General features: G+C 32.0%; 7 protein-coding genes and 2 long non-coding RNA genes across 9 annotated transcripts; 1 reads left to right on the top strand and 8 right to left on the bottom strand.

The window, feature by feature from the left end:
- Window positions 1-1,207: 1,207 nt before the first annotated feature.
- LOC134275618 (uncharacterized) lies at window positions 1,208-8,586 on the bottom strand. Its single transcript, XM_062757887.1, has 6 exons — window positions 8,141-8,586; window positions 7,690-7,821; window positions 5,436-5,495; window positions 4,911-5,186; window positions 2,899-3,069; window positions 1,208-2,582 (listed from the first exon to the last, which is right to left on the bottom strand). The coding sequence occupies exons 1-6, from the start codon at window positions 8,316-8,318 to the stop codon at window positions 2,005-2,007; spliced, it is 1,395 nt and encodes a 464-aa protein (XP_062613871.1). The 5' UTR covers window positions 8,319-8,586; the 3' UTR covers window positions 1,208-2,004.
- A 1,144-nt stretch (window positions 8,587-9,730) lies between these two features.
- LOC134275620 (uncharacterized) lies at window positions 9,731-10,997 on the bottom strand. Its single transcript, XM_062757889.1, has 2 exons — window positions 10,566-10,997; window positions 9,731-10,402 (listed from the first exon to the last, which is right to left on the bottom strand). The coding sequence occupies exons 1-2, from the start codon at window positions 10,618-10,620 to the stop codon at window positions 9,831-9,833; spliced, it is 627 nt and encodes a 208-aa protein (XP_062613873.1). The 5' UTR covers window positions 10,621-10,997; the 3' UTR covers window positions 9,731-9,830.
- An 849-nt stretch (window positions 10,998-11,846) lies between these two features.
- On the bottom strand, window positions 11,847-16,318 carry LOC134275621 (uncharacterized). Its single transcript, XM_062757891.1, has 4 exons — window positions 16,173-16,318; window positions 13,564-13,839; window positions 13,163-13,333; window positions 11,847-12,844 (listed from the first exon to the last, which is right to left on the bottom strand). The coding sequence occupies exons 1-4, from the start codon at window positions 16,177-16,179 to the stop codon at window positions 12,804-12,806; spliced, it is 495 nt and encodes a 164-aa protein (XP_062613875.1). The 5' UTR covers window positions 16,180-16,318; the 3' UTR covers window positions 11,847-12,803.
- A 2,823-nt stretch (window positions 16,319-19,141) lies between these two features.
- LOC134275613 (uncharacterized) lies at window positions 19,142-27,348 on the bottom strand. The gene is made up of 5 exons (XM_062757881.1): window positions 27,158-27,348; window positions 26,568-26,627; window positions 24,609-24,884; window positions 20,894-21,064; window positions 19,142-19,713 (listed from the first exon to the last, which is right to left on the bottom strand). The coding sequence occupies exons 1-5, from the start codon at window positions 27,192-27,194 to the stop codon at window positions 19,142-19,144; spliced, it is 1,116 nt and encodes a 371-aa protein (XP_062613865.1). The 5' UTR covers window positions 27,195-27,348.
- Window positions 27,349-30,171: 2,823 nt separating this feature from the next.
- Window positions 30,172-33,406, top strand: LOC134275622 (uncharacterized). The gene is made up of 3 exons (XR_009993860.1): window positions 30,172-30,846; window positions 31,678-31,779; window positions 33,005-33,406. It is a non-coding gene; the product is annotated as an uncharacterized LOC134275622 (long non-coding RNA).
- A 3,479-nt stretch (window positions 33,407-36,885) lies between these two features.
- On the bottom strand, window positions 36,886-43,756 carry LOC134275619 (pyridoxal phosphate homeostasis protein-like). The gene is made up of 8 exons (XM_062757888.1): window positions 43,504-43,756; window positions 41,954-42,070; window positions 41,535-41,570; window positions 41,140-41,215; window positions 40,302-40,436; window positions 39,638-39,780; window positions 38,851-38,949; window positions 36,886-37,322 (listed from the first exon to the last, which is right to left on the bottom strand). Exons 1-8 carry the CDS (start codon window positions 43,603-43,605, stop codon window positions 37,122-37,124), a joined length of 909 nt encoding a protein of 302 aa, XP_062613872.1. The 5' UTR covers window positions 43,606-43,756; the 3' UTR covers window positions 36,886-37,121.
- A 3,410-nt stretch (window positions 43,757-47,166) lies between these two features.
- LOC134275607 (uncharacterized) lies at window positions 47,167-48,359 on the bottom strand. The gene is made up of 3 exons (XR_009993859.1): window positions 48,241-48,359; window positions 48,110-48,148; window positions 47,167-47,280 (listed from the first exon to the last, which is right to left on the bottom strand). It is a non-coding gene; the product is annotated as an uncharacterized LOC134275607 (long non-coding RNA).
- A 1,592-nt stretch (window positions 48,360-49,951) lies between these two features.
- Window positions 49,952-53,005, bottom strand: LOC134275612 (uncharacterized). Its single transcript, XM_062757880.1, has 4 exons — window positions 52,969-53,005; window positions 50,559-50,807; window positions 50,353-50,463; window positions 49,952-50,154 (listed from the first exon to the last, which is right to left on the bottom strand). The coding sequence occupies exons 1-4, from the start codon at window positions 53,003-53,005 to the stop codon at window positions 49,958-49,960; spliced, it is 594 nt and encodes a 197-aa protein (XP_062613864.1). The 3' UTR covers window positions 49,952-49,957.
- A 393-nt stretch (window positions 53,006-53,398) lies between these two features.
- On the bottom strand, window positions 53,399-56,353 carry LOC134275611 (uncharacterized). The gene is made up of 3 exons (XM_062757879.1): window positions 56,313-56,353; window positions 55,715-55,877; window positions 53,399-53,612 (listed from the first exon to the last, which is right to left on the bottom strand). The coding sequence occupies exons 1-3, from the start codon at window positions 56,347-56,349 to the stop codon at window positions 53,399-53,401; spliced, it is 414 nt and encodes a 137-aa protein (XP_062613863.1). The 5' UTR covers window positions 56,350-56,353.
- Between the last annotated feature and the right edge of the window lie 601 nt (window positions 56,354-56,954).

Raw genomic sequence — 56,954 nt, 5'->3', positions numbered from 1 at the left:
ATTCAATCATCGAAAGAAAAGGAGGGGGGTTAATATGTGTTTTGATTAAACCTTTATATTAATTTCGTTTTTCCTCAAGACATTGAACAATTATTAGCAACCCTAGCCCCTCTTAAAGTTATTTTTTCTCTGCTTGTCGAGTGACTTAAACGGGCGGATTCAGAACTTTTTTTTCAACTCCAGGGAAAAAAAATTCAGGCCTCGTCTATATTTATATCTATTTGGTGGGGGGGATTTACCCAATTGGTTTTTACCAAAAAAACCCCCCAAAATACACCTACCTACCAATTTTTTTATCCTTAGTTGCAATTGGGAGAGGGCTTTATCAAATATGACCCCAATAAGGTGTACATGTACATTTCATATTTTTCACTAGTTTTTAGAGTCGGACAGGTACATGTAATAGTTTTTCAAAGGAGGGGGGGTATATTTATTATTAACAGCAGACCCTGAACTAAATTTATCCAAAAGAAAAGGGTCTAGGTTGATACATATCCCATATCAACAAATATAAAGACCAGTATTCAATTACATATTTTTTTCAAATATTTATTCCTTTTAAACACAACATTTGTTAAAATACCTTCTACATATTTAACAATACTTCACATATCCACATCAAAGAAATAATATTATTGCAGAGAAACAGAGGAAATGACCAGCATGACCATACATGTACGGTGCCAGGTTTTTTTTTTAATTTACAAATGAGACTCTTTTTTTTAAAAAACAAAAACTTTTAAATTAATTAATCGGAAAAAAATGTTTACATATATATAGGACGGATATTTGTAGGCTAGGACTTAAATAACCTCTCTTTTTTCAATTCTTCTATAAAAAATTGATCTTCAAAAAAAAGATTGTCAGATAAACAAACCGTAATAATATCATTGCAAACAAATATTATTTGAATTAAAGTCATTAAAAATATTAAATAAAAATCATGTTCAAGTAGCAAATGTTTATAATAAAAATATTTCATTATAATGATAATATCAACAAAATCTTAAACATAAAAACAGAACCACAAATACATGTTTTGGTCCAATAATAAAAAAGACGTAATGCAATTAATTAATTAATAAATATTATGCAATAATTATTATATTCCATTCATAAATAAAACAACAATGTAGTCATCTTCGCTAGCAAAGATGATATTTAGATTAATTTATATAACAAAAACAACAACGAACCATTTAATTTAAAAGGACATTGTACATATATATCACAACATTATAACAACATAAATTTTCAACATTGCTTGCGTCTCGCTAAAAGTCCACAGGTACGAAATTGAACAATTTGGTAAAAATTAAACAAAGTATATCATTATATCAAATTTGATATGGATCTTTAATATTATTCATATTAAGCAACTCAAAATAAAAAGTTGTACATTTGTACTAATGTTTGAAGAATATTGTACACAATTAAACATGTAATACTATCATTGCTTTTGGGGGATGAGAGTTGGGGCTAGGGATGGGAGAGTGAAAAAATACAGTTCTGTAATGTATTTATTGTGTACTTACATGTATATAGTGTGCATTTGCTACACTTAATGGACTCAATAATTCAGTCATAAATTGTTTCAAGAAGATGAACGAGTTTAATTTGTGACTTGCACAAAAAAAGGACAAAAAAAAAGCAGATTGCTCAGTTTAAAATATGGCAAAATCAACAAATTCTACATATAGACTTCTACCTGTACACCGTAATCTTAAGGTGCATTGACCCCCTTATAAAATAGAAAACTCTTATTGTGTTAAATGAAATATTTTTCATTATGATAAAATTATTAAGGCCTTTCTGAACTTTCTGTATTTATTTTTCTTTATCGCGAAGTATTTGAAAAAAAAATGTTAATTTAAATAAAATATCAATTATTATTATTTAAAAAAAAACAAAAACTTAATGTTGCTCATTAAAGCAGAAGTTAATTTCAGCCAACTGGGTTTGAGGAACCTTAACATACAACACAGTCCCTACAATGCATTATTTCTACACATCGCAGCAATTACCTGATCTTTGTATCAGGACGTTATATACTCTGTTGCCGTATTCATTCCAAAATTCATCGTGCGATGTAAAGGCCACAAAATCCTCCAGAAAATACGCCATTGTTAAAGGGGTCGGTATATGCTTGACGAACTTTTCTCTACAATGGCGTTCATCGACATCCGCAAGAATTGTCCAAAATTTGACAAAGTCTTCCTCTCCAAGAATAAGATTCTTCTTCCGGTAATCTTCCGTCGAGAAGAAGTTGAAAAATCCGGTGATGAAGGGCTTAACTTTGTTTGCTCTTTCATGAGGAGGTACCGCGCCAACAGTTCCTTCTAAATAACTGATATAATCCTCCATTGATATATCTTTTCCGGGTCCACATTTGAAGATGTGGTCGTTCCACCATTTCTTTTGGTTTGCGACTGACAGAGCTGTATTTCTGGCACCAACAATTCTGCGAATGTGTTCCAGCTTCGCATTTGTTTTCTCCATGTCGTCTGTGCTGATGACGCCATCTTGGTCTGCGTCAAGGAGTCTGACCCACTGACGCCATTTACGTCGTAGAAACCACTTCTCTGTTTGAATAGATATAAAATATATTAATAGCTTTCTTTTAAACTTCTACTCTTCATAAAGCAGAAAAGCTCACTATGGAAGGAGAGAGAAAGAAAGAGAAAGAGAGATTTTGTGAATGATTTTCACACATTCATTATTATTTGTATACATGTAAAGGTGTATTGTTTCAAATTTAGCCTTATCCGTATATACCTTTACACTTAGCGACAATATATTCCGTTAAGCTAGTGTAGAACGCCACTAGGACAAGTCTTGATCAGAAAACCGCTATTGTTAAATCTGGGTACAAAGAACGTGAACAATACTCGTACTTACTTTGTAGATGAGGAATAAAAAACAATCCCAGGAGGACATAAAGAGCGTACGGCATCAGGAGGACCAGCTCCGCGATCTTGGCGTGGTAGTAAAAGCTGTAGAACTCTTCATTGCACTTGTGGGTTGTATTTGGGCCATGGTCATTATAAAACGGTATAACCTTCGTACCTCCTGCAAAAGGATTCAATAACAATATATTTAAATTTTATATCATTAATTTTTATATTTTTGAAAGACCTTGGTTTTTTTATTTAGAATATTTTTATTTAGAAATATCTTAAGAAAACCCATATCTTTTTTAATCTCAAATAGTATGCATATTATTAGTTACATAGTCTTTTTGTGACAGGTACATAAAGACCAATAATACTTAGATGTAAGACTTATTAAATCATACACGATTCTAACTATCCCTAGAATTGTCTTTTGTTTGATTTTGCTTTTAAATATAGTAAAACTGGTGACCACTTATTAAAAATACACGATTCTAACTATCCCTAGAATTGTCTTTTGTTTGATTTTGCTTTTAAATATAGTAAAACTGGTGACCATAAAAAATCAATTTAAGGGGGGCGACTACGGTTTTATTGTGTGAAAACTACAATAGCGAAACTATTCATTTTTATACCATTTATAACTTACATTAACTTAAGTGTACATGCAAAGTGTATCGCCCAGGTATTTTTAAGGGACCGTCTCAAAATGCAGGTACATTTACAATTATAGGATTATTTAGGAAAGTGCCAATTTTTCGCATTTTAAAGCAATTTATACAAATACTGCAATAGACTTTTGCTCAAACTATAATATATGAGTAATACTATGTTGTACATTATATGTAAGAACCACAAAATTCTACCACCCTGTTTCCTGAGGGAGCATCTCAAAATGCCAAAAAAAAAAAAAAAAAAAAAAACGAATTTCCTTGTTTTTATAGAGCACTATACAATATGACCCATGCAAAGGATTTATTCAAAAAATTATAATTATGACGGAGAGATTATCAAATTCCTATGTTTAAAAATTCAAGAACATAATTATAATATATGTTTATTATTTTTTTCTTTTACAACATTTTTTATTACCCCATCTTTGAGAGCGTCACGTTATCTAACGTCAAAAACACACTATTGCGACACCAATCTACCTGTCAGTTTAAAAATCGTTTTAAAAATCAGTTATTTAAAATTATAATAAAATTTTTTGACACTTAATTTCTTAAGTTTGTATAGTTTTATGAATAAAGTGAAAAAAAGTTGCTTTAAAAGAGTAAATACGCTTCATTTTACTATGATGCGCGAGATATTGCGCAATGGAAACTATAGTCGGCCCCCTTTAAGGACGCATTCTACTGATAATGCTGCATTCGTCTTCTCTAGTAAATTTTGGGTTAAATCTTGACATTCAAAAAAGTTTAACTCCATGCTCCACAGATAGGAGGTTTTCGAACATTTATTTCAATGTTTGTGAAAAGGGGGTGTCCTGTATTCCAGGAAAGGCCCAATTAAAGTCGCGATGGATCATGCTGGCTGAGGTGTCAGCCATTTTTAGGGAACTTCTCTTATTTTATCTTAAATACGTGTCCACTAATCATTAGCATCCATTTGCAATAGAATCTTTGTGTAGTTTTGAAAATATTCTGAAAAATATCATGTGTTCAGAGAAAGAAAATTTTCAGTCATTGTCTATGAATAATCCCACTTTATCTCCGCAAAAAACATCTTAATACTATGTCATTAATTTCTATAATCTCAGAAAAAAAAAATTATTTTCTGGCGTTATGAGGAAAAATCGTGAACAATTTGGGGGAAAAAATCAACATCTCTCACAGTGAAGATAGCTTAGGAAAGGGATAAAATAAAATATTTAGGTAAAGAACACCTTTTTAAAGAACTGAGTATTTAAAATTTCAGATATTCCAAAAATTTAATTTAAATTTGCTAGCCTCTGAATCTTACATTATTTCCCTCCCCCTCCCCACCCAAAAAAGAGTTAACCATCATAAAACCTACCTCCAATACACAATCCAAAATTAGCAACATAGAGAATCAGGATAAGGAAAAACAAATGTCCTCCGCATTTTTTATACCCCTCAAGGTCACTCCTGGAGTGGCGCTTTGTCCGGAATCTGTCCAGCACCTCCAGCAACCGACACAGGAGGACGAAGACGATGGTGCCACACATGACTCCGCCCTCGGCTCGAATAAAGTCGGTCAGATTCTCTTCTTGTACCAGTTTCCCCTTCTTATTATATTTTCTCCACGAACATTGTCCATCATAAATCAAACCTTAAAAAATAGAATAATATTTTACTCCTTCGGATTAAAATATTTATAAATATGTATTAATTATTACGATCAAATCATCAAGTATCATAAACAAACTGCAAATGTCTTTAATCTATAATTAGCATTTCAATCCCTATCAGCATTTATGAAAAGCAGAATCGAAAATCTTGAAGAAGCACATAATTCTATTTCAAAATCAAAGGTCAAGGGCAAAGAAACTGCCTAGAGGGCAATTAAAATTTGACTTACCATATGTGATGAAGGAAATAGAGAAAGCTAACCATGCCAACCATATTATCAGCTGTAGAACTGAAAATGAAAAATAATATCGGAAAATTATAGAATTCTATCTTAATTTTGACTAAAGTATCTTTTCAGTTAGATTAATCCGATCCTCGATCGACTCCTTTTTTGTCGCTACATAAAAAATAAAGGAGTGGATCGAAGATCTGATTTTAATAAGATAGGTAGGGACTATAAAATCCTTATATGGTAAACATGGTAAAGCCCAAAGCCTCATTAGGACGACTGGATGACACTCTGGGGAAGCAAGTAGTACAAGTATATTATCACATAAAGTTTAATTGCTTTAATGATACGGATGCTTTATATTACATAACTTAAAGTTTGTTTTAGTAATTATACAGATGTTTTTTTTTTTAATCCGGAAAATTTCTTTTGAAACATAAGAATCCGTGTATTAAATGTGCCCGAACTGCAATGGATCTTTTAATTTAATTTAATCAATATTTTATTATGTTAGATTACATAATTGATCTTAGTTTATTCATGGGCCAATATAAATGTGGATGTTTCACCTTTCGTACAAATTCGTTGAGTATAGAATTTACTTTTATTTATATATTTATAAAGAAATATTCAGCAGATAGATAGTCTAACGCGCTGTTCCTGTACTGCTAGGAGACAGATTCCGTAGGTCGAGAGTTCAACCCCGGGCTGGGGCGGAAGTGAGTATCCTTATAAAAGTGAATTTCTTTGTGCTTTCTATATGAATATTTCTTCACTTAGGGCAGTTATATTAGTGTAAGAGTTGTTGTAAATTGTGCTTTATATAGAGAATAATACATACTCTTTTCCATATCATATCCATCCTGTGTCAGCCCGAGACACCAATATCAGCCAGAGGGCCGAAGGACCGAGGGCTGATATTGGTGTCTTGGGCTGACACAGGATGGATATGATATGGAAAAATGTGATGTGGAAAAGGGTATGTATTAATATATTTATTACATACTTAGTAATAAAATACAGCATACATTTAAGTTGAGAAGAAAAGAAGTAAATTATCATGCATAGACTTCTTACATACATGTACATGGTCTATTGTCTCATACATTTTGGGTTTGTTTCTACTTCTATTTCAATGCACTCAATCCGTAATTTGAAAATAATCTATTACATGTATTTGTAAATTAAGATTAACCTTATTTTCAAAAAGATAAAATTAAGAGAATATGAACACACCAAAAATTGTGTATGATCACAAGTACTGTTTTTGTGTGTAATTTACTACGGGTGTGATATTGACGTCACAATAGCCGTATCAGCCTTGTAGGGCTGATATGGATTTGCGGGGCTGATATAGGTTATCAGTCCTGCAAATCCCTATCAGCCCTGCAGGGCTGATACGGCTATTGTGACGTCCGCCATATCGCATATGCTAAAAATCTCATTTTATTGGTTACGGATATCAATCCAAGCCAATTGTTGCAATTTAATACAAAATACTGCTGAAAAGTCCTTTTGGCGTTGTTACAGAGGGAAGGCCGGGGGAAACGCTCAAATTTTATTGATTAAAAATGCATATCAATAATAACTTGTATTTATTACTAAGTGTGTAATATTATTCATATATATATATATATATATATATATATATATATATATATATATATATATATATATATATATATATATATATATAAATAATAGTTTTCTTTAATAAGGATGATTTGCTTATATTTTGGGAACATAGATGACTGACTTGTCTATTTCTAGCTGAATAATATGACATTGACTAATTCTTAAGAGTTTTTATGCATAATATTGCTGAATGTTTACAGAACGTTTCAGAATCAATATCATTTCATTATTTTAAACATTTCAAAAGTATAAAACACATAACCAGAAATCGATAGATTTCAGTAAGGTTTTCAATAAGTAAACATGGTTAAGATACAATGTATGTTAAAAGTCAACGATTGTTTTTCTTAAATAATAAACCTACTAAAACAATGGTATGGTTGATACAATTTATGAGGAAAAACACTAGGGGTGGGGGGATAAAATATACATAAATAAGAAATGAGCATGATTGCACTTTACAGAAATATTACATTTTCTTTAACACAAAAATTAACTTTTTTTTTTTTTTTTTTTAGAAATATTGGAAATTTTGTGATTTAAAAATTTTAAAATCCGCACTCAAGGGCTTGTAACTTATTTTTTTATCATTTGCGTAAAATTATTTATAGTCCCTTACTTGATAATTCAAACCATTCGTGAACTTTTTCCCAGAGATTCCGGTCATCTCCTTTGTACGCGTTCGTTTTGTATGACTTGGGCGGATCTGTAGTTCTTCGTGTGAATATGGCGTCATAAGCCGGCGGTGGACCTAAATGTAAAAAAAATATACAATTATATGTTAAGCCAATGACATATCTGATGAATGCGATAATTATATTGAAATTAAAAAATAGTCTTTCAAACATCCACGTATATGACCCACAAATAATGTAGATGTGTAAATTTGATTCTGTTGTTTTTTTTTTAATTCATGGATATAGATTTAATATAAAGGACTTCAGATATAAATTAATGTTACTTTTGCTGAAATATATATATTGCCCGACTCGCTGTTAAACAATAAACAATCACTTACATTGTATTTAATTAATCAAACAATCATGACTATATAGATAAAAACTACTTACTTAATTCATGTACTTGGTCCGGTGTAACAATATCTGTCGCTCCAATCACAGAAATCCCCGAGTTTCCCGGTAATTCATAACCAGTGCTCGGTCCTGAATAGGCAGGGGGCAACGAGGGAGGTGGACCGCTTTTCTCCATTCCAGTAAACGAATTCTGAGTGATATCACCCACGGACATCGATCAAGTTATACTAACAACTTCAACATGAAACAAAGTCGGATGTTTTTAAGAAAAAAAATGTCCGACCTTCTCATGTTAAAAATCCTGACACCGAAGATTTAATATTTACAACGATAGCATCCGTGTTTGCAATCTGCTATTGCAAAATAGATTTCCTCTCATTGGCATGCGCAGAAGTATTTATAGATTATAGGTAATTCACAGGTAAGTAGATCAAAGTGACGAAGCGGGTACCGGTATATATTATGCAGGTTCAATAACTCGTACTAGCAATATTAACCATTACCCTACGCTCAATACACTAATAGATAGACCTATTGGTTATATTTATATTAGTTCTAGCTTATTTCATGTGCGTATGCAAGAGCGTTAGAAGCTTTATTTTAATGTGTCAGAACTTGACCAGCTGTGTCCATTTATCAGTTATTTTACAAGAAGAGAGCGAGAGAATATAGATAAGTTGCAGATGCCCTGCACACTAGCCGCGCGCGCTTTAGCACTTTCCCCCGTGAAATGGTGAAAAAGTTATGAGTGGTTTCTGTTATATTATTATTTGATAATATTGAATGACCAAAGTTTTACAGATTAAAAACCAATGACCTAAAACGTTCGAAACAGGAAAAATGTCCTATAACAGAGGATATACTGTACATAAATTACGAAATATGAAATCCATGGCAGATAGGTCCAACAAATCGAAAACAATTGGTAAGATACAAGTTTTTGTTCGAACAAACCAAACAGGTAGAAAACAGACGAACGTACAAGACAAAAATTGTCCATCATGAATCCTTGACTATTCAACGGTGATTGAAAAATCTTGTGTCTAGAGTAAAATTTCATCGTCTGATTCTTTGATAAATAAGGATCACACTAAATTTATTTGAATGTCAAAAATATACCGCATAATGAATTTATCAAAAACACTTTCAATACACTTTTCACACATGGCGACCACTTGCCAGCAGATTATGTTCAATGCAGCTTGGCATTTAGCTTAACTAATAATTGATTTTAGTACAATAGGTTCATTTGTCAGCATTCTCTTTCTTTTTTTTTTTTACCACAGAATCAGCTTTCAAATGGTCTTCTACAATTAGGCTCCTCATGACCTTATGGACACAATATTCTTTCCCTCTGAATTTTAACGTTAATTTTTCTTTTCACACAATGTATATTGCCTGATACAGGCCTAAAAACCAAAATGTACGGCCCCTTTTGACAAAAATCTTCTCTGTTTTGTATTATAAGGTTTTTATATAGTTTAAGCTTTTAGTTTTCCAAAGTGCAGTACTCAATCACTAAAATAATAATTTTAAACCAATGTCCTTTATGTTTAAAACATGACTTCCAAATTTAACTGCTAATTTATATGAGGTTAATTATAACAAGTATGACAAAAGCCCATGAACTTTTCGAACAACACTTTAATCATGTTGTAAACTAGTCGTATACGAATATAAAAAAAATTGAAGTTAACTATATAAACTTGTGTTTCTTTAAATCTTTTCAACATCTCTTTGGTTTTTGTTTTAGGATAGCAAACAATCTCCAATTATTATAATGCCAAGGTTCATTGTTTGACACTAAAGTAACAAAATCCCCCAACAAAGAAGCAATAGTAACTGGTGAAGGTACACACTTTATCAGCATTTCCTTGCAGTGTTGTTCCTCAACGTCTGCTTGAATAGCCCAGAACTTAACAAAGTCCACTCCTCCAATTATCAGATTTTCCCTCCGATATGTTTCAGTTGAGAAGAAATTAAAGAACCCCGTTATGATTGGCCTGAATTTGTTTGCCCTTTCAGGTGGTGGTCTATCATTTCCAATCAGCCCCTCTAAATAAATCATAAAATCTTCAAGAGATATATCTTTTCCGGGAACACACCTGAACACGTGACTGTTCCACCATTTCGTCTGTTCCTCTGCAGACGGTGCCGAATCTCTGCCGTTTATAAGTAAGCGGATCCGTTCAAGTTTAGCGTTTGTTTTTTCCATGTCGTCTGCACTAATGACGCCATCTTTGTCTACATCTAGAATTCTAGCCCACTGGCGCCATTTATGCTGACTGAACCAAGATTCTATTTAAAAAAAAAGATAGAGATCAACATAAAACATTATTTGCAAATATATCTAAAAAAAACAACAACAACATGTTCGATATAGCCGTTTTTTCAACATTTTTAGGCACAGGTACATATTACATATTAACTAATATATAAAATTCACTGTATATAATCTTACCTTGTATTGTAAATAATATGATATAAGCAATCAAGGTATAAGCAGCGTATGGCATTAAGACAGCTAGCTGTCCTATTTTGGCATTGTAGTAAAAGTTGTATTTTAACTCAGGCTGGCACACAGACGTGAAGTTTTCGAAGTTCTCGTCATACAAATCTAAAATCTTTCTAGCCCCTAAAAGTATTAATTTAATGCTATTATTAGTATTGGAGTAAAAATAAATGTAACATTTTAGGGAGATGACAGCTATTCGACCCAAATGAAAACATAATTTTCCAACCTTTAAGGATCATATATACTATAACTCTTAGTGACATAAAAGTCTATTACCATTTGCACTTTAAGAAGAACGAGAGGGACCATACCGAGTTTTGGTATTAAATCTAAATGCATAAGCTCAAAACTTCTGAGATATCGCGAGAAAACGAAAGTTTTACACACACACACACACACACACACCCTCTCTCATACACCCTCCCTCACACACACACCTAGTCCGAAAAATCTGACGTTTTCCAGGCTTTTTTTACGAGTTTGATATTTCACATGCTAGGACTTTTTCCTGGCATGTAAAATATCAAAATCGTAAAAAAAAAGCCAGGAAAACGTCAGATTTTTCGGACTAACACACACCCTATCCCTTACATACACAACCTCACACACAGAATGTATGAATCTACGACCTTGACCTTGCAATTGGGTCCTTTGACCTTTAATAAATAGGGGACTTTCTGAGGTCATAGGGAGTTGAAGTGTATTATTACATTGTAATTGCTGAAAGGCTTCTTCATATATCGCGAAAAGAAAAGTGTTAAAGAAGATAAATTTATTTGGATTTTATTACACTGACCCCAAAAACTTTTGACCTAAAGAACAGTAGGGGTCTTTGTAAAAAATCATTGCAAATGCTTATACATTTCTCAAGAAAACGCTCGGAAACGCAAGTGTAACAGACACACAGATAATATACAACGATGATGGGCCAAATATGATTTCCATTATTCTTTATTAAGAATTACTCTCTATTTAGTAAAGAATGCCTGGGCATCAATGATAGTTGGAAACGTAGAATAATTTATGCTTCGCGCGTTATGCAAATAATGTTTCTAACTCTCGTTGATGTTCCTGGCATACTCTACCTATACAGTGATTCCTTATATTTCCATTTCATTGTGAAACGCAATTGTTCATTTAGATTTTTTAAATGTAGACTAATAGACTTAAATACAATAGGCATCCCATGTCAATTCGATAGTCCACGCCCAGTGACATCAAACACAAAGACAAGACTTATGAACATGCATAAAAGGCCTCTTTAGCTCCTTATATATCGCTTGACGAAATTGACATTCTGGAAGAATGATCAGGAAACCAACTAAATTTTTCAAAGAATTGTCACAGAGAAAAGTAATATAAATGGAAATATTCACATTTCAACATTTTGGTGTGCTTTTATAGAATTTCAAAAGAACGTATGGTAGATTTTACTTTTGTACAAAGAAGCAGATTTGAGCCGCATAAGCAGAGTATGATAACTTTAGAGTCGTATCAATGGACAGAAATAAAACAATCCTAAGAACATGTATATTGAATAAATATTGATGAAAACTTTTTCCCGTAAAGACATACATTAAAATTATTATGTTACAAATATGAAGTAACAGAGAATATCGCACGGAATGAAGTGTTGATGAACATGTACACATTTGTTTACACTTTGTTGCAGCACCCATTCTGTTTTTGTTTTAGAACAGCAAACAGCCTGTATTTGTTATAATTGAATATATCGTCGTGTGACACTAAGGCTACAAAATCATCTAACAAAGAGGCAAGAGTTAAAGGTGAAGGAACATGCTTGATGAACATTTTTCTGCAGTGATGCTCATCGATGTTTACAAGAATAGACCAGAACTTAACAAAGTCTCTCTCTTCTAGTATCAAATTCTTCCGATATTCTTCAGTTGAGAAAAAATCAATGAACTGTATTATTATTGGCCTAAATTTGTCCGGCCTTTCATGGGGTTGTGCAAACCCTTCTAAGTAGTTTATGTAATCCTCTAGACATATATCTTTTCCCGGACCACATTTGAACACATGGTCGTTCCACCATTTCTTTTGTTCCTCTTCTGATGGTGCTATGTCTTTGCAATTTACAATTAAGCGGATCTGTTCCAGTTTAGCGTTTGTTTTCTCCATGTCGTCTGCGCTGATGACACCATCTTGGTCTGCATCTAGAATTCAAGCCCACTGGCGCCATTTATGATGTAAAAACCAACTTTCTGTTTTGGAGAAGTAAAGATATATATAGCAATGAAAAATGAAAAATGAAGATAAGCTCACATGAGTAATAAAATAACATTACATGTATATTTTAATCATTAAGAATTTTTTTATGATAATTAACAAAGACAATCCATTAAATATTCTCAGTGGTTTGAATAAAGTATTAAAAATAAGGAATACAAAGTTAACACGAAAAATCTCAGCAGCGCTTTAGGCCCTACAATCTAGCCTCTGAAGATTTAATGATAGGTCTAAAGATTCACTGGGGTATTTAATTGTTTTTCTTCTAAAATGTTATATATATATTATCTTACTTTGTTCTAAAGATAATATGCTCCAAGCAATTAAAATGTAAACTGCGTAAGGCATTAAAACAGCAAGCTGTCCAATTTTGGCATTGTAGTAAAATTTGTAGAACTTGGGATGGCAGACGGATGTGTAGTTCGTAAAGTCTTTGTCATACAAACTATAAATCTTTGTTGCTCCTGAAATGATAATTTCACTTTTATGTCATTTTATGTCAAGGGAAAAAAGTATATTTTGTTTTATTAGAACATTGTATCTTGCATGATCTATATATCTAGGAATAAATACATTACAGCTACAGTGTACGACTAACAAATTTTCAGATTTCATTTTGTTGCGTCAGGAATCATCTTTTGATTATTTTAGATGCACATCACAGAATAAATGTGATTTTAAAAATTGCACTAACCAGCAATACATAAACCGAAATCAGCGAAATATAAAACCATGCCAATGAAAACGAAAATGGCTCCAAGCAAATTTTTGCCATCTATATCAGATATTGAAAAAGGTTTTTTGAGGCGATTTTCACGAAGAGCGTTAATCCTGCACAAAAAGACCCATAAAATAGTAGCACAGAGGACCCTGCCCTCTGCTTGAATAAACGCTGTAAGGCTTTCTTCTTCCTCCTTGTCTCCTTCTTTATTAAACTTTCTCCAGTAACACTGGCCGCTGTATTTAATACCTTTTGAAAAAAGAGAATCATCTAAGAAAGGACTGTATGCGGTATATTGCATAATTTTGCCCCCTTTATCACACATTTACGGAAATATTTTATTTTAATATGTTTTAAAACAGAAGGATACCTGAAGATTTCAAAGCACTGAATATTTTCATAAGCTATTGTGTTGTATGTTTGATATGACGACAGGGAAATGACTTTAATTTAAAATTTTCATTATTTCTACAGAAAAAAGGCGTTGATTACGCCGATATTTTGAGTAAAAAGTCACAGAGCGCAGGTCTGCTCCGGCTCAAAATTTTATATATGTAGAATGATAATATCAACAAAATATGTAAATATTTTTCTGGGGCAGGCCTTCGTCCTATTAATTTTATAAAAAAAAAATTGAGACAGTTTTGTCCAATTTTTCCTCTCTCTCAAAAATAATACAAAATCTTAATACTAGTAGTGTGTGATGACATTAAAGACAAAAATTGTAAATACCATGCTTTGAACCTATAATATGTTTTGTTAATTTAGATTTTCAATGCAATATACAATTAAGTATACTTCAGAATTTTTCAAAAATATTACTTTTATGGGGGCAAAATTATGCAATATACTGCATATATTCTTTAGTGGTTTTTTGTCCTATTTCATTATTGGATTTTCAAAAACAAAATTTTAATTATGCACTGAAATTATTAAAATTATTGATGTTGAAGTTGCATTATGTACGTAAGTGAGCATTAATTTTTTGATATACACTGTAATATAACATATACATTGATATACATACTCCCCCATTTTTTATCTTTTTTTTTTTAATCTTCAGTCATTTTTAAAAATTTTTGTTTCTTTAAAAAATAATTAATCCCAGATGCAATGAATAGAAACAAATATTACCTTTAATCACATTTATTGTAAAACAATGATTACATTTTGTGGCAAGTATTTGTCACAATCTATTTATACATAGATGTAAATACCCCGGCGGAATCCAGGGACTCACTACCTGCCGACTGACCTGGCGCGATAGCGCTCCCACAGGTTACTGTGGTGGGAACAGACCTCTTGGAACCCACAAGAGTGAATGCCACATGGAATGAATGAATTCAAGTTCTGACCCAGGTCCTCACTCTATACCTGTCTCCCCTGGAATACAACAACATGGGGATAACACCCCCAGGGGTAGCTGGGTACCGTAGACCCCCAAAACCTGCCCTTGGTACCATGAAATTTTGCAACATGTCTACCCTTCTAGCTTTTTCGGTAGATTATTACAATCTGCGTCATAAGGCGCTTGATAATATTACGTCATCTTCCATAGTCTCGATGTTTAACTACTACGATAAGAATGCACGAGTTATCGCCCTTGCACTGGTATTAAATGCATTTATCAAAATATGGTTATAAATGTGATTCCATTCCACGTCGGAGTATTGCACCATTATAAACCTAACTACATGTACGATATATATGGCAAGTCCATGCATCAGCCAAGTACTGATCAAAACCACATACCTCATTATTTGAAAATGATTGTAAATAAAAATAGAAAACTTCTTTTTTATTTCTTTTTTCCCATGCACACTAAGATACACCTACGTTAATACCGATGTTAATAATAGCAGTCTTATGAAGTATAATTACACATGGACAGTTCATGCAGCTTTTATATAAAGAACTGAAAAAGGGAAAAAAGAAATTTTACACTAAGAAAGGATAACCTGTAAAAAATGTTCATAAAAAAAAATATAGGAAATAGAAAAGGCCAACATAATGAGCCAAATAATTTGCTGTAGGACTGAAATAAATCATTTTAAACTAAACTTTTAGTTGCTTTAACATTTAAACAGACACTACTGAGCATCAGAGAAATCAGTTGTTTTTTTTTTTTATTTTTCATGAGTTTGTATAGAGAGAGAGTATTTTTAAAGACTCCATGTAGGTACGCTTTTGACGATATATTTCAATGTATTTTCTTAAGTGAGGACAAATCCTTTTTTATATTATAATGAAGTATAGCGCTCTTTTTTTTTTTTTTTTTAATAAAAATATGGACTGAAAATTTGCACATAAACAAAATGAATATTTTTAAAAATTGTTATGCTGATTTCAAAATAAATAATGAAATAAATTGATTGTGAACTTTTCGAACAAACCTCATACATTCAATAATGAAGGGCACAGTGTTTCCTATGATTATATTATGTCATCAAAATTAAAGTTATTTCAAATTTTTAAAAAGAAAGAAGAAATTAATCTAACAACTTTTTATTGTCATTCATAAGAATATAAAATTAATGTATGTGCTTGTACATGTATATACTCTAGTTCTTTTAAAAGCTTACCTGACATTTCAAAGCAACCATGAGCTTTTTCCCATGAGTTTCTGTCATCTTGATATGGATTGGATATTTTGGACCGATGACTTGAACTTGCTATTGTGAATACCGCGTCATAAGAAGGCGGGGGATTTTTGAAAAGAAAGGCATCAGTTGACAATCAATACACAGTAACTGCATCCTTAAGTGACATGTACATGTATAAGTAACATGTATAAGTGACATATATAAGTTACATGTATAAGTAACTGGGATCGAATCACAGGCATAAATTTTCAGTAATAAATTTTATAATCCCATCATAGTATTATAATTATTATTATTATGGGTCAAAACATCTATTCCAAAAACAAATGTCTATGCCATGAATACTGTAGATTCCTAAATATACACGTGGAATTAATTATCGCGTAATTTCGCGAGAAGCACCACATGCAAAATAAAATTACTCGCCTTTTTTTCATGGTACTGAAATATATGTAAAATCTTTTGATCAACCGTCCATTCCTGAATTATTATTCTCGCGATTTGACGTTGAAGAGCCCATTCGCGATTATAACTACTCGCGAAAAATAAGGAATTTACAGTACCTGAAAGAAAGGAATATTTTGCATATCAAGTAACTGTTCCTTTGTACATGTTTACCACACATATATACATTAATGGTATATATATACTAGATCTTTTGCGGTTAAAAAAATTAGAATTAAAGTGTTCTGCATGTATACTGTCACACCTCTTTATAAAAGTATTTTTTATCTTAGTTAATCACATGTTCAGTGTATTACTTGCAGTTTTTTTTTATCATTGTCATTATTTAATCATAAAATGACTTTAACGTGTTTAATTTAAGAAATTACTTCTTAGACATCCCACTCTTCTCCAGAAACTATTCCTTGGATTCCTTCCATGCTCAATGTTTCGAATACAATGAAAGAATCCTGCCACTTACTTATTTCTTGCAGCTTCTACATAAGCTGATCCTCCTGTTACATCAGACGTACCCGGTCCTGGATACATTGTAGGTGCCGATGGAGGCACGTTTTTCTTTTTCATATCGAATTCACTCACGGACTTCTCAAGGGCAGTCTCTGGCTACAATGTATTGAATACAAGAAAACCCCAAGGACTAGATTCAGTTGTGCGTACTCTAAAAATATATATTGAGCAATCCTTCGTAGGTTACTGGTATCCTGTTTTGTTGTCTACTGCGGATGCATTAATAGCAAGCCCCTAAACACGGGGAGGGATAGGTCAAATAACAAGGCAATTATACATGTATAGTCCGATTTAAAAACTCAGCATAGTAATAAAAGCACCTTTCTTGTCAGTATGATTTTTCTCTTGATCCCTAAAATCTTACATGTAATTTTACTTAGTCTTAACTTTTCAAAAAATATGCCATATACTAAGTACGTCTTTAAGCAAAGGACAGACTGCGTTGTGAATGTATAATATCTAAAGTGCACGATAATTGTTAGAAATTGCTTGTTAAACTAGTTGGCGAAGATTTCACTTAGAGAGAAATTTTATGTGAATATATGCAAGACATTTAACATTGTATAAATTTTGAATAAGCAGATAACACTTTCTGCCAAATATTTGCTAAAAAGAATACACAGTCAAATGCAATATATTCACAGTATTTGAAAACAAGATTTTTAAACGATCATTAAAAAATGACTCATGTACAAAAAGGTGGAAGAGAAGGAAAAAATACAATATTACAACTGTTCAAGCTGTAAGCCTTATTATAGAAATGTCCTTCATCATGTGCAATAATCTAACCTAACACTAAAATCACTAATTTTTTTTAATGTGTAGAATATAAAGTAACATTTCCTGAAAAACAAAAATTACTTTTGGCGAACATTTGGCGACACATCTGTTTCATACTTGGATATTTTACTTGAAAAAGACACTAATGACAATCTTACAACCAAGCTCTATGATAAACGTGATGACTTTAACTTTTCTATCGTCAACTCCCCTTACCTATGCAGCAATATACCTTCATCACCTGCATACGGAGTTTACATATCTCAGTTGATTCGATATGCTAGAGTATGCTCTACATATGAACTAAAACGAGGTAAATTATTGACAAACAAGTTGATGAAACAGCAGTCTCGTTTAATGCCATCATTTCGTAAGTTCTCTGGTCGATACCATTATCTTTTCAGCAAATACCGTATAAAAAGAATTTTTAGCGAGGATTTAATTTTGGCTGTATTAGCAAGGGTTCTGACGTCGCTAAAATTTAATTGTGTATTATTTGTAATAGCTTCTTTGGTTAGCATTTGTAAATCGCTAAAATAAGTATTGCTAAAAATAAAATACCAGATTTTATCTAGAAATCGCTAAATCTGCGTCTCGCTAAAATTTCCACTTATACGGTACAATTTATCTGTGAGTCAAATGCTGGCTAACATTTTTTCATACTAAATGTTAGTCCATTATTTATAGAGTCACCGAATTGACGACAGATTTTCCCATTATTTCCCGATCATGACAAGGAGCACTCGGTGGGTGTATCAACCGGTCGGCAGGGGATGCTCACTCCTCCATGGCACCTGATCCCACCTCTGAAGTTTTGGAGGTCCGTGTTTGCTCTGCTCCAATTTTGTATTGTTTTATGGACTTTGATATTGAATACTGTTCGTTATCTCTATATCCTTCATTCTGTAATAGTTTATAATTTGTTTATATTCAGGCATACACAAAGTTAGATGCCCTATTTCTATCCTTATACTGTAAACACTTTCTTCTCTGTACTCATTTTGTTATTTCACAAATACACAAAAAAGCACTTCCAACACATTTTTCTACACAATCTAAAAAGCTGGGAAATAATAATATACATGTAGCACTGCACACAGATATTAGAAGTATTATGTAGTTACAAATTTGAATTATCTGAAATGGCTAAAGATTATTGCATGAAAAGGAATGTTGGGAAACATGTCCATATTTGTTTATGCTTTGCTGCAGCACCCATTACGTTTTTGTTTTAGAACAGCTAACAGTCTATAGTTGTCATTATTTAAAACATCGTCGTGTGACACTAAAGCTACAAAATCATCTAACAAAGAGGCAAGAGTTAAAGGTGAAGGTACATGCTTGATAAACATGTTTCTGCAGTGACGCTCATCGATGTTTAAAAGAAGAGTCCAGAAATTAACAAAGTCTCTCTCTCCTAGAATCAAATTTTTCTTCCGATATTCTTCTGTTGAGAAGAAATCGAAGAACTGTGTTATTATTGGCTTAAATTTGCCCGGCCTTAGGTCGGGTTCTGCAAACCCTTCTAAGTAGCATATGTAATCCTCAAGACATATATCTTTTCCCGGACCACACTTGAACACGTGGTCGTTCCACCATTTCTTTTGTTCCTCTTCTGATGGTGCTGAATCTTTGCAATTTATAAATAAGCGTATCTGTTCGAGTTTAGCGTTTGTTTTCTCCATGTCGTCTGCGCTGATGACGCCATCTTGATCTGCATCTAGAATTCTAACCCACTGGCGCCATTTATGATGTAGGAACCAACGCTCTGTTTATAAGAAGTACGCATAGTCACATATTAGTCAAAAATGAAGAATTGTACACAAGAGTTCTTTAATATAAAATTACATGTATACTCAACAAAAAAAAGAAACGCATATTCAGAATAATATAAAAATCTAAGTTTTCAGTTTAAGCCTTATTTTATTTAAGCGATTTTAGAGTGTGTTGTGATAAAAATCAAACATGTCCTATGTTGCAAATTGAAAAGTCAAGTTGATGTCATTTTCATCGCCCCTAAATTCAAGGGGCATAACAATATGTATTGTGCGACGTCTCAACGCTAGTGGGTTTCCAATGTACGGATGTCATGGAGGAATACCATCTCCTCTCAGTCTCTTGCGAACAATTTATGCACTTTTATGCTGATTTTTTATCTAGCAATTGCAGCAACAGTTTTTACAGCAAGTTCTGAATCGCACGAGGTACTGAGGGGGGGGGGGGGTCTGACGGTCCTGCCTGGGTGTGATTACCTGCGGACGGCCAATTCTTGGTCTTCCGACGTTAGTTTAACGGTTACAAAGCCCACTGATGTATTCCAAATGCAGTTGCAACTTCTTGTTGCGAAGCTCCGTTTAGTATTATCGTTAGCCTGGTTGAGTTCATCTTTGTTTCGGCGTGGCATTGCAGCATCAACACTGCAATCAAATCTTAAATATGGGTTTAATAAGAGTGTTAATAGTTTCTCTTAATCCAAAATATCAACGAAAATAGACAGCCGATTTAGAAGAAATCAGGAAAAACACTACTTTCATAAACACGTTTAATCAAGGGAGATAATTCAACACTTGGGTTTTAAAACCCTATGTTGTCCTTTAAATAGGTCACAGGTATCCAATGATATAAAAGATAGTTGTTCCAAGTACATTTTAAAAATTTCTTTGACGAGTAAAACAATATGCGTTTCTTTTTTTTGTTGAGTATATATTGTAATCCTTAAGAATGTTTTATATGATCATTAACAATACCGGTAACAATCAAATAAATATTCACAGTGGTTGGATAAAAATATTTAAAATAAAGAATACAAACATAAGATACCTCAGTCAGTTGAGCTTTAGGCCTTACATTCTATAGCTTCTGAATATAAAATGAAAGGTCTAAATATTTACTGAGGTATTTCAGTGTTTTTCTTCTTATAAGATTTTTGGATTTATATATCATCTTACTTTCTGCTGAAGAAAAAATAGCAATAGCTACTAAAATATAAGCAGCGTATGGCATTAACACAGCTAGCTGTCCTATTTTGGCATTGTAGTAAAAGTTGTAGAACTCGGGATGACAGACGGACGTGTAGTTAGTAAAGTCTTTGTCATACAAACTATAAATCTTTGTAGCTCCTGAAATTATAAGTTTAACTGTTATGTCATTTCATATCAAGGAAAAAAGGTATATTTTATTTGCTTGGAACATTGTATCTTGTGTGATCTATAGCTCAACGCACTTTCTAAGCTCACATGTTTTTTCGCACAAATTAAGGTCACATTTTCATTATGCAAAGTTGTGTAACAAGGCAACAAAATATAGTCTAGTATTTTAAAAGTGGTTTCTAACTTACTTTTAAGTTTTTTAAACTAACTTTAAACATAATTTTCACATAATAATTTATAGGATTTTGACAAACTCTTGGCTAATGGCTGGGGATAGTTCTAAAATGGTTGTTGTTGTTTCTCGTCAAATGCATCCGTCTATGTACCCTATCTTTTCAAAGCAGCTCGTTGCATTGTATTGATTCAAAAACTTTGCAAATTGTGTAACTTTTGTATTTTTGTACAATGACATGACACTAGAAAGCGTAAGATGAAAAGTATTTCTCATTTGTTCGACTGCTTTTGATGTTAAAAAGCTGGTGTTATTTAGGATTACTTTCTGAATCTAGCATCATCAAAAGTTCATCCGACCGTAAATTTTAAACTTTCAGACCGTAAATGTAAAACAATTTTCTTTGTAATGGTAACAATTACAATTTCAAAAGGTGAAAAAATATTTTTTATCCTGTCTTCTGACATGATTTCTTTATGCAGCTGTATCATTTTTCGGCGCTTTATTTCGACAAAACCACGACGGGTATGGAAAATGTTCAAAGTACTTCGAAAAATACTCAACCTTAAGATGACAATTTTGAAAATTTCAACTTAATCGTTTTAAAGAAAGCTTTATAATTTTTATTTGTATATACCTATGGTGAAATCATACAGATGTAACATCATATCATTTATTAGTGAAGTATGTCCCATTTAAATATCGACTTTAAAACTTTACGATTATGAATTTAAAGAATATGTACCTTTAAAGGTACTTGGACACAGATTTGAAGTTATTATTTTCTCTATAATATTACGACTTATATATTTTAATAGCATTTCACACAAAAATTAATTAAAAATCTTATTTCGTTTAAAAGATATTGAAATTTCAAATTTTTCGGCGGGTTTGATTGACAGATCGTTGCACTCTCACAAATTTAATTTTATTCTTAATCCTTAGGAAAAGTGGCAATCTCGTTTTGTATAAATGAAAAATATTAATACTATAATCCCACACAATATATTGTCAGTCCGTGCAGTTGTGGTAAGCAGACTGTGACGATTGAACGCACCCGGTGAATTCTAAATATAAACAATAACAGAACTTGAGCCCTGATTACAAAAACTGTGTACATAACACGAGTGTGCTCGATTTGCTAAACTCTGCACGCATCTCTTAGTTCAGAATGACGATACTTGTGAAGGTGTTTTGCTTTCTAACATTTCTACTCTGAATAAAATTATTTTTCTTGATAAAAGTTTTAATATTTCTCATTAAAACACTTCAAAATTGCCACTTTTCTTAAGGATTAAGAATAAAGTTAAAATTTATGAAAGTGCAAGGATGTGTCAATCAAACCCGCCAAAAAAATTAAAGTTTTAATAACTTTTAAACGAAATAAGATTTTTAATTAATTTTTGTGTGAAATGCTATTAAAATATATAATTCGTGATGTTATACAGAAAAAATGAGAAAATATTAACTTCAAATCTGTGTCCAAGTACCTTTAACTTGAGATATTAAATAATTATATATTAAGGCATTCTCTCGTATTAAAGGCCAATATATTTCATTTTATTGCAAAAAGAATGTGACCTAAATTTGTGCAAAAAAACCATCTGTGCTTAGAAAGTGCGTTGAGCTGTATATATCTAGGAACAAATACATTACAATATACAGTATATGTTAACAAAGAACTAATTATGCGGTATATTGCATATATTTGCCCCATAAAAAGTTTTTTTAATACTTTTTACTACTTTTAATACTTAAAATTTTTTTCATATTTTGAAAATTTCTTGAAATGTGCTATACTGTAAATATATTGTATGAGAAATCTAAATTAACAACAAGATATTGTAGTTTCAAAGTAATGTGGCAGATACATATTTTATTAATTTTCTATGCATACATGTATTTATTTTATACATGTATGGTAATTATGTTTTATTCTATTTAATTTGATTTGAAATGCACATGTTGAATAATGTAATTATTCAGTTTAAAGTCCTTTAGTGTGCATTCACCCATGGTCTGTCAATGAGTGTATATAGGTAGAAATGGCCTTAGGTCATTAATTATATCCTGGCCTAATGTTGGATGTTTCTTTTAATTTCATTGGTGTTTTATTTTGTGTTTTACTTGGGGATTGGTTCATGTTTTTCCCTCCAGAAGGTTCTTGGTTTTCTGGACATTCTTTGTCCAGAGTTTGGTCAGTTATGATGTGTTTCTGTTGATTTGACATTTTGACAATCAGACCTTTTCATAGAGACTGATTTTCTTCTCCTTCTGGTAAGTTAACAATTTATTACTAATATTAATATAATTCTTATATTTCAATTAGATGTCCAGTCAGTAATTTTGCATTCTTGATCTATTTCCTAAGCACTTTCCCTGAGTAAATGAGATCAGTGAAAATGATATTTTTAAAGTATGAGTAAATTTATAGAAAGATCTCATTGTTAATTATTTTTAAGGTAACATATTTTTATGATTTGGTGTGTAATATTGTGTAATTATTTACAGACCACTCAGGCTGTATGACTTGTATATGCAGCATTGCTGCGCATGCTGTACACACCTATTCCCATAGAATGGTATGCACATTGTTTTATGCTTATTCAGTAATATATAATGTTCAAATACATTATGATGATAGTTATTGTAAAGTTTTATGATGAATATTGATTGTGCTATAATTGCGGAGAAATATATGTATATTCTATGTGTAATGGATTATCTCCCTTGACAATCATTGTGTTTTTATGCTTAAATATTTACACTTGTTATATTGTTAATATTGCATGGTTTATTCTTATCTGGTAAATAAAAGTCTTGTCAGAACCCTCAACAGGCAGTTATTCTTCATTTGACAACCCCCAAGCCTGTTACAGTAAGTTATTGAATTTTTTTTTGTTTTCATGACGTCATAAACTATTCGGATTTTGTATTAATTTTCAGAAAGAGGAAAAAATATACAAGTTTTGTTCAATTTATGGAGCGCGGGTCTAGTCAGGAGCAATATTTACACATTCCATTGATATTGTCATTCTACACATGATATTAAAACACTGAGCAGACCTGCGCTCGGTGACTTTTGCTCAAAATATTGACGTAATATTCACTTTTTTCTGAAGAAATCATGAAAATTTTCAACTTCAGTCATTTTCATTACGTCATATCAAACATATCACGTCATGGCTTATGAAAACATTCATTGCTTTTGAAGTCTGCAAATATCCCCCTGTTTCAAAACATAATTATTAATTTCTCCGTCAAAGTTTGATTTGGAGGGGGAATATTGGCCATTACCGCATAAAGTCCTTTGATTTTAACAATTTTATACGAGGTACTCACCACCAATACATAAACCGAAAACAGTGATATATAATCCCATGCCAAGAAGAAGAAAAATGCTTCCAAGAAATTTTTTGCCGTCCATATCAGGTCTGGATAAACGTTTCTTGCGGCGATTGTCACGAAAAACAGTAATCCTCCGCAAAAAGACCACTAGAATGGTGGCACATAGAACACCACCCTCTGCTCGTATAAACGTTGTAAGATTTTCTTCGTCCTCCTTGTCACCGTCTTCATTAAACTTTATCCAGTAACACTGGCCACTGTATTTAATACCTTTATGAAAGAGAATTGTCTAAGGAATTTGGTTTATTGTTCTATTTAATTATTGCATTTTCAAACAAAAAAAAAACAACAACAACAACAACAACCAAAATCGCATAATGTACGAAAGTCAGTATTAATACTTTAACACACATGTACATTAATTTTACATTCACTATACATAAGCATTCATGTACAATGTACCTCTTTGTTGTGCTTTTTTTCATAAATGCACTAATTGTATGAAACTCGTAGTTTGATTTGAAAAAAAAATAAGTTATTACATGTAGATACTTCAATACATGATATACCCATAATGTAAAATTAAAATTCAAATGTTTTCTTTTTTATTCTTCCTCTTTTCATTTTTTTTTTATTTTCTTTTGTATATGCTTCTTCAAAAATATAAAAATAAAATCCCCATCGTAATATTGGACCATTATTAACCTAACTAAATTGAAGGACGTGCATGCATCAGCCAAGTACTGTTCAAAGCCACATAACTCCTTATTTGAGACATTGTGATTGCTAATTTGCATATACATAAAAATGGAAAACTTAGTATCCATTTCCATTGTTCATTGCACTTTACAATGAACAGTATGCTAATAATAGCAGTCTTATAATGTATAAAATTTACACATGTACATGTACAGTTTATGCAGTTGTAATATAAAGCATTGGAAAAAGAAAAAAGAGGAAATTTAACAGAAAAAGGAATTACCTTTAAGGTAGGATTCTTCTCTGGTTTCTGACTAAATGAAACATTCAAAGTATATTTGCTTATCTGTCTTATAAATTGAGGTGTAAGGAATTTGAAAGACCATATTTTTTCTTTCCTGATCACAATTGTACAACTTTAGATAGAAATGGTAAACTTCGTTTGAAAACTAGCAGGGACTATATTTTTGGCGGAATGGTGGCGTATGAAAATATCTTCTTTTCTCCCTCTCAAAATTATAATAGAACAATGAATTTAGCTATAATTTTTACACAATCGAAGACTTGGAGAAATTTTCAAATGTAAGTTGAATTAATAATGAGGGACGAAACTTTCAAAATATATCAAATAAATAAGATTTTTCAAACAAACTAGAACTTTATTAGCTTTTAAACACTTCCTATCAAAGTGCAGATTTGAGCCAAAAATCCATAAAAAAGTATTTTTTCTCTTTTAGCAAACGATCAAAACTTTTTGTTTTTGTATCATTTTGTACATTTATAAAACTACTTTATTATATGTGAAAATAAGAAAAAGTTAAATATAGGAAGCATATGAAAATAACTAATATATCCTAAAAAATTAAGAAAAACAGAGAAAATTCGGATTAGCCAATATCCAGTTAAGTTAAATCATTTATGTTAATTTAGTAATATCATGCTATAGACCCGATATAGTAATATGTTTTTATGCAAAAAGAACAATCATTTAACTGTTGAAATAGAAGTAGGTATCACATGATTGGCAACAGTTATTTTTTATTCTTAATGTCAAGGAAAAAGACAATGACCTTGACCTGACCTTTCCTCGAAAATAAAACGGTCAAATTTAACTTAACTGATACTATCACTTACTGATATTGTCTTCTTGATTCTGTGAAAATTTCATTAATTTTTAATTATTAGAAATATGAGAAGAATCCTACCTTAAGAAGTGTCAATAGTGTGACTTGAAAAATGAAATATTTGACTCACCGTAAAAAATATAGGAAAAAGAAAAGGCCAACATAATGAGCCAAATAATCTGCTGTAGGACTGAAATAAATCATTTAAAACTGTACATGCACATGGTTTAACAGTTTAACATATATGTTTAACAGAAAAAACTGAGCAGCAGGGAAATAAGTTTTTCGTTTTTTTATGAGTTAGTATGGAGATCGAGAGAATATTTTGAGACTCCATTAAGGTACGCTTTTGACGATATACTAATCTCCTGAAGTGCGTTCCCTGAGGACAAATTCTTTCAATATTATAATTAAAAAGCTTGTATTAAAACATATGGAATGAAAATTTGCACATGAACAAAATAAATATTTTTTGATATGATATTAAATGAATATTAAAATGGATTGTGAACTTTTCGAACAAACCTCATACATTGTACGATGAATAGCACAGTGTTTCTAATGAATATATTGCGTCATATTTCAAAAAGTTATTTCAAGATTTCACAAAAAAAAAAAAAAAAAAAAAAAAAAATAGAAATTAATCTTCTTACAAATTTTTATTGTCAATTATGAGAATATATGTACATGTATATATACTCTAGTTCTTTTAAAAGCTACCTGACATTTCAAAGCAATCATGAGCTTTTTCCCACATATTTCTGTCATCTTTATAGGGATTAGATTTGTTGGACCTCAGATGGCTTGAACTAGCTATTGTGAATACCGAGTCATAAGATGGAGGAGGATCTTGAAAAAGAAAGTAATTAGTAGACAATCAATACACAGTAACTGCATCCTTAAGTAACATGTATAAGTAACATGTATAAGTAATATGTATAAGTAATATGTATTATATAAGTAACATGTATAAGTAACATGTATAAGTAACATGTATAAGTAGCCGGGATCGAATCACAGACATTAATTTTCAGTGATAAACTTTAGAATTATTTTACTATGGGTTAAAACATTTATTACCAAAAAACAAGTGTCTGTGCCGCGAATACTGGTAATTCATGTTACGAAACAAAAGGAATATTTTGCATATTCAGTTCCTTCATACATGTTTGCCATACATATACATAGATCTTTTGCAGTAAAATAATCATTAACATTAGAGCCCTATAAGATGCATTATGCGGTCACTTCCCTTTAAAAGAATATTTTTCAAAAAAAAAAACTAACTTAATCATTTGTTTAGTTTATTACTTGCAGTGTTTCGTTTTATCATTACCATTATTTATTAATAAAATGACTTTAATTTAAGAAAATACTTCTCAGACATCCCACTCCCCTTCAGAAACTATCTCCTGGGTTCTTTCTATATACATCACGTACTGTATGCTCAGTATGTATCGAATACAATGAAAGAAATCCGTCACTTACTTATTTCTGGCATGGTGTCAACTTCTACAGAAGTCACTGTTGATCCTCCTATACCATCAGATGTGCCCGGTCCTGGATACGCTGCAGGTGCCGATGGCGGCACGCCCTTCTTTTCCATACCGAATTCATTCACGGACTTCCCAGTCTCTAGTAAAGTTACAGTGTATTAAAACAAATATTAAAGAAATACGAGAAAAACACCACGACTTGATCCAGTGGTATCTACTCTCAAAGTTTAGTGAATTAAATATATTGAGCAATAATGTCAAAGGCTAGTGGTATCCTGTATTGTTGTCAGATGCGGATGTCTTTATATCAAAGCCCTCAAACACGGAAAAGTATATAAGTCAAATGATGACACAATTATATATATATATGTACAGTCCGATTTAAATACGCGGCATATAGAACTAAACGCACCATTCTTGTCAATATGATTTTCCTCATGATCCCCCATATCATGCACATATATTGAAGGAATTCGTTAATGATAAAAAAAAGAGTTCTATGAAGTTGTTCGTCCGTGTAGGCACCACAAATTGCACTAGTATGAAAGGAAGAGATTTTTTGGAGAGAAAATCTCATGTCGTTACGTTCTCTTTTTTTTACGTACATGTACGTCACTAAGCATGTTCCGTGGTCACGAACCATCTTGATTTTAATATAATGATGTCGATTTTTTAATATATAAAATAAGATGAAACTGCTCACATTAACAGATTAAAATTGACTTTTTCCCCACACGATAATCATTTAGGTCTATCTTAAATTTTCAAAGTTATAGAATGCAGAGCGATGTTGTTCCAAGTATACATTGTACTTTTGATTGACTTTCCTAAAGCTTTGTTGCACGAACTTAAACTCCAGCTGAAATGCAAATACACTTGAATTATCTTTCATTCTATTTCTAAATGTGACAAGTTCTTATTTGCCTGTCATTTTCAGCTGTTCAGGGGTATATCTATATATTTTTCCATTTTTTATGTTTACAAATATTTATAAATTAAGGTATACATTATGAACAATTTTTAAGTTCTTTTTCTTCTTTGTAAATCAAAAAAATCATATTCAAATTTTTCTGATCATTGGAATTGCCTGAGTAAGGAATTGTAAAATACCGTAAATATCAAAATTGGTTTTTAAAAAATCAATTGAAACTGTATCCATGTCCCTTTAATTACGAAGAAGTTCCATTGACTAATGACCCATGAGTTCACTGGTGAAGAAACTTCATATAATGTACCTGCACCATCTCCATGAAGACGTCTAGCCATTTCAGCTGATGCTTAAATTATGTGAACAAGTTTGGAATGATAAATACATGTATTATTCAGTAGGAAATTTCGAATTTAGATACCAAATTCTACTCTCTGTATTAAATCCTAGAAATTTAAAAACACACACACACACACACCCTCACCCACACACACACCCTCACACACACAAATCTACATACATGTGATTATAACAATAATATTAGTATGTAGTTTTTAAACACTGGGTGCACTGAATGTTTATATACATACTAGTAATAATTATAACAGATCGGGGTGCTCTCGAATTTCAAAGAGTCTCATTTTTGGTTTACATCTTGATTAAAATGGTTAATATACTGTATTCCACCTATGAAGTAAAAGAAATCTTCAGAACAAAATAATTTAAAGTGATTGATTGTACACGTTGTTTAGTTCCCATTCGAGAATTTCTCATTCTATAAAGAAGACATCGTGTACACTAGTGAAAGATTTCAAGTTTTATATCCATGTATAACTGGAACTTGGGAGTCGTTATGCAATGAGGGATCTTAATTGTGCCAACCTTACAGTAACACGGCACTTCGGTTTTTAAGAGTCATTCTCTGTAAGGACCACAGATGCCGTTCAAACGAATACCACAGATTTTAATAAAACATATATAGAAAAATTATGAATGTGTATGAGATTAATTAGGTATATTTAAAATTTTGGGATGTGACCTATCCTCCAGGTTATGGCCCCCTTACACATTTTGTGGCTACCCCCATGTTTGAAAAGGTCAGTTTTCTCCTAATTTAACATAAGAAATTCAAAATAAATAATGCACTATGGTTGGATTAAGTGCATTAAATTGTGAAAACAAGGTGTGAAGTAAAGATAAAAAATTATTTTGGTTCATCACTAACACTCCTTTTCATTTAAAAGAAATTTAGTTTCCTCCCATTTTTAACCCTTGACAAATATGCTAAATAACCATAATTTCAGTGCCATTTTATGAAAAATCCCAAGATAGGTTTATAAAATATTAACAATATTTTGAAAGCAAACATACTTGATTATTTATTCATAATTATTTTGGGTGTGTGTTTTTTGATTTAAGAAAATAAAATGCATTTGAAAATTTTAAAAAACCAGCATTTCACAAAAATATTATCTCCCTTTGTAGAACTCTCTAGTTCCGACAGTGAAAGAAGATAAAAACAAAAGTATTTGTAAGCATGACGTTTTGCCGGTTTTGAGTTCCTTTTCACAAACCATGTGTTTTACTGATATTTTTAAACAAAACTGCTAAGATTATACAGTATAGCTTCCTTGGCAGATGTAATATTCTTCATTCTGAAGACATTCAACAACTCGTGAATTTCAGCAATGGCCATGTAATGTCTAAAGTAGGTCGTATGTCATGTGTTACACTTGCTAAATACAGTGAATGACTATCGAATGTGGACGTTATTTTAAGTTTTCTTCAAAATGAAATACAAAGAGGTCCAGAAGCAAGTTAAGTCAGATTCCAAACGTTCTAAGTTCCCACCTACATATTGAAAAGACCAGAGGAGATAGACCAAGAATTCCCCTCCAAACAGAACATGTGAAAATGTGGAAGCAGGTCATTTGATTGGTCAAGCTGGTGCAACGCTACCAGTGTTATACACCATGCATGTACCCGTAAGTAGCTACAATTTCTGATACACAATATATTAATATTTGTTCGTAAAGTTATGAGTATGATGAGTACATGAAATTATTGAAAAAGAATTGAGACAAAATGAATGTAAACATTGGCGTCGGAAGCAAATTGAAAGTGGGGGGGGGGGGGTGGTGTAAAAAAAAATATAAATATATAGACACCACCTTTTCCCCTTTTTTTCGTCTCTACTGCGACGTGTCTGTGGAAAGTGGTGGAGCTAAACCTACAAAACAATGTTCAATGTCTACACTAAGTGTATATTTGGAAAAAAAGGGGGGGGGGCTAAGTCTATACAAAGTATATATTTTGAAAAAAAGGGGGGGCTATGCCCCTCTAGCCCTCCCCTCCCCCCTGGTTTGGACGCCTATGAAACAGGTACCGTACAGTCCAAAGACCATACTCAAGCATTTCTACCTACCTATGAAGGTCTTTGAAATTGGTAAAATACTTACTTTGGGTAGCTTTAACCTACATACATTGTAGCTACTAATAACTATGGGGGTAGAATAAGAAATCATCTTTGGACTTGACCTTGTAAATTTCATTTTCCTTGTTCTGATCTTAAACACTATATAATGATGTATGCATATAATGTTTAACATGATATAAATTAAACAGTTTCTCCAATTTGAATTATTGTCAACACTTCTTTATTTTAGACCTGTCAACATACAAAACTAAATAAAAAGTACTGTTAAATATGTGGTGAATGGCAAACAAGTTAACAGCTCATTCTTATATACATTGTGCTTTAATTAGTACCAGTAAGGAATTGAATTATTTTTATAAAAATATACAATTTATTGTAGAATGCTGCTGTGTGACCATGTGAGGGACATCACAAGGAAGGGGAAGATATTTAAATCATTCATAGAGCCTTCAACATCTTATTAAAACCAAATTATAAAGAGGTATAGTGTCCATGTACTATAATTTTGACCCAATGGCCTTGACTTCTATATCTTTAAAGAAATTAGACATTGGTAATAAATATTGAAGGATAGACAATACAGCTTTCATGTTCCATATATACATTAACTATTATTATTGACCCACTTTCAAAACTTATAAAAGCATAATTACTGTTAATCTTTAATGTTCCAAATTCTGTCCTTCTGAAATCATCCGTATTTTTCTATACAAATATTTTTTCACTTCAAATTCCATTTTTGTCAAACTTTGAATAAGAAATTAAATAAAACACTGTTAAACTTATTCATTGAAACATGACCCAAGTTGTTATTTTCAAAATCTTTGACAAAAGTTTGTTCCACTTTCCTTAAGGAACCTCTCTACACTGCACACTAAAGAGTTAAGATTCTGTTGTATTTTTTTGCAGTTGACTGATCTGCCCCACAGGTAGTTGTGGACAGGACCCCCCCCCATCCACCCCAATATTGAACCCCTTGGGCTTATTGGATTTTTTTTTTAAATTATATTAATTACACTTATTCATCATGTGTACAATATGAAAAAAATTGTCAAAATCCCAAAACAATCGCTCTACAAAAAATATACCCACTATAGTGGGGTATTTTTTTGTGGAGTGATTGTTTTGGAGTTTTGGCGATTTTTTCATATTGTACACATGATGAATGAGTGTAATAAATATATTTTTTGAAAAAAAAAAAGTCCAATAAGCCCCGGGGTTGAATATCAGGGGGGGGGGGGGGTTCCTGTCCACAAGTACCTGTGATCTGCCCTTAGATTTATATGCCAATAAATGTACATTTACAGTATATTACTCAGTTTATAATCAAATCAAGTATTCCTTACATTTTAAAAGGGCAAGATAATTTAAACTATGAATTATAAACATGTTATTTACATGTATCTTCTCCATAGAAGTAAATAGCAATTATTTCTACTGATACTGTGTTGTGTTTGAACATTTTTTCCTGGGGGTAAATGCCATGTATCATGTTTTGAAAATGAAATATATAAGTTTATTATTTATAGCTTTATTCAATATAATTTTCGCAAAGTCAAAAAATCATTTTGCACTGGTGAAGAGAGGATGTATGACCTGTTACATGTACAAGTGTAATTTTTTTCATGATCCATTTGGTTCCAGTAGTGATTTTTAACTTAAGTCTTGTATTATCTAAATCTAAATACTTGTATTGTCTATTACAGAACTCAAGAAGCCAGAGTTTTACATTTTTGTCATGACAAGTCATGACATTCAGCAAATGAATCTTTATCCGATGAGAATTAGTGAGAGTTTTCAGAGAATAGGAGATACTGGTGGGACACCTTCACTAAGTCTGCTAAATTATACTACGTACAACAATATAATGACAAAACTGACTGCTGCAATTCTCTCAAAGAACATCAAAGAAAGAGTGAAGAGTCTTACAGTATCTGAAGAAAATCCAAGTCTTGCCTAAAATTATACCTGAGGGAATGCATAATTACATGGGTGCACTATGCACTACTTTGCATATGTTTCAAATAATTTTTAAAGAATATTATAATAATTAATGTACATTCTTAAATAAAAGGTAAAAAGTGTATAAACAGAAGTCTCATTGCATGTGAAATGATAATTTGATCCTTTGTTACAATTATTGAATTTTTTTAAAATTGACAGAAAAATGAAAAACTAAAGAAACCTATGTCAAAAGTGTCAATTATTATTTTTAAGGCTTTAACTTGGATGACAGAAATATTAACTGATAAGAGCGAAAAACTACCTATTGTACATCTATGTAATTTTTCACTTAAGTATGTCAATCACCTAATATTCCTGCTAGTGGCTCTTGAGTATTTCATAGAAAATATAAACATTATTTTTCACAATATGACCAACAATTTGCCCCCCCCCCAATATTTTGCCAATATATAGAATACTATAAAAACATAGCTACATGTACTATATGCTTGTGCCCCCTCAGTAAATACATTTAATGACCTTTTGTCCTTATTTTGCTTTCTAGAAATTGTTGGTATAGTTTTCACTGAGAATGAATGTTTGAGCCCCCCCCCTCCAACTGAAATTACCTCTTACGGGCCTGTAATCAAGTTGAAAATCTGAATGATAAGAACTCTTATTACTTATGGCCTCATTTTACTTTTGTTTTCCCTATTCTGCTGGTATTATAATTTTATGACCTCAGTAATCAAATTATTTAGATATGTTGCTGTGAATGGTTTGTGTTCATGAATGCATACATATTTTGAAATTCTTCATTGTGTGTCAATCAATACAAGTATATGATATAATGTTTGAACTTTAATATACACAATCATTGCAACAAGGTGTTATAAAACACATAGAAAATCTACTTTTTTAATGACATATTGCAAGAAGTAAAAGTATTGATATAAATTGAAAAAGTTATAAAAAAAAATTGACTAGCCCGAACCTCCTCTGCACACCATAATCTTTTATATTGTCTTGAAAATATAATGATAATCATTTAATTTTCAGATTTAATTTTCAGTTATCAATTGTTTATTTAGTCCATTTAACCCATTTTGGAATAAACATGTTGTACTTCATAGCATTCTTTTTCTATAATCAGAAATCCTTACTTAAGGTCATCTCCAGTCAATTCCTGAAAATGTGGAGAAGCAATTATACAATATATTCTTCAGTTAACTTTTAACTTTTGACCTTAGTCTTATGTTTTGATAGAATCAGTAAATGAACTTTTCATTTACTCTTTTTTAAGCTAAATTTGTATCAAATACGTTTAATAGCTGAAGAAGATAAAATTGGAGTCATTGAACAGGTGTCATTAATCCCCAGCCTTTTCCTCATTAAAAAAAGGGGGGGGGGGTTAAATTGCAATATCTGTGTTTTCCTTTTATATCTTCACTATACCAACAATTCATTTAAAAAATGGATAAGTAGCATGATTAATATACACTTCAGTATTGTTAAAATGCAACCACAAACGTGATTTTGAACCGATAAAAACATGCAATGAAAAAAAAATTCCCTTGAATGGTTGACCTGGTAACCACTTCTGTGTTGCTATCCGCCACTAAAATGATACATTTTCACTCATTTTTATCATTTAATTTTCTCTTAAAGTTGTTTTACATAAACAATTATGTCCTCAAAAGAGAAAAACAACTCTTCAATATATACCAAATACAATGTATAACACAGTTTTCGAATCCGTATTTGAGGAAATTCGGGATTATTGGACATTTTCATTTTAATATTCCCCGAGTTATCTGAAAAACACATGTTGGAAAACTATATGAAATGAAAGACCATAGTTCAGATATTTTGAATAAATAAGACATTTTAAAAACCTATCTTGGAATCTAAAGATAAATGTAACTGAAATAAAGGGTAAAATGGGTTTTTCTGCATTTTGAAAAAATCATGAAATTTGATATTTCTAGCCTTCTATCAGCTTGAAACGCCTCAGGCAAAAGATTTAATTCCTAATTATTTTAATTATATAAGAATGCTTAAAATAAATTATATAATTGAAAGTGGTCATATTTTTCATGTTTAAAGGAAATATGGGGGTTAAAAATGCTATATTTCATGAATAGAACCTGTCAAAATGGCCATATTTGTGTTAGTTTCGGTTGCCATGGCAACGGACACCCCGAGACATGAACTAAGGTGGTTTTCTCAGTTAGACACCTGAGTACACTCTAAATACAAAAAATTACGTATTTCGGAGACATTCGTTTTTACGGCCCCCTTGGATTCTTTGGTTTTTACAGAGAATGACTCTTAAGTTCCCATCCGATATACTCGTTCGTAGCACTTCTAATTAATTACAGGTGTTTGGCTAATGTACAGTCACTTTGTTTACGTCTCGAGTTTGACACGCGATGCTGTGAAAGCCATCTAGAATCAAAATCAGACTTCTTAGATCCGCACCGTATGCACTCTGAGCAAGAAGATCTAGATTGCTGTGAAAGAGAGCTGAATCCAGGCCTCCCAAGCACTACGCTGTCATGTTCAGTAATTAAAAAAAGAAACTCTCTGTCATCAAAACAATTTACTGTACAAATAATCATTTTAAATAAAAAGATTCAACAACATAGTACATGTATTAAAACTATACTCATTAAGTGTAGCATAATTAAACTTTGTCAAACCATATACATTCGAGTGAAATTTTATAGTTAATGTTAAACCCTATTGACCGAACACCAAAGCAAATTAAAATTCTGTAGGTTCCTTAATACATAACCATACATAATTTTTGTGAGAAGTAAAACAGTTTTTTACTGTATGATAAAATAAATATGTATATATGTATAGTGAACTACCGGTTGCTGTATATTTTGTTCAAGTTTTCACCGGATACTTACAAAACCTACTCAAAATTAAGCAATTACAATAGGTGTTCTGATGATATAGCAGGAGGGGGGTGTGTGAAATTTTTTTCGTAATTTTTACAAATTGGTCTAGGGAATTATACTTAGAATTTGTTAAGAAATTCATACTTAAAAAAAGCCTTATCTGGATCTACGGTTGGGAATTATAAAAAAAAAACATATTGACTTTGATAATTTTCTTCTCATCCCTTATAGAAATAATTTTTAACCAAAGGAAAAATTGTACTGCAAATTGTATATTTATAGTGTATGAAATTTGGTGGATATTGTTAATTGATCTTATTTAGCAAAGATTTCAATTAGCAAAATTTTTATTTGTATGTGTTCATGCGCAAGAAAATTGCAATGGAGGATATTTTAATTCTGCCATACATAGTAAGGCAAAGAATACATAGCCAAATATAATAAATAAGTATACAGTACTTAAAAACAAGGTTATTGGATATGTGAAACTTTCAACAAAATTTGTGTAAAACAAATAAGAATTCCCAAAATCTAGGATTTATAATATACACATTCTATAAGCAATATATCAAGAAAAATCTATATAAATGTATAGGAGGAAAAAATACCTCATTACAACTGTTCAAGCTGCAAGTCTGATATAGAATATTACTTCATCATGTGCAATAATCTAAGCTAGCACTATAACCACTTATTATTTACATATAAAATACATAATAAACGTTTATTTCCTGAATAACAAGCGTGACTATTGGCAAACAAAACTGTTCATATTCAGGCATACAAACAATTAAATATACAATGTCACATGCCCTATTTCTATATTATTATGTACAGTTCATTTTAATTTACTGATTGTGTTATTTCATAAACAAACAAAAAAACCACCCCAAACACAATTTTTACCCACACAGTTGTTCAAGCTTGGAAATAATACTGTAGCACCTGAAAAACAAATATTGCTAGAATATTACATAGCTAGAGACATTTCATTAAGTTCATTGCTGGCTTTCAACACATCTTTGTCCTTGACATTAGATTCTTTGTTTGTTGACCCAGAACTGCCCTTGACCCCTGATGACGAGGCAGAATTTCCGCTTGTTTTGTTAGGAGGATCTCTTGCTCCAAATATGGTGGATCCCACTCGTACATTGGTACTTCCTAGTTCAATCTGCATAAATAGGAGTAAGACGTTTACTTCAAATACATGTATTTACCTATTTTTTAATTTTCTTTCATGCGGGATATGCTTATGTACAAGAATTCTATTCAACTTAAACTTGCTCTTATGCTCTACAGTTGTGCTTTTTTCATCAGAATGTGTTTAATTGCTAGGGATGGGTATCGCCAAAAATTTTGTATCACGATATATCACGATTTTTTCCCACAATATCATGATAATATCATGATATTTTTAAAAGCAGTTTTTACAATGATTTTGTATGAAAAGTCATTATTTTTCTAAAAAATTTGCTAGAAAAACAAAATTTTACTTTGAATTCTTGAAATTTTTATGGATATAAAATCAATTATGTTTGGATGGTAAGATGCAGTTCTCTTCACTTTTTACAACATTTTTATACTTTCTGTAATTTCAATTTGAAAGATTGAACAAATAAATGAATAATTTCTGGACTTTATAATATGTACCTAAAGACCGGTATTTAGGTCTCCGTATCACGATACGTATCACGCAACAAAAAATCGCGATATACCGGTATACTGATAAAATCGCACATCCCTAGTAATTACATGTAGTTAGTTAAGAAAAACAAAAGTTTGGGAGCTTAAACCTAGTTCAGGTTTAAAAGAAATTTGCAAGATGAAATTTAAAAATGCCCAGTCAGTTTGGAATAAAATTATTACATTTTTTTTAAAGAACATAGGTAATGTCTTTGATACAATATCATATGTATATACTAATTTTATTTCACAATAAGATTGATGAAGTGATTTTGTGTGTCAACTTTGCTAAAGCCTTGGATGATATAGAACTACTATTAATATCACTATTTTGCATATTGAATTGGATGATATAGAACTTCAGTAAAACCTGGTTATTATTAGTTACATAGTCTTTTAGTGACAGGGTATGGGATGATACCTGGTTAGTAAATTTCATACCTGGCGAGGCGGAGCCGAGTCAGGTATGAAATTTACTAACCAGGTATCATCCCATACCCTGTCACTAAAAGACTGTGTAACGAATTTACCCCACCGATGAAACATTTAAGTTTTATATGTAGTTTATAAAATGATTTTCTCTGCTAAATGCTTCATCGCGCTTATACTGTGCCTATTATGACGTCACGTGTGTGTTTGTGACGTAATACATCGACCGGGTATAGATTTACTGACAGGGTATGGATTTACAACTGACCGGGTATAAGTAATCCACAGCCTTCACGTGACAGACTTCAACCAATCGTAAGCCAGGATTTCACGGAAAAATCGACAGAGGTGGGGTAAAATAATGTCTCTGGGACCTATGAAATTACTTTCCTATATCAGTAATTTGTTGGGTCCGTATAAGGAATTTATTAAATTTACATGGTTTGCGATACAAGATAACTTCGCTATATCCGTGAATTGCAAAATCCATGTTCATGCTCAACAAGTTTTACTATATTGCATATTGAATTGGTTTGAAATAGAACTATACTCAGCATCTAAAATGACCTTGTTTGATATATACTTACTGCATGTTCAAAGTCGCCTGACATTCCCATGCTGAGTTCTACTTCCTGTCTATGGAGTTTTAATTCCTCACATACTTTGTTTCGACATTCTGATAATTTCTGTCAAAAGATGATAAATTACTCAAACAATCCTGCTCATATAAAAATTAAGGAAACTGTAGAATATTATCTTTTTATTTTGCAAACTTAAGGTTTTATTTGTGGGTCGGCAAAATTTCCGTGATCCCTTGGAATATAATTTCATGGGTAATCTGTATACAGAAGAACCAATTAATAAATAATGATGTTTACCAAATAATCAATGATTGGTGGGATTTAATGTAAATTGATGGATAAGGATGTCCTGAAAAAATCATTAACATTAGTCCCCAACAAACATTGACAATTCCACAGTAATTCCATCTCATAAATAATGTTCATCACATGAAAAGTTTCAGAAGCAATTAGCCAAGACAAACATAAAAATTACATAAGGCCATGCAAAATTAATTCCTTGGTTCTCAGGCCTTTTTTCAAGAAATATGATGAGGGAGGGAGGCATTTTTTTTTTACTTTTTATTGCCCCCAAAACATGATGAGGCAGCTTTTTACATTGTACAAAACCTCAAAAAATGATGAGGGAGGTGATTTGTTGTTTTTATTTTATTGATTTAGCAATAAAAAGGGTCAATGAGGCGCCCTTGGAAGAGATGAGGGAGGGCCTGAGAACCAAGAAATTAATTTTTTTTTGCCTAAGTATTAAGAAAATAACAGGAGTATTGATTAAAATATATGAATGCATTTATACCAAAAAATCGGGGTTGGGCCCTTTGGATAGGTCATGATCAAACGACCCAATGGTCATCAGTCCTGTAAACTCTAGGTTGGGGCAATTCTCTTTGATGTTTTTCACAATGTTTACTGCTTCATCTGGATTGCACCCTGATTTGTCTACAAAGATTAAATCAGACTTTATAGTCTATTTTATGGTCAGTATAGAGGTCATAATTCATGTCCAGTTTGATAATTGCCTTTTACTGAAATAAACATCAGTTACACACTAATCAGATACAGATTTCCACTGATGCTGTCATATCCTCATATATCACAAAAATATTTTCATATAACAAAATGGAGTCATTTATAAGAACCTGTGATTCTTAGACACTTCAATCAAAATAATGTCTTATTTAAAAGTGACCGTAAACATGAAGCTTAACCATCTTCTTATGGTTAACAAAATGATATTTACTGTGCTAAATAACAGTAATTACTATTTTATACTCTATAATAATAAACATACTTTTAACCTCCTATAAGTACATTGTATTCATAGTGGACCACTAGCATTAGCATCTGGTGACTGTGTCTCATATGACTTCTGTTGACTGAATTATAACTGATGTATAACTGAATCAATTTCTTCGTTAACTTGTATTGACTGATTTATAACTGATGTATGGCAGACTTACTTTCTTCATTACTTGTGTTGACCTGTACCATCACTTTTAGCTTCCCTTCTTTCTTTTTGAGTTCCCAATTTCTGTTCAGTGCATTGGCAATTTTGTCTGAATGCACTGTCTCCACCATAAAGAGATTTGGACATGCTACAATCAAGAAAATACAAAGGATATATGGAAAATCCATTTTAAGTATTGCAATAGTAAATGTACAATAACTAGTGCAATCAAAATTTTAAGCAATTTCTTCCCCTTCAACAGTTTAGCTATATCAAATATTGTAAGCACTGGTACTATGAGTATTTAAAACTTGCAAAATGATACATCTCACCTTTCTTTTTAAAGAATTGCATCTCATGTTTCTCTCTTAAAAGTTATGGACCATTGACCATTGACATGACCATTGACCAAATAGTTATAATTTTTTTTGCATATGACATTGAAATTGCTCAAATGATAAGCCCTTAGTCTAGGGGTGTTTAATAAAAAACTCTGGGTTTTCCAACCTTGATTGGGCCTGGAGAACTAATATTCATATACACTATTAAGAGAATAGCAATCTTTGTGTCAAATTTACATGTATATGGATTTACACAATCCAAGATCATACAAACTCTTAGTCATATACTACATAAGCTTTCAGTAAAAAGTCACAGCCTAGTATGCAGATTCGTTTACTCAAAAAAGATGGATGTACAGACAATGATTCCTATTTACCCCCCTTTTAAATTTTGTTTGGGTTGGAGGATAATCAAATTGGAGGAGGATAATATAGCCTGATACACTGTTATATGTTACATGTTCAAACTAAGGATCACTAAATCCAAGCTTTTGCCTGATGTGTACTTACAGACTAATGCTCCTGCTTTTTTACTTTGAAGATGTCCTATAAAATGCCATTTTATATCCTTACATTCTGATTGGATCTGAAATTATAGCATATTGTACCTTATAAAACAGCTTTCTTAATTAATACATAATATAAAATTTTGAGTTAATCATGTTAATAAAAATCCAAAATTAACACATTATTAAGACATGTAAAAGACTAATTCTACATCTATTAAAATAAAGACGCCTATTTTTCTGCAAATTTATGCACTGATGACATTTTCAAACATTAATTGCTGAAGCTTACACCATCATTATTATTTTAATACTTATAAGGTCTAAATTTTGGGGTTAAGCATGTTAAGAAATAGGGAATTTCACTTGATCTTGAACTACACAAAATATACAACCTACCTCTGGGGCAATGGACTTCTCAGATAGTTCATTGACCTGCAAAAATCAATGTGTAACTCAGAGATTAAAAATACAAATCAGACCCTTGTTTTAAATATATTACATAGGCATTGGAAGCTTACTGAAAGGTTTGTGGGGGAGGGGGGGTGGTAGCCCTAAAGCAGCCAAATATTGTTTGGGGCTTGATTATCATGCCTCAATTTTCAATATATATTATGTCTTTATTTGCAAACTGCAAAGAAAGTGGAGAGGGTTAATCCCCAAAACCCCCTTACCTCCCTTCAACCTTGGTTTTGACACCTATGTATTTGCTAAAAAATATGCTGAAAAACTCCAAAGAAAATAACTTATGGTCCAAGAATATCAAAATGTTTTAATACAAAAATCTGAACATATCAGATATTGGAATCCACACTTACATAGTTTTCTCCAAAGTGCTTCTGTCCACACCTGTAGGCCTCCACTACAGAGCTGGGGGGCTTGGTCTTAGACACGGCCACCAGTCTGGAGGTCACTGGAAACTCCCCATTGTCTGTCTGTCACAGAATAATTAAGAAAATGTAAAAACTGATACATACATGTAAGTGGCATGTGTTTAACTTCATAATAACACAGCCAAGAGAAATTAATGGTCACCATCTCAATTGTACAATACATGTACCTTTAATAGCATGTACAGTGGACCTTCAGATATCCGGACGCCAGATATCCGGATGCTTCAGTATCCGGGTGACTTTTCATGGGAACAGATTTTTTTAATGTTATTTTGTCTTGTTTAACTGGTGATTCAGATATTCGGATGCTTCACATATCCGGACAAATTGACTAGGAACCAAAGCGTCCGGAAAAATGAGGCTCCACTGTATCAAAGTGCATTACACATAAATAATCATTTTATTGGAACATTAATTTATTCATCAGATTCATGGCCAAAAGATAAAGTTTAATTTTTTGAAAAATAATTTTTTTGTTTTCCGACATTAATGAATTGAAATTACTACATGTATCTGACATCTGTACTTGTAGTGCATTAGATGATATTCACCAATTGGCTCAACTCCAATTTAATGATAATTTAGTACTTTGACTGAAACAATATTAACATATACATACATCACTGTATATTGAGTTAATTTTAATCTACATACCACACACTGATTTACTGTTGACCGGGGACAGGTCTACGGTTGACAGCTAGTTCACACTATTTTGCCAAGAGATATTTTTTGTTTTGTTTTGTTTGTTTGTTTGTTTGTTTTTTGTTTTTATACAAAAATGGCAAGAAATTCAGGTTTAAATTTAAGCTTTTTTTTTTAAAAAACAGATGAATTTTTTGTGTATCCCACATGCAGACTAACCTTGTTAATCCATACTGTATGGACTATGAAGCTTATCCCCCATGTTTATTTAATGATGCGATGGCAGAGAGTGGAATACACGTATTTAAAGCATTTTATAATTCAATGCACAACTGGCAAGTTTCAATTAAATTAGGGGATAGTAGATTAATACATAAATAGGTTTTGCAGGGAGAGGAATATGAATGAAAATTAAAGACTTCCAAGGTATGTATAGCCAAGGGATATGAAATGCTTTCCCATCTATTTTTGGCTCCATTTGAAACCCTGCAAACTTTGAAGAAGATCATTTGTATACCCTCTTAAAAGTCAATAAACATGCACAATTGACAAAGCAATCGATGTCACAATCTTCCTGATCTTTGCACATGGTATCAATCATGTTAATGAAGCTTCTTGTTTAAATGGACATTCTTGTCCAAATTCGTTACATAACACGTGCTTGGTAATGCTTGTATAAGCCATGAATGACGACGGTAGTCTTTCTTTTTGTTTAACATAAATCATGAGCCTTCACTGTCCTTGGTTATTGCCACAAACAGTGATGTTTCTCCAGCAAAAGTGATACGCAACTTTTTTTGGTTTTAAAGAACAAACAGAATACTCCATACCTTTCTCTTCTCTTTGGCAGATTCTATTTTGTCCAAAACATTATGTAATGCAGACGATATTGAGGACATTTTTCTGCTAGTACTGGTGAATTTACGGATCATTACGCCTGTTGTGTTTAGGATCGGACTTTTGGTAATGCCGAGCCCGACGAGTAACTAGGTCATCAACAAGAACAATATTCAGGACACACACTTGATCAATTACGGTTAAAAAATCCTCACAAATAATTATATAAGATTGGTAAAAATCAAGGATATACCTGAACTACAAGACGATAACGAGCTGAAGAGTCACGAGACAAACGAGAGTTTAAAATTAAATCTCAGGGCCTACATGTAGTGCGTTGTCCTATCGGTCATGAACACTGTACCAATCTAATATAAAATTAGATGTTAGATCCGCTCGCATATTCGCAAGTATGCGAGCGGATCTAACATCTAATTTTAATTAGATTGGAACAGTACGAGTATAAGATCCAGTTTATACCAGCTATCATGGCATATTTGAGCTTATTTTGAAATGTTAATTAGGCCTAATTAATTAACAAGTATCAAGTGCATGTAAAACACTTCAAGTTATATCATTTTCACAGAACAAATAAAATCTTATTATTCATAGCCTAATACATGTAATAATTATATAAAAAAAAATATGCTGTACTGACATATATAGATAGAGAATTCTACATGTACATGTATTGTATATATGTCAGCATTTTCGCCAGCCAAGGGTTTCTGATACGCTAATCATGATTATGAGGATGGTATGTCTGTCACAGAGGATATTCCACCGTCGGAAACCCACGGGTGATCTCGTCTTTACTTAAAGACGAGATCACCCGTGGGTTTCCGACGATGAGGATATTCGTGACAGGGACCTATATTTCAGTAATCAATTAAATTTTTATTCCATAGTATAATAAACAGTGCATGGTTAATTAAGAGAACTACGAATGATAGTATTGTTTTCCCGCCTATACCTCCAAGTCAGTTTTCAAAAGTTAACATATTCGATGAATTTTTTTTATATTTTCTTTATAGGTACATGTAATTGTATTGATTTTCATAAAACATTTATTTTACTTATAAACAAAAAGAGATACCTCTAAACTGTTGGTACATGTAAAACTTGTGTTTTTCTCTATAGAAATCAACAGAAAATGGAAAATATTTTAAAAACTTCCCCCGTGACACAAAAATTCCTTTTTACAAGTAATATGGACTGTTATTTCAAATATTCATACCAAAGCTTTTTGTGTTTCACGGGATGGGGGGGGGGGGGGGTATTAACAAAAAAAAAAAAACCCGAAAAAAAATGCTTATTTTCCACCAATTTCAAAGCGATTTACAACTGAAACATTATTAATTATTATTAATACAAACATATTTGCATAAAACATAAGAAAAGATAATTATATAAGGAATATTTAATCATATCCAAGACTATTTCAAAATATAGTGATGCTTGCATGAAAGTCCGATTTCAATGGAAAATATCGTCCCCCCCCTTTTTTTTTCAAGAGACTGAATTATGGATAATTTACTAAGTAATGTTGGTATCAAGACAATTCATCAATTACCATTGAACTGGTCCTTGTATTAAACAAATATTTTATGGCCAAATTGCCGTTTATATATTGAATTAAATGGTTGCAGAATGTAGGCGGGAATCGAGAGTTAGCGTGTGTATTTCTTTTATTACTGAAACGGTAGTAACAAAATTGTCTATCATGTGATTTGAATGATGTAGATCTAGAAGATGGATTCCATTTAAATTAAAATGACCTGTATATCAAGATCTCATAATTCAATATATCAAACAGCATAATGTTAAAAATTTTTGTTTCATGTAAAAAAAATGTCAAAGAAATGTCTAAACTGGGAAGATTTTCAATTTGTTCAGCACTTCACAACATTCACAACGAAGAATAGAATAATAGACTAAATTGTTTGTAGCATATAATTTATATGTCATTATTTAATATATAACTGAAAGATTTGAATTTATCAGTGTTTTTTGTTTATAATAATTTTCTGATGTGCCATAAGGCACAAGGAAATAAAGAATTGAATTGACATTTTATATATACCTGACTGCATTGACAATCCAGACGTATTTTATTCACGCATATCGTAAATACTCGTAAGTTGGTATCAGGTCAACATGGTCAAAAATTTCTTCTTCCAACAGAAAGATTGATGAGTCTCTGAATAACAATGCCGATCATTTAAGTGCTTTTTATATTTAAATTTCGGAAATCCAAATGGAATAGATACATGTACATTTTCACAAAATATTATATTAATTACGACCAAGATAAAATTGATTTCTTATAACACATCTCAGATTAGATGCTTAATTGTCAGGGAATTTGAAATTGTCTGTTCTAGTCGTAAGATTTTTTGTGTGTGAAAAAAAGACCCACTACGTATGTCGTATTTGGGTACAGTATTTTACTGAGAAAGACATTTATGGTAACCTAACAACACCAATGAATTCAGTAAAAGATGAAAAGGATCCCCTCTCTATTGCTGGGATTCATACTATAGGTCAATCTTTCACTTAAATAAAACTCGACTCATATTGATTACAGTTCTTTAATTCCATATATATATGAATCTTCTGTTTACCTGTTTTCAACACTTTCGTTTTTAAAAACGCCCATCCCTTCTGTTTAAACGTTCGGTCAATCTGCTCAATTGTACACGGTACTGGTAGATATGACTGTTCTATCATAGCTTTGCTATTCTAGAACGAGTATATAAAATAAAGTTTTTATGGAAAAAGTTTTATTGCCCATAATAGCCTCGACATACTCCCAGAGGTGATGATTTGAACAAATCTGAATCTTCACTTTGTAAAGAAACTTTAACAACTTTCCATTTTTCTGACCTAGTAGTTCTTGAAATCTTTTTACATGATTCTAGACGCCAAATTTTAACTTTTTCTTAATTATCTGTCATTGAAGGAAGAGTTAAAATATGTAGTCCTCCATTTGAATAATAAATTTGTATGTCTTTCACCCAAGAATGCTTGGTTAAATTCGATTTCGCGGTTTTGGGGAAGAAGATAAAAAGTATATGCCAATAAAGGCAATTTAACGGATAAATCTTGATCAGAAGAGCTCACTCGAACCTTCAGCTCAGGTAAGCTAAAGAAAAAAATCCCGCAAAACAAAGATAAGCACTTGCTGGTTTTATAGAAAATTAATGTCTTACATACAAACAGTTACAACTGTGTATCATCTTGATGATAAAGGTCGTTCACGTTTGATTTTTCACTGTTTCCGTTTATCTCGTTAATATAACTTTTTTCTGAATGGAAACGCTGTGGCTTTTGTTTGTCTAAAGTTACTTTTATAACTTTTGACCTGTTGGTCTTCTTTTCAAAGTCTTCGCTTGTATCTCTTGAAGCATTATCTTTTCTTTCCAAATTAGATAGAGAACTGTCTTTTTCCCTTTGAATGTATTTATGCTTGGGTCCCTTCTTGCCTTTTCTTCCAGAGAAATGTTTGCAGTGCATGTGTAATGTACCTAAATCCAGAATTACAATTCCTCCAAGCATAGACACAATTATTATGATACCAACGACGCCGACGCTTGTGGCAGAGGGACGCGTGTCTTTGACGCTTGTTCTTGACGCCTTGCGTTTCTTTTCTCGAATCTTCTCCCCAATCTCTTCCAATTCTCGTTTTAACACCTCAAACGGTTCCTCTGTAGTAGGGGGCTGTGTGCTAGATAGTGTTTCCTGTTTCGTACTCTCTGTTGTGTAGTCCTCTGAAGTGAATATTACATGTTAATGTTACATTTAGCATACAGAAGTAATTGAAAGCGATGCTAAAGGCTTTTACATGTATTTGACATAGCTCCATATGCCATGCGACCTTCTGTTATTAAATGCAAAGTATAACTTTGATCCATTTATAGTAGAGATATTTTGACATACCCGGTAAATAAAATTTATAAAAAGTCACCATCACTTGATACATTTATGTTCAATAAAGGTCAAGGCCATATTAAGAGATCAAAGTACCCCAAAATTATTGTTGCAGAAAGCACAAATTTGTTTCACGTCTTGCACAAAATCAGTCTGAAATTTAAATGAATTCCAAAACCCCGAGGTGAAAAAACAATTCCTTTGACAAGCATACGTAAGAAGCCACCACTTTTCAGTAAGCATTTGTATATATGAATACAAGTAGAAATCTGGATGTTCAAATTAATGCACATCGTAATGAAAATATAAATCTATTATACAGGTTGATCTGGTTTTATTGTTCCTACAGTCTTGCAATACCGGTACACTAGAAGTCCAATTGAAAAGCTTGCATAAATTACCAGTTAACACTTTTTTTCAGATTAGATTCCGTAAGACCTGTTTTCCAAAACAATTTTTTACACAGCTATATCAAATAGAAATTTGTTTGTTAAAAGGAATATATTGAATATTTTGCGACATCCTAAAACTTAGGAAGAAATTTATTGACAAGTAAAAAGACGACCGTCACGAACAAACGCAGGGGAATAATAAAAATGTACCCAACCTATTTATCCCCAGGGAGGATTATATTTAAAAAAAAAACACTTATAACATAGGTTTACGTACCAATTGTTGGTGTGGTTGTAAATGGATAATCGTCGATGCCTGCAAAAAAATAATAAGTCAACAAGAACACACGTAAACTATAGCAATATAAAAATTAATAATCATTATTTTGGAGTTTGCATACAGCTTACCAAAGTAACATTTTCTGTGGTAGTAGTCCCAGCCGGGTATATCTTGTAAGAAATAATGACTCTCTGTCCATCTATTGACGTCACTTAATTGACAGGTTTGCTTTTCCAGGTTGTATTCAAATGAGCGACACGTAAACTGCGTGGATGAATTACAAACCTGATTACATTCAGAGAGGGAGGAATTTATCAAAACGAGGCTATTGTGAGCCACCATCACTGATGCTATCTCCTTCTGGAATCTGCAGGCATCTAAAGAAAAAGTTAATATCGTACTTTTTTTTTCTTTTTGATAAAGCCTTCTTTATAAAAATGGTTGCTTGTCCTCTCCCTTCCGACCGACAGAACATTTTTTTTAATTCCTCTTATCCTGTGAACAAATTAAATTTGTTGAAAAAATGTTTTTCCATCCAGCTACCAACCAATAATTTTATCCTGAGTTGTAAGAGAGCAAAAAAAAAAATATTTTAAAGATGGCCCGATGTAATATTCTTACATTAAGTTATTACACAAAGATCCCCATTCATTATGTTTGAAACATAGAAACTGATTATCTACAAATCAGTTAACAGTTTTAAATTATTCAAGATAAAACAATATGAATTCTTTTTTGTAATTAATTATTTTTGTAATAAATAGAAAAATGCTTAAAAAATCACCCTCTTTGAACTGGCAAATAAAGGGTTTAGATTCGGTACATATGCCTTCGTACCACCAGTATGGATGTTTCAGGGTAACCGAGGCACACTTCTTTGATCTGTCATATCGGTTCGGTTCATATTTCCAGTTGGTTTCTGTAAGTGGTTCCCCATTCACCCAGTTCCAGTCCATGTACTCCTCTTGTGAAAGACCAATCCATACTGTCTGTGAACTAAAACAATTCCATAATATTATTCTTATTATTATACCATGCATACTTTGTTCAGAGGCAAAAAGTGTATTTTTAGGTCACCTGAGTAAACTCATATGCTCCATATGTTTCATTGCTGTGGCCTTCAACTCGACATCTTGATATATCGACGACGTATTGTCAATTAACAATAGTTACTTTTATTCCTACGTCGACACGATATATCCTGGTAAGCTTGAGATTAAAGATACCACAGATTCAGACACATCTGTTTGGATACTTGAATATTTCACTTGAAAAAGACAATAATGGTAATCTAACAATCAAGCTATATGATAAACGTGATGGCTAACTTTTCTATCGTCAACTTCGCTTACTTATGCAGCAATATATATGTACCTTCATCACCTGCATACGGAGTTTATATATATCTCAGTTGATTAGATACACAAAAACATGCTCCACATATGAACAATTTCTAAAATGAGGTAAATTATTGACAAACAAGTTGATGAAACAATAATATCAGCAGTCTCGTTTTAAGTCATCATTTCGTAAATTCTATGGTCGATAAAATGACCTTGTCAGCAAATACATTTTATCTTTGAGTCAAATGCTGACTGACGTTTTTCATAATAATTGTTAGACTAAGTTCATTATTTATACACTGAATTGACGACGGATTTTCCCGTTATTTCCCGATCATGACAAAGAACACACGGCGGGTGTGACCGGTCGGCAGGGGATGCTCACTCCTCCATGGCACCTGATCCCACCTTTGATGTTTTGGAGGCCCGTTTATGCTCTGCTCCTATTTTGTATTGTTTTATGGACTTTGATATTGAATACTGTTCGTAATCTCCATATCCTTCATTCTACAAACATTGATATGAGACAAAACAGTGTATACTTTTCTGTGGATGTTAGGTTAGCCTCTGGGATTATGGATTTATCATTCAGAACTGCTAATATCCCACCCTTTGATTTGCAAAAGTCGTTGGCTTTGGACCATGACAAAGGGCCCTCAAACATCAGGACTCTCAGTGGTTGTAATAGTTGTGAGGATACTAGAAATTAAATTAAAAACAAAATAATTTTTTTATTGAAGTAATGTGTGAATTTTATTATTCTTTGAAATACGGCATAATTACCAATATATACAATGAAATTAAATTTTAATGATAAACCTCGATGATAAGAATCCTACATTTTAAATCTCAAAATGTTTCATGAATATAATACTCTTCCTGTCATAACAAAGATACCTGAAGTTTTGGGGGTCGTTGAGACTGTAGAATCTATTGTTGATGTTGATGAAACAGTTGATAGAGTGGAAAAAGTTGATGAATATTCAGGAAGATCGTTCTGCAACAATGCTACAAGCATTTTGAGTAGAAATTATCATTTTTTTACATTAATTAGATTTTTTTTATTACTAAAGGTATATGTAATTGATAAATTTAAGTCCCACCTGTTATGCAAGTTTTGTGGTAGTAATCCCAGCTTCTAACGTTGAAGGCGAACTGATTTGATTTTTGCCATCTGTTGGTCTGAGAGAGTTGACAGTACTGGCTGACCGGATTGTACTCGAAGCTGCGGCAGACAAACTCTGTGACGGTCTCACAAAGATCGTGACAGTGCTGCCACGTGATCGCAGTCTTAGTGAAGATGTTATTGCCTCGAATACTTGTTTGTTCGTAAATCCTGTACTGACATTGTCCTGAAGTTGTAAGTTAACATTTCACTTTTTTTCATAATGATGGAAAAAAACAAAACAAAGTCAGTTAGATTTAAAAAACACAATCAATAAACAATAAAAAACTTTTAAAATATGTTTTTTAACCTCCTACCCCCGATTTTTTGATTACATGTTCCTAAAATTGAAAGTATGTAATGTAGCATATCTGGTTTAGCATCTTCTAGCCAATGCGCATTTTTCCACAAAAACGTTTGCTTTTTGAAAAAGATATTTGTTTCCAACATTATTTTTTTTCGGCTATGCTAGTAGTTTGAATCTGCACCGATGTTTTCGAGCCCTCCATCTAAATCATGTCGCGTATATATGTCTAAAATTATCCGTAAGCACAAGCACAGGAAACCGATAAAAAGGGTTCCAAAATAAAATCCACTAAATGGATACAATTGTAGTGAGAGAATAAAAATCAATGCATTTATTCTCAATCAAGTTTTTAAAAACAAGACTTTCCTCCAATAAATGTTGTTTTAATTCATGAATGAAGAAGAGTACATAAGACCTTGATTGCATGCTTAGTTTTATTGTTGCAAGTCCTTTTTGTCGCTTGGTTATCAATTTTACGTGCAGCTTAAAATTACAACGTATCTTATTTATTTCAAAGAATAATTGGATATTTTCCAATATTTTCTGAATTCACGACTAACATATAGGGATTTAATATATAATTTCGAAAGAGGCATAAAGAAGTATATTGCTAGCGTATCCTTAGGCTTATTCTTACTCATAGAAACTTGTAGAACAAAAAGTCAGAACGCAAAAAAGCGTTTTCTTTCTGAAATATGCTTAATATAGCTACATAGCTGTATATCGTTTTACTTCCCTCTCGAGAATTTTTCACTCTTATGGAGACGCCACCACTTGTCGGTGGAGAGCTGCAAAGTTTTTCATATGCTCGGCACTCAGGGCCATTGAGCAGGGAGGGATCTTTTTTGTGCCAGCGCCTACTGCGACGCTGGGCCTCGGTTTATACGTTCTCATCCAAAGGACCGATCTCCTCGTCTCACAGTGAGATTCGAACCGTGACCTACGGTTTCCTCAGAAGGACCTATCTCCACGTCCCACAGTGAGATTCAAACCCGGACCTAAGGATCAACTCTTTATTTCGCGACTCTAGAGCAGACGCACTTACCACTGCGCCACACGGGTGACTGCTTAATATAAAAAATAAATATTAATATTTTACCTATAAAAAAGATGACGAAGCTCTTCAACTCAATTTTTACATTTACACGTATAAGTAGAGAAAATTAAATAGCGTAAAAATACGTAGTGTCTTATCAATATATTAACTTATTCTGCGCGTTTTTTGTGCAGTATTCTTAAACAACGATGAATCGATCAGCTATAAAGTACAATATTTTAGGAACATTCATTATTAATCATTCCCTTAGTTTTTTTTAATGTGTGATGATAAATAACAAAAAAATTCCTATTCTCTTCTGTTTGGATAATAGACGCGGTCGACAGAGTTCAATACCGAGGAATCATTTAAGCTATCAATGGATCAGACATATTCAATAAATTATGGTCTGGGATGACGTAAAACTTTATTTGTGATTCTTGTAGGGTTGCTGAAACTTTTTTTTATCAGATATTACGTGATTTAAAAGAACGCTTTAAGATAAAAATCAGTGATCGTTAATATCATTAAGATCAATATGTACCACAGAACTGTCTTCCTTTTCACATTTTCGAACTTCTAAACATAAAACATGGGTCTAAGCATATTTATCAATAAATTCTAGGTTAGTCGACCAACATGCAGTATGACTGTCCGTTTGTCTGAATGTCTGCCTATCTGCCCCACTATATGTTATTTTGTCTGAGATGAAAGAGCCGAGACCGTTTATACGGTTCTGGAATTGTGCGCCATGAATTACAGCAGGAAGAAGGTTTTCAAATCATCTCGTCACCCTAGTGGCGGAGTGATTAGAGTGTCTTCTCTGATCTAGAGCCGCGAAGTAAGGAGTTGATCCTTACGTCGCGGTTCCGAATCCCACCGTTGGACGTGGAGACCAGTCCTTCGGATGAGACCTTATAAACCGAGGTCCCGTTTTGCAGTAGGTGCTGGTACGAAAGGAAACCTCAATGCTCAATGGCCGTCAGTGATGAGTATAGGTCAAACTTTGTAGTTCTCCACTGCGAAGTGGTGGCGTCTCCATATGAATGAAAAATTCTCGAGAGGGACGTTAAACTACATGAAATCGATCAATCAAACCCTCCTTACATAGCTTATTTTTACAGACGTACAAGTAATTTAATTACAATACATAATACTGTGTTTAATTAATAAGCTTTCAAGTTAACCTTGCACCAGGTTACAATTATTTTGATGATGATTTAGAAGAGACACAATTTGCAAAAAGTAATAAAATATATAATAAATTCGTACGTGTACATTCAAAATCAGCACTGGTGTAATTTTAACCAGCTGATTGTGCATAGCTAATAAAAATTAACAAATATACGTTTCTAAATGTTTTCTTTTATATCTGAAATGAATAAAAGCCAATGAAAATGTGAACCTTTTTGCAACTATCATTCATATCAGGACCTTATGGAATCAAAGTATCAAAGTATTCACATGCTATAATAGACTGCGAGAGTTTAGTACCTGTTTGATACTGACACAGAAAAGGCAGTTCTTGAAGACAATTGTATTGTGAAGACGTTCTATTGCCATTTAGAGTTATGGCATCACAAACATGCAATGTTATCTCATCTTTGAAATATCCACTACTTGTATCCCCATTCCAAACAGTTATGTTTCTGAAAAATGAATGCAAACAATTTAAGCTCACTTTTGCCCATTCCCCGCCTTTAGAGGAGGGTGATAAAACTAGTACTGTTTTACATTTTAGCTTCTCAAAAGGGACATTAGTTATACAAATAAATGAATTAATTCAAATGTTCTTTGTAACATTAAAACATTTTTTTTTAATTTAGCACTTTTATACTCGAATAATTTAATTTAACTTCGAACACATCATTTGATTGGATAAAAGATTTTATCTATTTGGTATAACATAACTTCCCTACGTCACAATGAGTTACGTAAAAAAACGTATTACTCCGCTTGACGTTACTTTAAAAATTCAATCAATGTGAAGCCTTATTCTGGAGGGAAAATTGCCTCATTGTCTATACTGAAATTAAATTATAAGGAATAAAGCTTATTTCAACTTATATTATACGCTATAACAAAACTTGGGGCAGTTTACGCTATTTTATAAACCGCGAAGCGGTTTATAAAGCATAAACTACCCCAAGTTATGTTATATCGTATAATATAAGTTGAAATAAGCTTCATTCCTTAAGTATTCAGCGGCAAAGAAATTTGTTCGTAAGGTGCAAACAACCTCTCAAAGTTTTATAATAGGCACTAAAACTAAATATTTATTATCAACACTTGTATGTACATGTTCAAGTATGTACACATGTATCATAAAAAAAACACAGAAAAAATCTGCTATTAAACAGAGCACTTTGTGCATAGAATATCTTCTTTTCTTAAAAATCTATCAAACGTTTCATGTCAAACATTTTCTAATTAACTTTATAACTATGGTTTGCAGGATGGTGACTCTCAAATTTCAACATTTAGAAACATTAATAGATTTTAGCCATATTTAGAATGATTTCTTACACACAAATTTTTTGGTTTAATTTTAGAAGAACACAAAATACAGTTGTGGCATTTTCTTGTGATATTTATAATATGTTGAACTTGAGCTAACAACCAGAGACATATTATTTGGGTTTTTAAGAAATGTGGATTTAATATAGCAAATCATTAAGCTCCTGAAAAATCTACGAATCTTTTGCTGATGTTTCGTTTTTATTAAATTTAACTGACTATGGAGACATAAACTTTTTAGGCCCTGCATGTAATATTTTATACAGAACATAAGTAAACCGATGGCTCAAGAATGTAAATCTAAAACTAAAAGAGCTAAAGTTGATAAAAACAGACGTTAAGAAAGTTGAATAACAGGAAATAGAAAAACATGAAGACAAAAAACTTTTGACAATCGGAAGACAAAAAGATCAGCATTTTAGCTGACAAAAGTCTTTAAATTCCTCCTAAAGGGGCTTTTATGGATCCCAGATTACCAAAAGTGCAAATTTTAGCTTCTCCTCTCTCGCTGGGAGCAAAAATGTCATAACAGAATGGAACGTTAACAAACCATCTACCAAAGAAAAAATAATTGATTACTTGTAATGCAAGTTTGATTTATATTTAATGATTTAGTGATAAATCCTTTAGTTTTATGACTACGAACCACACACAGAGTTCTGGAAAGAGAATTTAAATTTTTGTATCAAATTTTCATTTAATGGCTACTAGATCTTTTATTCAGGATATTCAGGAAGAAGTTGGAGGTGCTGAGGTTTTTCTACACGTTAGATTGATTATGGTTTAAACAAAAAGAATATAAAACAAGTTTTTGGAACTTATATAGCACTATACTATTCGTATGTACACGGATACGTCTGTTCTTATCGGTCAATCAAATACATGTACATGTAATTGATTGTCAACTTCTTACCCTGAGGTATATATGTAAGTATGGGGATATCTTGATATAATTATAAGACCTAGATTCTTTTTTTCGTTTGCAATAATATACAGAATAAAGATTCCCTGGAATTAGCATCCTGGTATTACATATCTGTAGAAAATCATCTTTAAAAACAAAAAAGTTAACATTTGCGATTCTCCAATTGTACTCTAATTGCTTGGATTAGATATTTGAAAAAAAAGGTCTTTGAGCATGTAGAAACTAAAAACTAAGTTAAAAAAATTAATAGAAACTAAAAATAATTTGCCCCTTTTGAAATTACCAGAATGCTAGAATATTTTATCTTACTTTATTTGAGGGAGATCTTCTAAGATGTCCATTACACTAGAAATTTCTGAGAAATGGGCTAAAGTAGCTCCAACATTTGCACATGTATAATTAGCATTTTTCCAGTTTCGTTTAGTACTGTAGTACACAAAGGTTACAGGTGTAAATTCCATCCTACATGTGACTGAAAAAGAAAATATAGATTTAAATGGGTGACAATTTGCAATTTCAGCGATTCTCTTTTGTTATTTTTGGTATAGGGTGAGCCTGTGCTGAGTGATACAGAATGATTATATATATATATATATATATATATATATATATATATATATATATATATATATATATATATATATATATATATATATATATATATATATATATATATATATATATATATATACACTTACAGTCCTTCAAAAGTATACATTTATTTGATGAAATTTACATTTTTGAAGCAAATGTATATAATACCGAAGGCCCCATTTTACCTGACGCTTTTTTGGGGTCCAAACTTGAAGGTAATTCATCTTTTTTCAAGAAAAGAAAAACTTTGCATAAATTTAATTTTATTTATTCAATGTTGAATTCGAAGCAAATAAAACAAAATTAAACTTACCCAGAAATGTGACACTTAGCATGAACAATGACCTCATTGCTTGCCTGAAAAAAGTGAAAAAAAATCATTAGGGCCAGTTTCACAAGATATATCTTTATCTGATATAGAATACATGGACAAGCTTACCTTTGGAAGTTTGAATAAATCACACAAATTCCAGAGAACTTAGAATGCTAGGAAATTATTTACGGTTTTTCTATTCTTTTTACAATTCACTTTAATGTTATATACATGTATGAATTAATCAAATACTGTAAGACTTTATATATCTCCCAGCCACCTCCAACACAAAATTTGCATTCTTGTTTTTTAACACAACTATTGGAAGATGCTTAGGGGACTTCGCAAGTATGTATTGCATAACCAGACTCATTTATCTCGTTTCTATTGTTTTATCATAATGTAAGCACAGCCTTGGAAATGACACGACAATAAAACCATTGCCTGCGGAAAACAGCTGGTTTATTTCATGTTAACTATGGAATAAATTCATTTTTGATATGGTTTAAATTTAAAGATACCATTTCCCAAAGAAACAAATGCTAAAAATGAAAGTTGAAATGATTCGGAAGCTAAAATAAACCATTGTGTGCTTTAGAAAAAAATATGATTTTCTTTGTTACAATATAATTATTACGTGTG

The sequence above is a fragment of the Saccostrea cucullata genome, unplaced genomic scaffold (assembly GCF_032062105.1).
Source record: "Saccostrea cucullata isolate Sc308-1 unplaced genomic scaffold, CSIRO_AGI_Scuc_v1 ctg1027, whole genome shotgun sequence".
NCBI classification, from domain to species: domain Eukaryota; kingdom Metazoa; phylum Mollusca; class Bivalvia; order Ostreida; family Ostreidae; genus Saccostrea; species Saccostrea cuccullata.
The sequence above is the reverse complement of the archived record's forward strand: the minus strand, read 5'-3'. Positions and strand labels throughout refer to the sequence as shown.

Coding starts and splice junctions, on each gene's coding strand:
- LOC134275613 (XM_062757881.1), bottom strand. CDS start 27,194: ATGTGGGAAAAAGCTCATGATTGCTTTGAAATGTCAG. Junction 26,628..27,157: donor TGATTGCTTTGAAATGTCAG/GTAGCTTTTAAA, acceptor GATTTATTTCAG/TCCTACAGCAGATTATTTGG. Junction 19,714..20,893: donor TATTTTTTCTTCAGCAGAAA/GTAAGATGATAT, acceptor TCTTATAAACAG/AGCGTTGGTTCCTACATCAT.
- LOC134275620 (XM_062757889.1), bottom strand. CDS start 10,620: ATGCCATACGCTGCTTATACCTTGATTGCTTATATCATATTATTTACA. Junction 10,403..10,565: donor CATATTATTTACAATACAAG/GTAAGATTATAT, acceptor TTTTTTAAATAG/AATCTTGGTTCAGTCAGCAT.
- LOC134275611 (XM_062757879.1), bottom strand. CDS start 56,349: ATGAGGTCATTGTTCATGCTAAGTGTCACATTTCTGG. Junction 55,878..56,312: donor GCTAAGTGTCACATTTCTGG/GTAAGTTTAATT, acceptor TTTCTTTTTCAG/TCACATGTAGGATGGAATTT. Junction 53,613..55,714: donor GAAGATCTCCCTCAAATAAA/GTAAGATAAAAT, acceptor TTCATTTTTCAG/AAACATAACTGTTTGGAATG.
- LOC134275619 (XM_062757888.1), bottom strand. CDS start 43,605: ATGATCCGTAAATTCACCAGTACTAGCAGAAAAATGTCCTCAATATCG. Junction 40,437..41,139: donor AAAAGCAGGAGCATTAGTCT/GTAAGTACACAT, acceptor TCTTGATTGTAG/CATGTCCAAATCTCTTTATG. Junction 38,950..39,637: donor GGCCCAACCCCGATTTTTTG/GTATAAATGCAT, acceptor ATCTTTTGACAG/AAATTATCAGAATGTCGAAA.
- LOC134275618 (XM_062757887.1), bottom strand. CDS start 8,318: ATGTCCGTGGGTGATATCACTCAGAATTCGTTTACTGGAATGGAGAAA. Junction 7,822..8,140: donor GGACCAAGTACATGAATTAA/GTAAGTAGTTTT, acceptor TTTTACATTTAG/GTCCACCGCCGGCTTATGAC. Junction 3,070..4,910: donor TTTTGGATTGTGTATTGGAG/GTAGGTTTTATG, acceptor ATCCTTTTGCAG/GAGGTACGAAGGTTATACCG.
- LOC134275612 (XM_062757880.1), bottom strand. CDS start 53,005: ATGGAGACGCCACCACTTCGCAGTGGAGAACTACAAA. Junction 50,464..50,558: donor CCACAAAACTTGCATAACAG/GTGGGACTTAAA, acceptor AAATGCTTGTAG/CATTGTTGCAGAACGATCTT. Junction 50,155..50,352: donor AACGACCCCCAAAACTTCAG/GTATCTTTGTTA, acceptor TTTAATTTCTAG/TATCCTCACAACTATTACAA.
- LOC134275621 (XM_062757891.1), bottom strand. Junction 13,334..13,563: donor TTTCGGTTTATGTATTGCTG/GTTAGTGCAATT, acceptor TTATCATTTCAG/GAGCAACAAAGATTTATAGT. Junction 12,845..13,162: donor CATATTATCTTTAGAACAAA/GTAAGATAATAT, acceptor TCTCCAAAACAG/AAAGTTGGTTTTTACATCAT.